Here is a 71,259-nt window from a genome sequence, read left to right on the forward strand (position 1 = left end):
CTGGGCGTGGTGGCTCACACCTGAAATCCCAGGAATTTGGGAGGCTGAGGTGGGCGGATCACTTGAGGTAAGGAGTTCCAGACCAGCCTGGCCAACATGGCGAAACCCTGTCTCTACTAAAAACACACAAATTAGATGGACGCGGCTGGGCATGGTGGCTCACACTTGTAATCCCAGCACTTTGGGAGGCTGAGGCGGGCGGATCACCTGAGGTTAGGAGTTCGCGACCAGCCTGACTAACATGGAGAAACCCCGTCTCTACTAAAAATACAAAAAAATTAGCCAGACCTGGTGGTGCATGCCTGTAATCCCAGCTACTCAGAAGGCTGAGGCAGAAGAATCACTTGAACCCAGGAGGCAGAGGTTGCAGTGAGCCGAGATCGCACCATTGCACTCTAGCCTGGGCAACAAGAGCGAAACTCTGTCTCAAAAAAAAAAAAAAAAAAAAATTAGGCGCGCGTGTTGGTGTGTGCCTGTAATCCCAGCTACTTGGGAGGCTGAGGCAGGAGATCACTGGAACCTGGGAGGTGGAGGTTGCAGTGAGCCGAGATCAGGCCACTGCACTCCAGCCTAGGCGACACAGCGAGACATCATCTCAAAAAAAAAAACAAAAAAAAATTGGTGATACAGAGAATAAATCATAAGAAAGCAAAGGTGGAAAAGAGGGAGCTATGACAATTGTGGAGAGGTGGGGTGCAGTGGCTCACGCCTGTAATCCCAGCACTTTGGGACGCCAAGGTGGAAGGATCATTTGAGCTCAGGTGGTTGGAGACCAGCCTGTGCAGCATAGCAAGACCTCATCTCTACCAAACATTAAATTAGCTGGTGATGGGTATGGTGGCACTCCCCTATAGTCCTAGCTACTGGGGAAGCTGAGGTAGAAGGACCCCTTGAGCCCAGGGGGTCAAGGTTGCCAGTGAGCTGTGATTATGCCACTGCACTCCAGCCTTGGTGATAGAATGAGACCTTGCCTCAAAACAAATTAATAATTGTGTACTCACCAGGCACTTTCGGGACAGTCAGCATATTTCATCTTTTCATTCTTTCTAATATGCACAATTTCACGGTGTAAGGAACATTTTGGGAATACGGAGGGCTTTATGGAGCACATGACTGGGGTAAATAGAAATAGAAAAGGTGGCTCCTCAAATATTTCCACTATGTGGAATGTCAGAACTTATAAATGAAGGCATGGCGGTGTGAATGAATGTGGTAATGGGGAAGATGTTTTATATAAATAGGAGCTAAGAAATAAATGGTAAGTCAAACTGAAGAGGTAGCAGGGATCTTGTCTTAGAGGGGTTACATGATCCACTAGGGGGGTTAAGTTTTCTTCTGTAGTTAACTGGAAGCTATTGAAGGATTATTTATTTATTTATTTATTTTTGAGATGGAGTCTCGCTCTGTCGCCCAGGCTGGAGTGCAGTGGCCCGATCTCGGCTCACTGCAAGCTCCGCCTCCCGGGTTCAAGCCACTCTCCTGCCTCAGCCTCCAGAGTAGCTGGGACTACAGGCACCTGCCGCCACGCCTGGGTAACTGTTTTTGTATTTTTAGTAGAGACGGGGTTTCACTGTGTTAGCCAGGATGGTCTCAATCTCCTGACCTCGTGATCCGCCTGCCTCGGCCTCCCAAAGTGCTGGGATTACAGGCGTGAGCCACCGTGCCCGGCCAAAGGATTTTAAGTAGGATAGTGATATATAGTCCGCCTTCTGTATCTGCAGATGCAAAGAACTACAGATGGAAAATATTTGGAAAGAAAGACAATACAACAATAAAAAACAATACAGTTTAACAATTATTTACATTGTATTAGATATTAAAAGTAATCTAGAGATGATTTAAAGTGCATGAGATGATGTGCATAGATTATTTGCATTTAAATCATCACAATAATAATTACATGCTTTTTTCTTTTTTTTTTTTTGAGATCAAGTCTTGCTCTGTCGCCAGGTTGGAATGCCACCACGCCCAGCTAAGTTTTGTAATTTTAGTAGAGACGGGGTTTCACCATGTTGGCCAAGATGTTCTGGATCTTTTGACCTCGTGATCCACCTGCCTTGGCCTCACAAAGTGCTGGGATTACAGGCATAAGCCACCGCGCCCAGACTATATGCATTTTATATAAGGGACTTGAGTATCCCTGAATTTTGATATCTAAGAAGGTGTCTAGGAACCAGTTCCCTGGGGACAGCAGGGACTATTGTATGTCACAAGGATGCCCTGACAGCAGTGTGGGATGAATTGTAGAGAGCAAAGACTGGAGGAGGAAGGAAGCGGAAAGGAACACAAGAGAAAAACAGAAAAAACAAAACAAAACTAGTTCTCACTGGGGAAAGAAAGCAACGTAATTCATCAAGTATGAAAAGCAAAGGCACAAAGGCTCTTTCACTTAATCCGCATAGTAAACACATATTGCTATTCTCTCTTTTTTTTTTTTTGAGACAAATTCTCACTCTCATCCCCCAGGCTGGAGTCTAATGGTGCAATCTCGGCTCACTGCAACCTCCACCTCCTGGGTTCAAGCAATTCTCCTGCCTCAGCCTCCCGAGTACCTGGGAATTACAGGCGCCTGCCACCATGTCCGGCTAATTTTTTTGTATTTTTAGTAGAGACAGGGTTTCACCATATTGGCCAGGCTGGTCCCAAACTCCTAACCTCAGGTGATCCACCTGCCTCGGCCTCCCAAAGTGCTGGGATTACAGGCGTGAGCCACGGGGCCCAGCCAAATATTGCTATTCTCTTATATGTATGAGACTCTAAGAACAGAGTCTCATATGAGTATGAGGGTCTCATGCAAGTCTCAAGGTCACAACAGGTACTGAGTAGTCAACTCAGGATTTAAAGCAGATTTTGTTGTCATAGGAACGGCAAAAAACAATAATAATAATAATAATGTGTCCGTGATGTCATGTACACTCAGAATTTTTATTTTAAAACAAAGAATCAAACTAACATTAATAATGGAAAATCCATCTGGAAATATTCACAGTCTTCTCAGTGAGGAATAGGAAAACAACTTCCCTGCCTTACTGCCACCCTGTTTGAAGAGCCAGAAGTTGACGTGAAGTTGGAAGGTCACCTTTCCAGCTAAACACCACTCCATAGCTAGGTGCGTTTTTATTCAAAAGCTCCATGAGCAGAGGCAACAGTGAGAACTGAGAACCAAAATACTGTCATTGGCAAGGGTTTGGCTAAAGGTTCTGAGATGTGTAAGCACCAAAAAGGGAAAGGGAGATTGAGCAACATATGAAAAAGAGGCTGTGGGAACAAACACAGAGAAAATAAGTCAACAATAACGTACTTGCACCCAGAGCAAAGTGACAGTGCACATACATTCATCCTCTCAAGTGTGGCTACACTGCACATTGACTCATGCTATCTCAAACGTGGTTTATTGGAAAGATTCAAGTCCCCTAAGGGCACTTGGCATTGGACCACAGTGACATGGTAACAGACATACGCAAGCGTGCCGTGACCCTAAAGCCACAACACACTGTAGATAATAATCGCTCAGAAAAAAATCCTCTCCCAGAGCTAAAGTTACAAATTCCAAGTTTGCTGTCAACATTCTTTGGGGGAATTCCTTTAAAGGTATGAGTTAAAATAAAACAGAAAATCAACACCTAAAATCTCCTAAAGAACAAAATAGAGAAATAATGAATCTCTGCCAAGAACCAATTATTTTAGGTTTCTCATTTGGATGGCTCCCACAAGATAGGTGGCAGATTACTTCAAAAGTCGTGAGACTTAGACTACAAGAAGAAGGAGTTACTTCGTCCAGTGAGGGGAACAGGCTTTCTAGAAATCACTTTCCCTTCCCTCAACTCCGTCCAAAATTAGAACCCATCAACTGCCATTAACTACAATGCCCATATTAGTTAATAATCCTAGACTTCAAGTACTACTACATGTAAACTATTACCTTGAATTTCCAAAGGAAATCAGTAGCTTTATTAAATAGGCATACAACTTTTCTGAGAAATTAAAGAGTTTCCATCTGAAAGACAGAAGCTGGTAGCGGTAACATGCAGACCTCAGGCACCACATCATTTACCCTCCAATAATGAACCACATTTCTCCCTAAATTCTACTTATTGCACCTGAACCTCTCCAGCATCAAATCTTTTACTCTATAACCTCTCTTTAAACACATCCCTCTAATCTTAATTTCCTTCTGTTTTTATTATTTGGCAAAATTACACTTAAAAAATAAATATTTATGTAATTAAACCAGAGGATGAAATAAATAAGACTCAAGTTAATTTGCCGTGTAGAGCTGTATCGAAGTGAGGAAAGTGCTCTTACATAAACCCCCTCTGCCTTCCACACTCATATGTGCATCTGCTTCCTGGTTAGTCTGAGGTTGGGAGAACTGCACCTTACTTTTTTTTCTTCTCCTGTATCCCCTAATGCAGCAATATTAGAACCCAAGGGAGGAAAAGCTGGCAAAGTTGTCATATGCCAAGTGGCCAATCCCTCCTGAAATGAAGGTAGGTTCACTCGGTCTCTCCTAAGCAGAAGAGAATGTCCAGAAAATAAAATCTTTAAAAAGCCATTGAAAGTCCAACAAACAGCCTTGGGGTGCTCATGGAGTGCGTGGGACGAGAAAGGAATCAAGTGGCAGCATTCAGAAGCAATCCTGGGTTCATCCTGATGAGGTCTCTCCCTTGTTCAGGGAGAGATGGCTTTCCCATGCTGGGAGGGAGGTGGAAGCGGGTATGACTTAGACATTGCTGGTGGTTTCCTTAGGAGGCTGGATGCTGTTCATCTCCATGACGGCGTCCTTCCCAGATCTATTTGCACCTTGCGCCTGCCCTTCAAAGGCCCGTGTGATATCCTCAAAAGTCCTGCCACGGGTCTCAGGGACTTTGAAGAAGGTAAAGATCAAGAAGGTAATGAGGAAGCCAGTGAAGATAATAAAAACGTAGGCTCCTAAATAGTGCTAGTGAGAGGACAGAAGAAAGGAAGGTTTTTATAACAATCTGGTCATTGACAAACTCAATTTCCTTCACATTCATATTTCTAATATGCTTCAAGCTATAACCTTTCCATATTTAATAAAAACAGAGGCTGGGCACAGTGGCTCACGCCTGTAGTGAGCTGCACCCGGCCTTGAGTATTATTTTTAAAATCTGTGTTTCTGAGCTGGGTGTAGTGGCTCATGCCTGTAATCGCGGCACTTTTAGAGGCCGAGGCGGGTGGATCACTTGAGGCCAGGAGTTTGAGACCAGCCTGGCCAACATGACAAAACCCTGTCTCTACTAAAAAGACAAAAAAAAAAAAAAAAAAAAAAAAAATTGCTGGGAGTAGTGGCATGCACCTATAATCTCAGTTACTCAGAAGGCTGAGGCAAGAGAACCACTTGATCCCAGGAGGCGGAGGTTGCAGCCAGTCGAGAGTGAGCCACTGCATTCCATCGTGGGCAGCAGAGCAAGACTCCATCTCACATAATAACAAAATGAATAAAGTTCCCAGTTTTGCCATCCCATTTCAATCTTTCCTGCTGTCATTTTTTTTCCTATGTGTTATTGAAAATCTGGTTTACAGCCCTTGATGTCCAATCTTTCATGGCATCAGTAATTACAGTAGTCCCCAGTTACCCACAGGTTTTTTTTTTTTGAGATGGAGTTTTGCTCTTGTTGCCCAGGCTGGCATGCAATGTCATGAGTTCCATTCACCGCATCCTCCGCCTCCTGGGTTCAAGTGATTCTCCTGCCTCAGCCTCCCGAGTAGCTGGGATTACAGGCATGCGCCACCACGCCTGGCTAATTTTGTATTTTTAGTAGAGACGGCGTTTCTCCATGTTGGTCAGGCTGGTCTCACACTCCCGACCTCAGGTGATCCTCTCGACTTGGTCTCCCAAAATGCTGGGATTACAGGTGTGAGCCACTGTGCCTGGCCACCTTTTTTTTTTTTTTTTTGAGATAGAGTTTCACTCTTGTTGCCAGGTTGGAGTGCAATGGTGCCATCTCGGCTCACTGCAACCTCTGCCTCCCGTGTTCAAGCAATTATCCTGCCTCAGCCTCTCAAGTACCTGAGATTACAGGCGCCTCCTGCCACCACACCCAGCTAATTTTTTGAATTGTTAATGGAGACAGGGTTTCACGATATTGGTCAGGCCGGTCTCGAACTTCTGACCTCGTGATCCGCCCACCTCAGCCTCCCAAAGTGCTGGAATTACAGGCGTGAGCCACCTCACCCATCCTCTTTTTTCTTCTTCACAATTTTATGGCCAAAAGATACATTCTTAGGCTGGGCACAGTGGTGCATGCCTGTAATCCCAGAGCTTTGGGAGGCTGAGGTGGGAGGATCACTTGAACCCAGGAGGTTGAGACCAGCCTGGGCAACATAGCAGGCCCCCGTCTCTATTCGTAAATTTTTTTGTTTTGTTTTGTTTTTGAGATGGAGTCTAGCTCTGTCACCCAGACTGGAGTGTCATGGCAAGATCTTGGCTCACTACAAACTCCACCTCCTGGGTTCAAGTGATTCTCCTGCCTCAGCCTCCCGAGTAGCTAGGACTACAGGTTTGTGCCACCACACCTGGCTAATTTTTGTATTTTTAGTAGAGATGGGGTTTCACTATGATGGTCAGGCTAATCTCGAACTCTTTTTTTTTTTTTTTGGAGACAGAGTCTGGCTCTATAGCCCAGGCTGGAGTGCAGTGGCGCGATCTCGACCTCGGCTCACTGCAAGCTCCGCCTCCCAGGTTCACGCCATTCTCCTGCCTCAGCCTCCTGAGTAGCTGGGACTACAGGCGCCCGCCACCGCGCCTGGCTAATTTTTTGTATTTTTAGTAGAGACGGGGTTTCACCATGGTCTCGATCTCCCGACCTCGTGATCTGCCCGCCTCGGCCTCCCAAAGTGCTGGGATTACAAGCGTGAGCCACCGCACCCGGCCAATCTCGAACTCTTGACCCCAAGTGATCCTCCGGCCTCCGCCTCCCAAAGTCCTGGGATTACCTGCTTGAGCTACTGCGCCCGGGTGCAATTTAAAACTTATGGATTGTTTATTTGTGGAATTTTCCATTTAATACTTTTACACTCAGGTAACTGAAACTGCAGATGAGGAAGGACTATTGTATTATTATTATTATTATATATTTTTTGAGACGGAGTTTCACTCTTGTTGCCGAGGCTGGAGTGCAATGGCCCGATCTCGGCTCACCGCAACCTCCGACTCCTGGGCTCAAGCGATTCTCCTGCCTCAGCCTCCCGAGTAGCTGGGATTATAGGCATGCACCACCATGCCCGGCTAATTTTGTATTTTTAGTAGAGACAGGGTTTCTCCATGTTGGTCAGGGTGGTTTCTATCTCCCAATCTCAGGCGATCCGCCTGCCTCAGCCGCCCAAAGTGCTGGGATTACAGGAGTGAGCCACCTCCCCCAGCCTGACTACTGTATTAATGCGTATCTTCAATATGTCAGCCTAAGTAGGCTGGTTTTAAGACAAGGTGAGTGGGCCAGGCGCGGTGGCTCACACCTGTAATCCCAGCACTTTGGGAGGCCAAGGAGAGCAGATCACCAGGTCAAGAGCTCGTGACCATCCTGGCCAACATGGGGAAACCCCCTCTCTACTAAGCATACAAAAATTAGCTGGGGGTGGTGGCCCACGCCTGTAGTCCCAGCTACTCAGGAGGCTTGGGCAGGAGAATTGCTTGATCCCAGGAGGTGGAGTTTGCAGCAAGCTGAGATTGGGCAACTGCACACCAGGGCGAGACTCAGTTTCAAAAAAATATAGATAGATAGATAGATAGATAGATAGATAGATAGATAGATAGATACATAGATAAGTTGAGTTTACTTACAGCAGCAGAGGGGAAGAGCAATCCGACTAGGAAGTTGGAGGTCCAGTTGGAGCAGCCGGCCACTGCCATCGCAGCTGGGCGGGGGCCCTGGCTGAAGAGTTCGGCCACAATAAACCAGGGAATGGGGCCTGGTCCAATTTCAAAAAAGGCCACAAAGACCAAGATAGCCCCAATACAGACAAAGCTCATCCCATTATAGGTATCCTGTAAGAGGAAGGAACAGAGAAAATTAAATTTAAAGACAGTGTAACCCAGAATCTAGGTTCCCAGAGGCAACTAATGGCAAGCTCCTCTTGCCTCTGACGTACAATACAATGACTGGCTGTGGAATCAATAGGCTTGGATTTATTTCTGTTTTTATTTTGTGAGACAGGGTCTTACTCTGTTGCCCAGGCTAGAGTGCAGTGGTGCTATAACAGCTCATTGCATCATTGATCTCCTGGGCTTAAGCAATCCTCCCACCTCAGCCTCTCAAATAGCTGGGACTTGAGGCATGTGCCACCACACGTGGCTATTAAAACACAATTTTTTGTTTTTCTTTTGGCTGGGCACTGTGGCTCACGCCTATAGTCCCAGCACTTTGGGAGGGTGAAGTGAGGTATTATTTGAGGTCAGGAGTTGGAGACCAGCCTGGCCAACATGGAGAAACCCCGTCTCTACTAAAAATACAAAATTAGCTGGGCGTGGTGGCGCATGCCAGTAATCCTAGCTACTGGGGAGGCTGAGGCAGGAGAATCACTTGAACCCAGGAGGCGGAGGATGCGGTGAATGGAACTCATGACATTGCACTCCAGCCTGGTCAACAAGAAGCAAAACTCTGTCTCAAACAAACAAACAAACAAAGAATTAAATTAGATAATTTATTTTATAGACTATAACAATGTTCTATAAATGTAAGGATTCTAACAGTTTATCTCCAGTTCTCTGAAGACCCACGTTTCTTAAAAACTCTGGGCATCCTGCTTCTCTCCTCTGACTTTGTTGACAAACTGCAACCTTAACAACCCACCCCTTGTGTCACAGAAGTCAACTGTAACCTCTTCTCCTTTCCCCCTCCCTCGCTTTTCTTCACTCAAAGAGCACTCACCTTTAATAACAAAGAAACAGTCATGAGCATGGAACAAACAGCCATCCCTCCAAGGCCTATCATATGCAGAGTCCTTCTTCCTGCCCTTTCCACCAGAAATAGCTGGAAGAAGAATATGACATGAAACTTCAGTTTCCCTTTCCATGAATGAAAACAGTGTCTGAGCTACTTGAAATCTGCCTTACCAACAGCAGGACACTTGTTACGGATACACCTCCTGTGATTTATGATTTTATATACATACATATTGTGTTCCATTCACAGGTCCTGGCTCAAAATCCCCCTAGCCCTTGGTAGAGTCTCTTTTTTTTTTTTTTTTTTTTTTTTTTTTTGGTGAGGCCGGTCACCAGCTCTGCCGCCCAGGCTGGAGTGCCAGTGGCGGGATCTCCAGCTCACTACAGCTCCGCCTCCCGGTTCCGCCATTCTCCACCTCAGCCTCCCGAGTAGTTGGGACTGAAGCCGCCACAGCGCCCGGCTATTTTTGTATTTTTAGTAGTGGTTTCACCGTGTTAGCCAGGATGGTCTCGATCTCCTGACCTCGTGATCCGCCCGTCTCGGCCTCCCAAAGTGCTGGGATTACAGGCTTGAGCCACCGCGCCCGGCCAAGTAGAGTCTTTTGTCATAATGTTGGGATGCCGCAGGCCTCAGAAAATAGAATTCTTCTCTGACTTTCTCCTGCCCTCCCACTTGGCAGGACGCTAATCTGACTGCGGGTCATAAAACCCTCATTTCAGAGAGGGTCCTGCCCCGCCCCCTAGAGGAAGAAACGCTACAGAGAGGCCAAAATAATCCAAACAGACAGGCCTGGCTGGGTTCAGCTCATTCCCTTTTTGTCCAATCACGTTTCAGAACAGTTGTCCATGCTTCAATCATGGAGAATCAATTAAGTCTGCATAAACGGCCCAAAGGCAGGGTGTGGGGAGCTTGCAGATATCTGAACCCGTGGAAGCTGACAGGAAGGTCAGCAACAAATCATCTATGCGCTAGGAGTGCACCCCAACTCCACAGAGACAGAGGCTCCCACGCTCAGGGTCCCTCCAGACCTCGCCCTGTGAATCTCTTCATCTGGTTGTTTATTTCTGTGCTTTAAAATATCCTTTAAATCAAACCAGGAAACATTTTCCCTGAGTTCTGTGAGCCACTGTAGCCAATTAATCCAACCCAAAGAGGGCGTGGTGGGAATCCCGATCTATAGCTGGTGGGTCAGAAGCACAGGTAGACAACCTGGAGCTTGTGATGGGCATCAGGAGTGGGGGGCAGTCTTGGGAACTGTGCCACCAACCTGTGAGATCCGATGCTATCTCCAGGTAGTGTCAGAATTAAATCACAGGACACCTAGATGGTGTCCACTGCAGAACTGATTGCTTACGTGATGGGGACAAATCCTTAAATATTTTGGGAGTCACAGAAATCTTCTGTTATTATTGTTGTTTTAGTGTAAAAACAGGAAAAACAGTTTGAAAGTTTTTCCAAACATCTCTCCTCCAATTCCAAGTTCAAAGCATACTGTATAGTCCCTTCTATACTTCCTCTTTTCCCATCCATCCCATATTTGCTTGAAGAGTGAAGACTACATTCAGCATTGAATGTATCTCTTTTTTCCAAAGGAAAATTAAACAATAGTCTGGGCGTGGTGGCTCACACCTGTAATCCCAGCACTTTGGGAGGCCAAGGCAGGCGGATCACCAGAGGTCAGGAGTTCAAGACCAGCCTGGCCAACATAGCAAAACCCTGTCTCTACTAAAAATACAAAAATGAGTTAGGCGTGGTGGCGCATGCCTGTAGTCCGAGCTACTCGGGGAGGCTGAGGCAGGAGAATCACTTGAACCCAGGAGGTGGAGGTTGCAGTGAGCTGAGATCGTGCCACTGTACTCTAGCCTGGGCAACAGAGCAAGACTCTGTCTCAAAAAATTTAAAAAAATAAAAATAAATAAACAACAAAAAAGGTGTAACTAAATAATGGTGGAACTGTGCAATCCATCTTTGAACATCTGTAGCAAGGATTCTTTTCTCCCCCCAAAATTATCAAACCATCCAACTTACAGAAACTACAGTGAAGACAGTATTAACCACACCCGCGCCGATGGTGGCATAGATGGGCTCTTCAACACCTGCATCCTTGAAGATTCCTGTTGAGTAATAGAACACCTAGTAGAAAAGAAAACATGCAACTTTGATACAAACTTCATACCAGTTACACATAACCCTCAAAAAATACTTAAGGCTGAGCGTGGTTGTGCAGGCCTAAAATCCCAGCACTTTGGGAAGCTGAGGCAAGCAGATCGCCTGAGGTCAGGAGTTCAAGATCAGCCTGGCCAATATGGTGAAACCCCGTCTCTACTAAAAATACAAATATTAGCCAGGCATGATGGGGCACACCTGTAGTCCCAGCTTCTTGGGAGGCCAGACAGAACGAGACTCTGTCTCCATAAAATAAAATTTAAAAAATACTTAAAGGTCCCAGGAGGTAAGAAGTCCTTACGGTTTTTGTTCAATCCTAATATCCCTTCTGCAAATGAATTATCTTCTGAATCTTATCTCCTTTCTCTTTTTTTTTTTTTTTTGACAGATTCTCAATCTGTCACCCAGGCTGGAGTGCAGTGGCACGATTTTGGCTCACTGCAACCTCCATCTCCCGAGTTCAAGCGATTCTCCTGCCTCAGCCTCCCGAGTAGCTGGGATTACAGGCTCCTGCCACCACGCCTGGCTAATTTTTGTATTTTTTTTTTTAATTTTGAGACGGAGTCTCTTTCTGTCGCCCAGGCTGGAATGCAGTAGCGTGATCTTGGCCACTGCAACCTCCGCCTACCGGGTTCAAGCGATTCTCCTGCCTCAGCCTCTCAAGTAGCTGGGACTACAGGCATGTGCCACCAGGCCCGGCTAATTTTTTGTAGAGACAAGGTTTCACCGTGTTAGCCAGGATGGTCTCGATCTCCTGATCACCTGATCCGCCCACCTCAGCCTCCCAAAGTGCTGGGATTACAGGTGTGAGCCACCGTGCCCAGCCAATTTTTGTGTTTTTTTTAGCAGAGACAGGCTTTCGCCAAGTTGGCCGGGTTGGTCTTGAGCTCCTGACCTCGTGATCCGCCCACCTCAGCCTCCCAAAGCGCTAGGATTACACGTGTGAGCCGCTGCACCTCGCCCTCCTTTCTCTTTTTAAATGTTCTCAATGTTAGCTACTAATTTCCATTGTTCCTTCTAACTATGCTTATTCCCACTGTTCCGTTTACTCTTGCTTATGTCCACTTCACCAACTTATATGAAGGTGTAATTCCTACTAACTGATTTCTTTTTTATAAGTTGAGACAGCAACTCTGTTGCCCACACTGTTCTCAAATTCTTGGTCCCAAGTGATCTTCCTGCCTCTCAGCCTCCCAAGTTGCTGGGATTATAGGCATGTGCCATCATGCCCAGCTAAATGCTTGTTTAATTGACTCTTCCCCAAACCCTCAAAACATTGATAGGCACATTGATGTCTCAATTTGATAGTGAACTAATTGAATAACCTTATCCTGCTCATTGAATAAGCAGAGTTTGGGCTGTATTTCCTAGGCCTAGGCCCTTTTGAAGTGTTTTATGAAATAATAGCAGCTACTATTGTAATTTAATATATATTAAATAAATTACCATGTTTGTTATTTACTAGGCACTGCGCTAAAATGTAAGTTTGCTGGCCGAGCACAGTGTTTCATTCCTGTAATCCCAGCATTTTGGGAGGCCAAGGCAGGCGGATAACCTGAGGTGTTCGAGACCAGCCTAGCCAACATGGTGAAATCCTGTCTCTAATAAAAATTTAGAAATTAGCTGGGTGTGGTGGTGGGTACCTGTAATCCCAGCTGCTTGGGAGGCTGACGTAGGAGAATCGCTTGAGCCTGGGTGGTGGAGGTTGCAGTGAACTGAGATTGTGCCACTGCACTCCAGCCTGGGCAATAGAGCGAGACTCTGTATCAAAAAAAAAAAAAAAAAGAAAAAAAAAATAAGGTTGCTACAACTACCATAGCTATGAGAAATTGGCCATGTGCGGTGGCTCACGCCTCTAATCTCAGCACTTTGGGAGGCCCAGGCGGGCAGATCACCTTAAGTTGGGAGTTCAAGAGCACCCTGACAACATGGAGAACTCCTGACAACATGGAGAAACCCCATCTCTACTAAAAATACAACATTAGCAGGGCATGGTTGTGCAAGCCTGTAATCCCAGCTACTCGGGAGGCTGAGGCAGGAGAATCAATTAAACCCAGGAGGTGGAGGTTGCCGTGAGCCGAGATCGCACCAGTGTGCCCCAGCCTGGGCAATAAGAGTGAAACTCTGTCTCAAAAAAAAAAGAAAAGAAAAGAAAGAAATATTAAAATATTGGACTCAGACCACAAGTTAACAAGGGAACATTATCTAGGTTACCTAGGTTCGCTTCAGTTTGTGTCACCCAGAGTATTTGCCTCCATAGCAATATTTATTAGTCTTTTTGATGAATATGGACCTCTACATTGGGATTTACCTTCTCAAGAAATAACTCTCTAAATCCCTAAGATGTAAGATACAAACTATGTATATTTATATTTTCTAAAACAAGATTATAATTGGCCAGGCGCAGTTGCTCACAACTGTAATCCCAGCACATTGAGAGGCAGAGGCAAGCGGATCATCTGATGTCAGGGGTTCAAGGCCAGCCTGACCAACAAGGTGAAACTCCATCTCTACTAAAAATACAAAAATTAGCCGGGTGTGGTGGCAAGTGCCTGTAGTCCCAGCCACTCAGGAGGCTGAGACAGGAGAATTGCTTGAACCCGGGAGGCAGAGGTTGCAGTGAGCCGAGATCGAGCTACTGAACTCCAGCCTGGGCAACGGAGCAAGACTCTGTCTCAAAACAAAACAAAACAAAATCCCAACATATTTTATGATGACATCAAGCTTGTGGGGAAAGATATTAGGTTGGTGCAAAAGTCATTACTTGAGCAGTTTAAATAAGCAATAAATAGTTATGACAATTCTTTTTATCATAATGTCTACACATCAAAAACCTAATGTACATGTACACATCTCAATAAAACTTCTTGGGCCAGGCAAGGTGTCTCACGTCTGTAATCCCAGCACTCTGGGAGGCATAGGCGGGCGGATCACTTGAGGTCAGGAGTTAGAGACCTGACTAACCTGGAAAAACCCCGTCTCTACTAAAAACACAAAATTAGCCAGATGTGGTGGCACATGCCTGTAATTCCAGCTACTCAAAAGGCTGAGGCAGGAGAATCACTTGAACCCAGGAGGCGGAGGTTGCAGTGAGCTGAGATCGCGCCACTACACTCCAGCCTGGGTGACAGAGTGAGACTCCTGTCAAAACAACAACAACAACAAAAAAAAAACCATTGTTTGCACAAAAGTAGGCTGGAAAAGTGATTTCCAAGTCTGCTATGCATCAGATTGATTGACTGATTGATTTTTAGGTGGTGCATACCACCACGCCCGGCTAATTTTTATATTTTTAGTAGAGACGGGCTTTTGCCATGTTGGCCAGGCTGGTCTCTAACTCCTGACCTCAGGTGATCTGCCCACCTCGGCTTCCCAAATGCTGGGATTACAGGCATGAGCCACCGCCCCCGGCCCAGATTTATTTTTTTACAGACAATTTCCAGCCCTCTTACACACAGACTTTCCATTCAGCCGACTCAGGAATCCCATCCCCCATAATTCTGGTGCAGCCAGCTTTAGGTGATGATTATATGTGGAGCAAAATCCACTCATTGACTAAATTGGGAGCCACCTTAGTCCAACAATAATTAATGTACAGGCCGGGCGTGGTGGCTCATGTCTGTAATCCCAGCACTTTGGGAGGCTGAGGTGGGTGGATCACTTGAGGCCAGGAGTTCAAGACCAGACTGGCCAACATGGTGAAACCCCATCTCTAATAAAAACACAAAATTAGCTGTGAGTGGTGTTGGCTGCCTGTAATTCCAGCTACTTGAGAGGCTGAGGCAGGAGAATCACTTGAACCGGGGAGGTAGAGGTTGCTATGAGCTGAGATTGCGTTACTGCTCTCTAGCCTGGGTGACAGAGCAAGACTACCTCTCAAAAAAAAAGAAAGAGCCAGGCGTGATGGCTCACACCTGTAATCCCAGCACTTTGGGAGGCCAAGGCAGGCAGATCACAAAGTCAGGAGATAGAGACCATCTTGGCTAACACGGTAAAACACTGCCTCTACTAAAAATACAAAAAATTAGCCGGGCGTGGTAGCACGTGCCTGTAGTCCCAGCTAATTGGGAGGCTGAGGCAGGAGAATCACTTGAACCAGGGAGGCAGAGGTTGCAGTGAGCCGAGATTGAACCACTGCACTCCAGCCTGGGTGACAGAGCGAGAAAGAAAAGAAAAGAAAAAAGAAAAGAAAAGAAAAGAAAAGAGAAAAGAAAGAGAAAGAAAGGAAGGAGGGAAGGAGGGAAGGAGGGAGGGAGGGAGGGAGGGAGGGAGGGAGGAAAAGAAAGAGCAAGCAAGCAAGCACACACCATACTCTGAAGTGGGAGGAGTCTGTCTCTCAGAATGCTCATGGATCATCTGTAATTTCCCACAGGTGATTTTTTTTCTAATCCTGTTTTGCAGGGCCAGGACTGTCGTGAGGCAGGTAGGGAGTTGCCTCAGGCACAATCTTTTTTTTTCTTTTTTTTTTTCTTTCTTTCTTTTTTTTGTAATAGGCACAGAATTAATGCAAGGTACATTCTTTAAAGAGGTGCTCATTCTCAGGGCTACACTTGCACGTAGCTGCCTCACCTGCCGAGTCCCAGCTCTGCTGCTCTGGAAGGTCTCGGGAGCACATTTTTCTCCAGTAACATGTGTGGCCTACATTATCATTTCCAAATGAGGAATTTGAGACTGGGATTCATCAAAATCACCAATCACCTAGGAGGCTTTTTCTAACTACTGTGTATTTCCTTCCAAGTTTGTTTTGTTTTGTTTTGTTTTTAAGATGGGGTCATGCTATATTGCCCAGGCTTGACTCCTGGACATAAGTGATATTCCCACCTCAACCTCTGAGTAGCAGCCACCACACCTGGCTCCTTGTACATTCTGATAAAACAGCCTCTAACCCCTCACAAGAAGCACTGCCACTTCAAATACAAATATCCTGCTGTGCTAGGAAGGAGAAAAGGCCAAGAACCAACTTGGATCAGGTGGATCAGGAGTTGGAGACCAGCCTGGCCAAGATGGTGAAACCCCATCTCTACTAATTTTGTGCATTTTGATGCTCACAATAGTAAGTTTTGCAAAATGCTTTGTTACAAAATGATTTAATCTCATTGATCAAAGACTAATGGAAAACCCTAAGGGGATGAAGCACAAGGGTACTCTTCATATCCATATTTTATCCACCATCGACTAGAAGGCATAGGAGTACTCTCTTCCCGCAACCCACACTCAATAGCAGGAAGCTGATATTTGCATGGAATACAAGGGCTACCTGCCAAATGCTAGGTCTTTAAACAATCATTGCCTATTCTAGTTGTAAACACATACAGACTGGTAAAGTCAGCTCAGTCTGAAGTTGCCAGTGTCCTTCCAGGCTCTTCTCTTTTCTTTTCTTTTCTTTTTTTTTCTTTTCTTTTCTTTCTTTCTCTCTCTCTCTCTTTCTCTCTTTCTCTCTTTGTTCTCCTTCCTTCCTTCTTTCTTTCCTTTCTTCTCTCTCTTTTTTCTTTCTCCCTTCCTTTCTTTCTTTTCTTTTCTTTCTTTCTCTCTTTCTGCCTTTCTTTCTTTCTTTCTTTCTTTCTTTCTTTCTTTCTTTCTTTCTTTCTTTCTTTCTTTCTTTCTTTCTTTCTTTCTTTTTCTTTCTTTCTGCCTTTCTTTCTTTCTTTTCTTTCTGTCTGTCTTTCTTTTCTTCTTTCTAGAAGGAGTTCTGCTCTGGTTGCTCTGGCTGGAGTGCAATGGCTCAATCTCCACTCACTGCAACCTCCACCTCCAGGTCCAAGCGATTGTCCGGCCTCAGCCTCCCGAGTAGCCCACCACCACGCCCAGCTAATTTTTGTCTTTTTTTTTTTTTTTTTTTAGATGAAGACTCCCAGTCTGTCACCCAGGCTAGAGTGCAGTGGCGCAATCTCAGCTCACTGCAATCTTCACCTCCCGGGTTCAAGTGATTCTCCTGCCTCAGCCTCCTGAGTAGCTGGGACTACAGAGGCACACCGCCACCATGCCTGGCATTTTAAGTGAAATTTTGTAAGACACCTTTGACCCTAAAGTATCATACTCACAGCATTGATCCCAGAGAGCTGCTGAGAGAGCTGGAGCACAATGGAAATGATGATGGGCTGTCGGTAGCTGGACACTCTAAAGAGCTCCAGCACGGTGACTTGCTTTTCTTGTGACATCCTTACACTCTCATCTTTCATCTCCTGGATGTCTTGAAATACATCCTGGGTGCCCCACAACCACTGGAGGACTGGTGAAAAGAAGAAAGAGGAAAGGATAAAGACAATGTGCTGCCCCAAATTCATTCTTCCTGTAAGGCAGCCAGGAAAGGGCCGCATGAGATGAGGTCATCGATAGCATCCATTCCTGAACCCGCCTTCTCACCTCATTCTTTAGGGGCTGAAAATTTTACTCAAGAGTAATCAGAGCCCAGCGCGGTGGCTCATGCCTGTAATCCCAGCACTTTGGGAGGCCAAGGCGTGTGGATCACCTGAGGTCAGGAGTTCGAGACCAGCCTGGCCAACATGGTGAAACCCCATCTCTAATAAAAATACAAATTAGATGGGCCAGGCATGGTGGCTCACACCTGTAATCCCATCACTTTGGGAGGCCGAGGCAGGCGAATCACAAGGTGAGGAGTTCGAGACCAGCCTGGTCAACATGGTGAAACCCCATCTCTAATAAAAACTAGCTGGCGTGGTGGCACACACAAAAAAATTAGCTGGCGTGGTGGCACATGCACCTGTAGTCCCAGCCACTTGGGAGGCTAAGGCAGGAGAATCACTTGAACCTGGGAGGCAGAGGTTGCAGTCAGCCGAGATTGCACCACTGCACTGCAGCCTGGGCAACAGAGCAAGACTGCGTCTCAAAAAAAAAAAAAAAAGAAAAGTTGCCCAGGCGCGGTGGGTCATGCCTGTAATGCCACCACTTTGGGAGGCCAAGGCGGGTGGATCACGAGGTCAGGAGATTGAGACCATCCTGGCTAACACGGTGAAACTTCATCTCTACTAAAAATACAAAAAATTAGCCAAGCATGGTGGTGGGCGCCTGTAATCCCCGCTACTCAGGAGGCTGAGGCAGGAGAATGGTGTGAACTTGGGAGGCAGAGCTTGCAGTGAGCCAAGAGCATGCCACTGCACTCCAGCCTGGGCGACACAGGGAGACTCTGTCTCCAAAAAAAAAAAAAAAAAGCACAAAATTAGCTGGGCGTGGTGGTGGTGGCACATGCCTATAATCCCACCTACTCCGGAGGCTGAGACAGGAGAATTGCTTAGAACCCAGGAGGCGAAGGTTGCAGTGAGCCGAGATCGCACTACTGCACTCCAGGCTGGGCAACAGAGCGAGATTCTGTCTCGAAAAAAGAAAAAACAAGGAAGAGTAATCAGAACCGTCTTCACTTGGATTCTGATGGTCAGGGAAAGGGTACGACAGAAAATAGGTCCAGTACTCTCATCCTTAAAACAAACCACAACCATATACTTCGTATACTAAAGAGTGAAAGATACTCACTCCGCTTAGCATTCTCCTCTTCTTTTCTGTTAATGAGCAAAAATCTGGGACTTTCAGGGCAACATGGAAGGGTTGCACTTTGTAGGATAGCAGGAAGGATGGTGAAGCCCAATAGCATGGGCCATAGCTCTTCAGACCCAAGGATGAATTCCAGACCAAAGATCTAGAAACCACACAAAGATAATGCTATAAGCCCCATACTTCATAGGCCACAAGTTCATTAAAAAACAAGTTGGCTGGGTGCAGTAGCTGACACCTGTAATTCCAGGAAGGCTGAGTCAGGTGGATCAGGAGTTCAAGACCAGCCTGGCCAAGATGGTGAAACCCCGTCTCTACTAAAAATACAAAAATTAGCCAGGCGTGATGGTGGGCACCTGTAATCCCAGCTACTCAGGAGGCTGAGGCAGAGAATTACTTGAACCCAGGAGGTGGAGGTTGCAGTGAGCCGAGATCATGCCACTGCCCTCCAGACTGGGCGACAGAGTGAGACTCCATCTCCAAAACAAAATAAAACAAAAGTTCAGAAAATCATACATTATTTTACCATTGGAAAAAATAAAAAAATTGCCAGGCACAGTGGCTCACGCCCATAACCCAGCATTTTGGGAGGCCGAGGTGGGTGGATCACCTGAGGTCAGGAGTTTGAGAACAGCTGGGCCAACATGGTGAAATTCTGTGTCTACTAAAAATACAAAAATTAGCTGGGCGTGGTGGTACGGACCTGTAATCCCAGCCACTCGGGAAGCTGAAGCATGAGAATAACTAACCCAGGAGGCAGAGGTTGAGCCGAGATCGTGCCACTGCACTCTAGCCTGGGGGACAGAGTGACACTCCGTCTCAAAAATAAATAAATAAAAAATAAAAAAGGAAAAAAGAAATTGTGTTTCTTTTCCTTTCTCTACTCAACCTGCTTCTTGAGCTACTATCTATGAGCTATAGTAACAATATCTAAAACTTCCATATATAATTGAACATATGCCAGATATTCTTCAGTGCTTTATCTATGTTAACTTTTTTAATGACCCATGAAACTAACACTCATTAAGTATGAGAAGTTCTAGAGTACCTGGGCCACCAGAATTCCAATTACGATGCCCAGCTGGTTGAGAGTGCCAAAGGCACCCCGCAGGGCAGTAGGCGAGATCTCTCCAATGTACATGGGCACAAAACCTGTGCAGAGTCCGCAGAAGAGGCCAATAACCAAGCGGCCCAGGATCAGCATTTCAACCGACTCAGCTATTTTACACAGTCCCATAAGGCAGCCACCAGCGACAGCCAACAGGTTGACAATCAGCATTGAATTACGCCTGTAAGGTTAATCAAAGACAAAGTGGAATTAGCAAAGTGAGAGGCTCCTAACCTCTCCTCTTTTATCCTCATTATTCTGTTCTTCTCCAGGCTCATATCAACTCCTTTCTCGGTCTAACTTTTCTTTTTCACTTTCTTTCTTTTCTTTTCTTTTTTTTTTGAAACAGAGTCTCGCTCTGTTGCCCAGGCTGGAGTGCAGTGGTGTGATCTCGGCTCACTGCAACCTCTGACTCCCGTGTTCAAGCAATTCTCTGCCTCACGCTCCTGAGTAGCTGGGATAACAGGCACCTGCCACCACGCCCAGCTAATTTTTTGTGTGTTTTAATAGAGATGGGGTTTCACCATCTTGGCCAGGCTGGTCTTTAACTCCTGACCTCATGATCCGCCCGCCTCGGCCCCCCAAAGTGTTGGGATTGCAGGTATGAGCCACCACACCCAGACCTTTTTTACTTTCTATTATCAGAACATTTATAGTTGGGAGTCAGGCATGATGGTGCCCACCGGTAGTCCCAGCTACTCAGGGAGCTGAGGTGGGAGGATTGCTTGAGACTGGGAGGTCGAGGCTATAGTGAGCTATGATCGGGCCACTGCACTCCAGCCTGGGTGACAGAGCAAGACCCTACTTCTTGGGCAGAGGGAGGGCACAGGGGGAAGAACATTAGCAAGTAAATTAGGTTGCCTTATCAGTTTTTAAACGTGAGTTCCACTCCATTTCTAGAATATCTAATTGGCAAATTAAAACAGTTCCTTCGTCAGTCATAACTGAAAATATATTCTACCTTCTAAAATAGGTTACTACGCTAGTATAAAATAAGAAGATTCAGTTTTCAGCCAGGTGCGGTGGCTCATGCCTGTAAGCTTAGCACTGTGGGAGGCTGAGGTGGGCGGATCACCTGGGGTCAGGAGTTCGAGACTAGCCTGGCCAACATGGTGAAACCCCATCTCTACTAAAAATACAAAAATTAGTCGAGTGTGGTGGCGGGTGCCCATAATTCCAGCTACTCAGGAGGCTGAGGCAGGAGAATTACTTGAACCAGGGAGGCGGAGGTTGCAGTGAGCCAAGATTGCACCATTGCACTCCAGCCTGGGTGACAAGAACGAGACTCCGTCTCAAAAAAAAAAGAAGATTCAGTTTTCTTTTTTTGGCCATTATCTACATTTGCCAGAGACTAAAGATAATTCCTACCAATCCTGTGTAAGATAACAAAAACATTTATATGAGACCCTTTTTTTTTTTTTTTTTTGAAAAGTAATCAACTTTGGACCTTGTAAATTAAGTATGTTTCTGGAAACCCCATAGTTGAGCTTACTAGGGAATAATTCTGAACTAGCCCTAGCTGGACTGCAAAGGCCAATCACTCACACAGTTCATCTCTTGTGTAGCTGGGCGGGAGCTATGGAGGGTAGAAGAGCTCCAAGCAAGAGCAGTCATATTCGGGGCCAGTTGGACTAGGTTTCCCTTGATTAGAATTCAAGGTGTTCTTATTCAAAGGCATCATCATCTCCCTGCCCTAACTCTCCACACTTGTCCTCAGTGCAGCTGTAGAGCCCACTTCCTTGCCCAGTTTCTAGTCAATACCTGCCAAAGCGGTTGACGAAGAGTCCGACGGAAAAGGAGCCGATCATACCCCCGACGGAGAATATGGCCACAGACAAGGACCAGAGAGACGTGAGCAGCACCTCAGAGGGAAGGGCATTTGCCTTCTCCATCAAACTTTTATTGATAAATTCCTTTATGATCTGCAAAATAAAAGGGTTGGTGGGAGGACACACTATTACAATTGGATGAGAACAAAAGATACAAATATGCTGGGCGCAGGGGTTCACACCTGTAATCCCAGTACTTTGGAGGGCTGAAGCGGATGGATCACCTGAGGTCAGGCGTTGGAGACCAACCTGACCAACATGGTGAAACCCCGTCTCTACTAAAAGTACAAAATTAGCGGGTTGTAGTGGCAGGCGCCTGTAATCCCAGCTGTTCGGGAGGCTGAGGTGGGAGAATCGCTTGAACCTGTGGGGCGGAGTTTTGCGGTGAGCCGAGATAGCGCCATTGCACTCAGGCCTGGGTGACAGAGCGAGACTGCGTCTCAAATCAAACAAACAAAACAAATATTAGGGATCATTTCCTCCCTAGAGAATCAAGGGAATAAATAGACGGGAATGGAAGAGGCAGATAACATATTGGAGTTAATGTTAACTCTCCCTGGAATAGTAATTTTTCATTTGTCCTGAATATCCCAGTAGGTGGCAGCACTGATGTTCACCCCGGCCCTCTGCGAAGCGAATCCAGCTGCTTTGTACCTAACCCCTAAGGGATAATACAGGAAGTCTATCACTGTGGGTGAAAGAGTGGGAGGAAGAACAGCACCGCCCAGGGTTCAGGGAGTAAATGAGCTTTTTGCTTTGATTAAATGAACCCACTAATTTTCCCCACCAATATTGTCTCCATCTTCAGTCTTGGACAGGATAGATACAAAGTTTGTCTTAAAATCCCCTAGTTTGGGGAGGGACCCTCACTAACTGTGTTGCCCAGGATGGTGTTTAACTCCTGGGCTCAAGTGATCTTTAGGCCTCAGCCTCCGGAGTAGCTGGGACTCCAGACAGGTGCCACCGTGCCTGGCCTTAAATTCTGATTTCTTGAAACTCTGCTTAAAGGAGTAACTTCCCTATTCCAGATTCTAATTCTTGTGGCCTGGTACTCACTCTCTCAGGAGCATTGATGACCCCAGTGTTGTAGCCAAACTGGAAAGAGCCGATTGTAGCAACTGTGATGGCAAAGATCAGAGCTGGGGTGACCTGGAGGGAGGGAAGACAGGGAGGAGAGAGTGGTCCTTAAAACTTGTGATTGGTGACTGTTTCTTATTAATTACGGAGCTGTATTAGGAGAATTTGACCTATGAGTGGTATGGAAAGGACAAACATCAAATGAGATTTAGGTAATTAATGGGGAAGACAAAGGAATAGATTATACTAAAGAACTTATCTGGAGATAAGAATGTGAAGTTAACTTGGTGAAAGTGGAAAGAAAATTGGGGAAGGAAGAAGTTAAGAGAAACTGGGTTGGTCAGTTTGGAAATATTTAAAAACTTGCATCAGGTAAAGGTAGGCACAGAATTCAATTCAAGAACTGGGAGGGGAGAGGACAACACAGCCTTGGGTAGGATCACTAAGAATTGATCATTTTGGAAACAAACACAGTGCAGTCTGATCTGTACCCAGACTCCACAGAAGACCAGGGGTGGTGGTGGGGGAGGGTGGTGGTAGTTTGTGTCTTCACTGCTGGGCAGCTCTTTGAGTCTCTTATCTCTCAGGGCCATGTAACCTACTGGATCTACCCACTGCATCCTGTTCCCATTTGAATCTTCTGGTTTATTAAATACTGTTCTGCTATCCCTAACCTAACCCCTGGATGGGGGAAGAAAGAACACTTGGCTCACTACAAACCTAACAAATAAGACATTTCTGGCTGAGCGTGGCGGCTCATGCCTGTCATCCTAGCACTTTGGGAGGCCGAGGCAGGTGGATCACCTGAAGTCAGGAGTTCGAGACCACCCTGGCCAACATGGTGAAACCCCATCACTACTAAAGATACAAAAATTAGCCGGGCATGATGGTGTGTGTCTGTAATCCCAGCTACTAGGAGGGGCTGAAGCAGGAGGATCGCTTGAACCTGGGAGGCGGAAGTTGCAGTGAGCCGAGACCGTGCCACTGCACTCCAGCCTGGGCAACACAGCAAGACTCCGTCTCAAAAAAAAGTGAAAATAAAAAAAAGAGAGACATTTCTTAGTGGGGGGAACCAGTCATTTTCACCTTGCCTGGAATAATTCAGCTGGGGAAGTGGATATTATTTTAGATTGCCACCTTGGGGCAGCTCAATTTGTATACCTAAAGCCATCTTCTATGTCCTTTCCCGCACCCCCACCAATCCCTTCAAACTTTCCTATCTTAAATTCCTTTCCTTTCAGGTCGACAGGGTAGATAGCAGGCTGGAAGCTTCAGTAGGAGAACTGACCTTGCCTGCAGCCTCCCAGATGTCTCAGTCACAACTAAGCATCAATACCCTGGAGGACCCTGCCAGTACAATGCTGTTACATCTTTTCCCTTTTAGTAAAAGTCCCTTCTTTCTCCCCTCATCATTCACTATCTTTGAGAGCCTTATTTTTTTCATTAGTCTCATAACTTTCCATCCCTTCTCTTATTTTCCTTCATTTTCTTTCTTTCTTTTTTAAGTAGAGATGGGATCTCACTGTATTGCCCAAGGCTGGTCTCCAACTCCTGGCCTCAAGTGATCCTCCTGCCTCAGTCTCCTAAATGCTGGGATTATTTTTAAAGGTTACAACTGGAATTCAACTGAGTCTTGAGAATCTAAAAAATGTGTTGACCTGGGCACAGTGGCTCACATCTATAATCCCAGCACTATGGGAAGTCGAGGCAGAAGGATCACTTGAGCCTAGCAGTTTGAGACCAGCCTGGACAACACAGTGAGACCCCTTCTCTATAAAAAAAAAAATTAGCTGGGTGTGGTAATGGCAGACGCCTATAGACCCAGCTACTTGGGAGGCTGAGGTGGGAGGATCACTTGAGCCCAGGAGGTAGAAGCTGCAGTGAGCTATGATCATGTCATTGCACTGTAGCCTGGGGAACAGAGTGGGACCCTGCCTCAAAAAAGAAAGAAAAAAAAAAAGTGTGTTGAGCATATTGAGATAAGTGTTCCTTGAGCAAGCAGGACCTAGGAGGAACCTGATGCTCAAAAACCAGTTCTGGACTGGGCTGGCCCCCAAAGCAACAGAGATGTCCAAGCTTAGATAGTCCTTCACTCTGGCCACTAGAGAAGAGTTGCTCAATAGAACTGTTTGCTGATGTGCTTCGAGAGGTTGGTTGGTTGAACTGGGTCTTCGGTCTACTTCAGGAGGAGCCTTGCTCAGTCCAGTCACAGCTCTGGTGATGAGGCTTGAGGGATTAAGTATGTCAGGATGGACCAGTGAGGCTAGATGCCCTAAAACACCTATGCTGTGTCATTTGATTCCTTTTGAAATCTTTCTGTATCTTTATTTAAAAAAAAAAAAAGGGAAAAAAGAGGAAATGTGATGTGCGATGGGTAAATTTCAAAACAGAGTAAGTTAGTGAGAATGTTATAAAATGTTCACCTAGAGCCTGACCAATGTGGTGAAAGCCCATCTCTACTAAAATTACAAAAATTAGCTGGCCGTGATGGCGCGTGCCTGTAGTCCCAGCTACTCAGGAGGCTGAGACAGGAGAATTGCTTGAAACCGGGAGGCAGAGGTTGCAGTAAGCCGAGATTGCGAGATTGCGTCACTGCACTCCAGCCTGGGTGTCAGTGAGACTCTGTCTCGAACAAACAAACAACATGTACAGTATTTACACTTAAACAAACAGTTTTTACACCGAATACTTTAATGTAGGTCTGCCTAGAAAAAAAAGGAATAAATAGAATAATTGTCTGAGTTCTCTTAGTTCTAAATGCAGTTATCTGCAGAATGCAAATCTCAATCCTAGTTTCATGCAACTTTGTGGGATGAATGCTTGCTAGTATGATAACCAAGTGGAAAACAAACATAAAATCCTAAAGTCAGGGAACACAAGACTTTAAACACATTAAGGTAAAAACAGGGAAAACTTTCTCTTTCATAAAACAATGTAAATGGCATTTCAAGACACACACAAAAAGCTAGTAATTGCTCTAAAACTTTGCTTGCATCTGTTATAATCCTCATAAAGAACAACTTTTGTTAAAGCAACTTTTTTTTTTTTTTTTTGAGACGGAGTCTGGCTCTGTTGCCCAGGCTGGAGTGCAGTGGCCGGATCTCAGCTCACTGCAAGCCCCGCCTCCCGGGTTCACGCCATTCTCCTGCCTCAGCCTCCTGAGTAGCTGGGACTACAGGCGCCCGCCACCTCGCCCGGCTAATTTTTTTTGTATTTTAGTAGAGACGGGGTTTCACCGTGTTAGCCAGGATGGTCTCGATCTCCTGACCTCGTGATCCGCCCGTCTCGGCCTCCCAAAGTGCTGGGATTACAGGCTTGAGCCACCGCGCCCGGCCTGTTAAAGCAACTTTTGAATCTTCCTTTATTGGGTTAGTGTAGGCAGAGTTCACTTTGAATTTGAAAACACTGTAGAAGCCGGGCGCGGTGGCTCAAGCCTGTAATCCCAGCACTTTGGGAGGCCGAGACGGGTGGATCACGAGGTCAGGAGATCAAGACCATCCTGGCGAACACGGTGAAACCCCGTCTCTATTAAAAAATACAAAAAACTAGCCGGGCGAGATGGCGGGCGCCTGTAGTCCCAGCTACTCGGGAGGCTGAGGCAGGAGAATGGCGTGAACCTGGGAGGCGGAGCTTGCAGTGAGCTGAGATCCGGCCACTGCACTCCAGCCTGGGCGGCAGAGCGAGACTCCGTCTCAAAAAAAAAAAAAAAGAAAACACTGTAGAAAATAAGTCCTCAGGATTAAGAAGGAAAACATTTGAGATATGTTGATTTTCCTGTCTAAACTGGGTTTAAATCATCCATCCATCGCTCCCGTTGATGCTGAAGGGCCTAATCCCAGCTCTCAGGTCCGTCCCACTTTCAGGAAGGTCTTCCCTCCTCCTCCCTCTCCCTTCTTCAAAAATGAATCCATTCCACATCTGGGCTAGGTGAATTATCCTAAATCAGAATTTGAATTGTGTCAATTTCCCACTCAAATATCTTCAAGATTATTGAATAAAGCCTAGGCCAGTACTGTCCAATACAAATATAATGTGAGCCACAGATATAATTTTTTTTTTTTTTTTGAGACGCAGTCTCACTTTGTCGCCCAGGGTAGAGTGCAGTGGTGGGATCTCAGCTCACTGCAACCTCTGCCTCCCGGGTTCAAGCGATTCTCCTGCCTCAGCCTCCTGAGTAGCTGGGACTACAGGCGCATGACACCACACCCGGCTAATTTTTTGTATTTTTAGTAGAGACAGGGTTTCATCGTGTTAGCCAGGCTGGTCTCGAACTCCTGACCTCGTGATCCACCTGTCTTGGCCTTCCAAAGTGCTGGGATTACAGGCATCAGCCACTGTGCCTGGCCCAACCACAGATGTAATTTAAAATTTTTCTGCTGGGTGTGGTGGCTCACACCTGTAAGCCGAGCACTTTGGGAGGCTGAGGAGGGTGGATCACTTCAGTTCAGTAATTCAATACCAGCCTGGCCAACATCACCAAACCCTGTCTCTACTAAAAACACAAAAAAATTAGCCAGGTGTGGTGGCACATGCCTGTAATCCCAGCTATTTGGGAGGCTGAGGCATGAGAATCACTTGAACCCGGGAGGCAGACGTTACAGTGAGCCTAGATTGTGCCACTGCACACCAGCCTGGGTGACCAAGTGAAAGTTTGTCTCCGCCGGGCGCGGTGGCTCAAGCCTGTAATCCCAGCACTTTGGGAGGCGGGCGGCGGGATCAAGGTCAGGAGATGCGGGACCATCCCGGTGGCATGGTGAAACCCGTCTCTACTAAAAATATAGCGGGCGTGGTGAAGCGAGGCGTGTAGTCCAGCTACTCGGAGGCTGAGAGGCAGGAGAATGGCCCTGAACCTGGGGCCAGACTTACAGTGAGCGAGATCAGCATGCTACCTCTCAGCCTGGAGTGAGCTAGTGATTTCAAATCTCAAAAAAAAAAAAAAAAGAAAGTTTGTCTCAAAAAAAAAAAAAAAGAAAGAAAGAAAAGTTCAGTAGCTACATTAAAAAAATAAAAAGAAACATATTGGCCAGGGACGGTGGCTCATGCCTGTAATCCCAGCACTTTAGGAGGCTGAGGCAGGTGGATCACAAGATCAGGAGTTCGAGACCAGCCGGGCCAATATAGTAAAACTCCATCTCTACTAAAAATACAAAAATTATGCTAGCATGGTGGCATGTGCCTGTAATCCCAGCTATTCGGGAGGCTGAGGCAAGATAATCGCTTGAACCTGGGAGGCAGAGGTTGCAGTGAGCCAAGATCGCGCCACTGCACTCCACCCTGGGTGACAGAGTGAGACTCCATCTCAAAAAAAAAAAAAAAAAGTTAATGTGTTAATTAACCTGTGATTATAATTTCACAATATACATGTATGTGAAAACATCATGTGCACATACTTTAAATGTATACAATTTTATTTGTCAATTATACTTCAATAAAGCTGAAAAGATATTTTAAAAACTGTAATAAAATAAATGTAAGATAAAGTATTAAAAGATGGTTAACATGGGCTGGGTGCAGTGGTTCATGCAGGCAGGAGGATCACCTGAGGTTGGGAGTTCAAGACCAGCCTGACCAACATGGAGAAACAACGTCTCTACTAAAAATACAAAATTAGCTGGCCATAGTGGCGCAAGCCTGTAATCCCAGTTACTTGGGAGGCTGAGGCAAAAGAATCACTTGAACCCAGGGGCAGAGGTTGCAGTGAGCCAAGATTGCACCATTGCACTCCAGCTTGGGCAGCAAGAACGAAACTTCGTCTCAAAAAAAAAAAAAAAAAAAGATTATTCACATGGTAACCGTTTTTCTTTTTTTCTCTTTTTTTTTTTTGAGATGGAGTCTCACTCTGGCTGGGATTACTGGCACATACCACCACGCCTGGCTAATTTTTTGTTTTTATTTTTTTGAGACACAGTCTCACTCTGTTGTCCAGGCTGGAGTGCAGTAGCGCAATCTTGGCTCACTGCAACCTCTGCCTCCTGGGTGCAAGCAATTCTCCTGTCTCAGCCTCCCAAATAGCTGGGACTACAGGTATACACCACTACGCCTGGTTAATTTTTGTGTTTTTAGTAGAGGCAGGGTTTTACCATATTGGTCAGTCTGGTCTCGAACTCCTGACCTCAAATGATCCACTGCCTCGACCTCCCAAAGTGGTAGGATTACAGGTGTGAGCCACCACGTCCAGCCTACCTTTTTGTGGTTGTTGTTGTTGTTGTTATGTGTTTTTACTACAATTTCTTTTTTTTGAGACAGAATCTCACTGTCAACCATGCAGGAGTGCAGTGGCGAGATCTCGGCTTACTGCAACCTCCGCCTCCTGGGTTCAAGAGATTCTCCTGCCTCAGCCTCCAGGGTAGCTGGAATTACAGGCGCCTGCCACCATGCCTGGCTAATTTCTGTATTTTTAGTAGAGACAGGGTTTCACCCTATTGGCCAGGCTGGTCTTGAACTCCTGACCTTGTGATCCACCCACCTCGGCCTCCCAAAGTGCTGGGATCACAGGTGTAAGCCACCGTGCCTGGCCCACAATTTTTTTTTTTTTTTGAGACGGATTCTGGCTGTTTTGCCCAGGCTGGAGTGTAGTGGCGCAATCTTGGCTCACTACAAGCTCCGCCTCCTGGGTTCAGGCCATTCTCCTGCCTCAGCCTCCCGAGTAGCTGGTACTACAGGTGCCTGCCACCAGGCCCAGCTAATTTTTGTATTTTTAGTAGAGACGGGGTTTCACCGTGTTAGCCAGGATGGTCTTGATCTTCTGACCTCGTGATCCGCCCGCCTTGGCCTCCCAAAGTGCTGGGATTACAGGCGTGAGCCACCACACCCGGCCAACACAATTTTTTTTTTAAATGGAATTTGCCTTACTAGAATTTTGAACTTGGAAGACCAGGTACTCCTTTCTTCTTTCTTATTTCCCCCATTTCCCCCTTTTGCAATGGGAATGTCTAGCCTATGCTTGTCCCACCATTATATTATGGAAGCACATGACTTGTCAGGTTTCCCAGGCTCAGGTTGGAAAAACAATTTGCTTCAGGATTAATCATACCTCTTGTCTCACCCAAACCAATTTAGATGATATTCAGATGAAATTTTGGATTTGGAACTCATGCTGGAATGGGTTAAGACTTTAGAGCCTGATGAAATAGAGATGAATGTATTTTGCATGTGAGGACATAAATTTTGGGGGGCCAGAGCGCAAAGAGTCATGGACTAAATTATGTCCTAAAATTCGTATGTTGAAGCCCTAACCCCTAGTAACAGAATGGAGCTGTATTTGGAGATGGGCCTTTAAGGAGGTAATTAAGGTTACATGAGGTCACTAGGGTGGGGCTCTAGACCAATAGGACAGGTGTCCTTATGAGAAGAGGAAGAGGCATTAGGCCTATGAATAGAGAAAAGGCCATGTGAGGACACTGAGACAGCCATCTGCTACTGAAGGGGAGAGGTCTCAGGAGAATCTAACCCTGCTGGCACCTGGATCTTGGATGTCCAGCATCTAGAACTATGAGAAAACAAATTCTTGTTGTTTAAGCCACCTGTTTGTGGTATTTTGTTATGGCAGCCTTAGCAGACAATAAATATATAATGTCAAGTAATAAGGGAGCATATTGAAGAATAAAGTATCAAGGTAAGGTGATAAAGGGTTGGGGCTGGGGAAGATTAAGATAGAGTGGTTAGGGTTCCTCTCTCAATAGAGATGATACTTGAACAGAAACCTGAACCACACGAGGAAGTCAACCTCGGCAGTATCTGAAAACAGCATTTCAAACAGAAGGCATTTCAAACGCAGACACCAAAAGGAGGACTCGTGCTTGGCAGGGTGACAAAAGGCGGATCTGGCAGGAGTGGAGTGAAGCAGGGCAGAGTGGCAGGAGAAATGATGTTGAAGACAGCTAGGAGTCTGCTCGTGCAGGACACTGTAAGCAGTCGTGGACATTCTGGATTATATTCCGAACGTGACAGCCAGCCAGGAAGCTATGAAACCATTTTAGTTTTTTTGAGCAGAAGCATGACATGAGTTCATTTGTGTTTTTAAAAAGTATGTGCTGTTGAATGGAGAAGATGCTGAAGGAGGGTGCTGTGGTTTAAATGTGTGTTCCCTCCGAAATTCATGCAGAAACTTAATCCTAATTGTGGTGATATTAAGAGGCTGGACCTTTTGGGAAGTGACTGAGTCATGAGGGCTCTGCCTCCATGGAGGGATTAATGCCCATATAGAAGGGGCTTCAGAGGCCAGGCTCGATGGCTCATGCCTGTAATCCCAGCACTTTGGGAGGTCAAGGCGGGAGGATCGCTTGAGTCCAGGAGTTCTTATTTCCCCCTTTTGGACCACACAAGGAGGGCAACACAAGGAGACCCTGTCTCTACAAAAAAAAAAAAATGTATATAAAATATTAGCGGGGCATGATGGTTTGCACTTGTAGTCCCAGCTACTCGGGTGGCTGAGGTGGGAGGATGACTTGAGCCCGGGAGGTCAGGCCTGCAGTGAGTTGTGATCACGCCACTGCATTCCAGCCTGGAAGACAGAGCCAGACCCTGTCTCAAAAAAAAAAAAAAAAAAAAAGTGAGATGGGGTTGCTTCAGAGAGTTTGCTCCTTTATTTTGCCCTTCTGCCTTCCACCATGTGAGGACACAGCACTCATTCGCCTAATGAGGACGGGGCAGGAGTCGCCATCTTAGAAGCAGAGAGCAGCCCTCACCAAACATCAAACCTGCAGGTACCTTGATCTTGAACTTCCCAGCATTCAGAACCATGAGAGATACGTTTCTACTGTTTACAGATTACTCAGTCTATGTTTTTGGGTTTTTTTTTTTTTTTTTTGAGATAGAGTATCACTCTTGTTGCCAAGTCTGGAGTGCAATGGCACGATCTCGGCTCGCTACAACCTCCGCCTCCTGGGTTCAAGCGATTCTCCTGCTTCCCCCTCCAGATTAACTGGGATTACAGGCACCCGCCACCACACCCACACCCGGCTAATTTTTGTATTTTTAGTAGAGACAGGGTTTCACCATGTTGGTCAGGCTGGTCTCAAACTCCTAACCTCAGGTGATCCACCCACCTGGGCCTCCCAAGATGCTGGGATTACAGGCATGAGGCACTGCACCCGGCCTGTGTTGTTTTGTTTTGTTATAGCAGCATGAACAGACTTAGATTACCCTCTAAGTCTGGTTAGAATGGAAACATTTCAAGAAAAAAAAATTGTCTTCTAGTGGTGACAGAATTGAGGGTGAGTTTCTCCCTTCTTTATTTATGTCTTTTCCTTTATTTTTTCTTCTTTACTGAAGTACACATACAATAAAGCAGATAAAAATGCACTAATCTGGAGTTTACAGTTGGGTGAATATTTACATCTGTATTCACAGATACAACCATTACCCTGATCAAGATCTAGATTCTTTAACATTTCTTGCTCCTCAAAAAGTTTCCTTGTGCTGGTTCCAGTCTATAGCCTCCCCTCCAGAAGAAACCACTATTTTTACTTCTGCCATCATCAGTGAATTTTATTGTTCTTGACCTTTAAATGGAACCATAGAGTATGTACTCTTTTGTGCTCAGATGTTTTTTTCACTGAGTGTAGTGTCTATGAGTACTATGTGGTGGTGTTGGCAGTTCATTCCTTCTTACCGCTGAGTAGTATTCCACTTTTGGCTATGCCAACATTTATTTATCTATTCTCCCACTGATGTACGCATCGTTGTTTCTAGTTCGAGCTATTATAAACATTCCTGATATTTGCTCAATGTATGAATTCTTTTCTCTCGGGTATATACTTAGGAATGAGATTGCTGGGTTGCTATTTTTTTTTTGGCAGTAAATAATAAATTCCTTTTTTTTTTTTTTTTAGACAGGGTCTCACTCTGTCGCCAGGCTGGAGTTCAGTGGCACAATCTCAGCTCATTGCAGCCTCCACCTCCCAGGTTCAAGAAATTTTCGTGCCTCAGCCTCCCAAGTAGCTGGGATTACAGGCGCATGCCACCACGCCCAACTAATTTTTACATTTTCAGTAATGAGGGGGTTTCACCATATTAGCCAGGCTGGTCTCGAACCCCTGACCCTCAGTTGATCCACCCGCCTCAGCCTCCCAAAGTGCTGGGATTACAGGTGTGAGCCACCACACCTGGCTATAAATCGTAAATTCTAAGCAAAAACAAGTGAGCTACATCTTTGTCTTAATATGCATATGGTATTTTAATAATGTTTTTATACATTATTTCAATTGATCCTCAAAACTTTTGTGGGAAGTAAGTAAAGTAGTTAATCTTATCACCATTTTATGGGTATAAAAACTGAAAGATAATTTAAATGACCAATTTAAGGTCAGAATATTAATAAGTTGTGAATTATGATTAGAAACTGCATTTTCTGGCCGTGCACGGTGGCTCACACCTGTAATCCCAGCACTTTGGGAGGCCGAGGCGGGCGGGTAATCCCAGCACTTTGGGGTGCTAAGAAAGGCGGATCTTCTGATCTCAGGAGTTCGAGACTAGTCTGGGCAACCTGGCAAAACCCCATCTCTACTAAAAATTAAAAAATTAGCTGGGCATGGTGGTGCACGCCTGTAAACCCAGCTACCCAGGAAGCTAAGGCAGAAGAATAGCTTGAGCCTGGGAGGTCAAGGCTGCAGAGAGCCGAGATGGTGCCACTGCACTCCAGCCAGGGTGACAAAGGCAGACCTTGTCAAAAAGAAAGAAAGAAAGAGCCGGGCGCGGTGGTTCACGCCTGTAATCCCAGCACTTTGGGAGGCTGAGACAGGCGGATCACAAGGTCAGGAGATCGAGACCATCCTGGCTGACACGTTGAAACCCTGTCTCTACTAAAAATACAAAAAACTAGCCGGGCGTGGTGGTGGGCGCCTGCAGTCCCAGCTACTCGGGAGGCTGAGGTAGGAGAATGGCGTGAACCCAGGAGGTGGAGCTTGCAGTGAGCCGAGATCACGCACCGCACTCCAGCTTGGGCGACAGAGCAAGACTGTGTCTAAAAAAAAAAAGAAAGGAAGGAAGGAAGGGAGAAAGACAGAGAAAGAGAGAAAGAAAAGAAAGAAAAAGAAGAAATAGAAATGCAAACTCAAGCCCCTCCTATCCCCTCAGACCTACAGAATCAGAATTACTGAGAGCAGAGCTCAGGAATTTGTGTCTTAACAGGCTCTCCAGGTGGAGGTCAAAGGAAACAGTGGAAAAAGGGAGCTAAAGTTTGAGGGAAAACTGATCTAACCAATTTTATTTACAGATATATGAGTATATAGTTTAAAGATCTCTGAGCAGAATTATTCCATTGCTTTAACTCACTCGGTAACCCTTCCCTACATGAAACAAATCCCATTATTGGTAAAAAAAAAAAAAAAAAAATTATATATATATATATATCCTTATTAAGTCTCTTATCTAACATTCTGGTCCTAAACGACGGTGAATAATATCATTTCAAGTTGTTTTTTTTCTTTATTGGTCTTTTTTAAAGGCCATTCCAAGTGTATTTCATGTACCACTTAAAGTATGGTGTCCAGAACTAATCTTCGTGAAAAAACTATAGTATATCAAAAGAAAGACCTTGTGGTTACAATGTGAATATTCATAATTATATATATATTTTTGAAACGGAGTCTCGCTCTGTCACCCAGGCTGGAGTGTAATGGCGTGATCTTGGCTCACTCCAACCTCTGCCTCCTGGATTCAAGAAGCTGCAGACAGAATCTAGCTAAACAGAGAGACAGTTTCAAGGCAGTGTTTGTTTATCCTCATCTGCCTCCCTGAGTCATTTCTCTCTCCAAGGAATGAACCAGTGGGAGGTTATAAAGGGGTTACCTTCACTTCCTTATTAGTTCCCACTTTCCTTTCTTGCCTGTCATCTTCTGACATGCACAGAAAGGAACCTCCCTAGGACAACCAAAACCTAGAAATATTTCCCTTAGACACAACTCTTATGTCTTGACTATTCTCCTTCCAGCTCTTCAATATTTGTATCTCAGTTTGTCTTTTTTTTTTTTTTTAAACAATTCCCTTTCTTGTTCTTTTTTTTCTTTTTCCATTTGCCCCAGGTAGCCACCAACTTAATGCTCCTATGTCTATTCCATCCTCTTTTCCAGTCTCTATTACCTAAGCATCCTTGTCCCTGCCCATCCTAGCCAAACATTTTGCTTTTTCCAATTCCATTATTTTTTTTGAGACAGAGTCTTGCTCTGTTCTCCAGGTTGGAGTACAGTGGCACAATCTGGGCTCACTGCAAACTCTGCCTCCCAGGCTCAAGGGATTCTCCTGCCTCAGCCTGCAAGTAGCTGGGACTACAGGAACCCGCCACCTCACCTGGCTAATTTTTGTATTTTCAGTAGAGACAGGGTTTCGCCATGTTGGCCAGGCTGGTCTTGCACTCCTGACTTCAGGGTGATCAGTCTGCCTCTGTTTCCCAAAGTGCTGGGATTACTGGCCTGAGACACTGCACCCGCTTTAACTGAGTTCTTATTTGGACCTCTCAATCTTCGGACAATATAACATCTTGATAAAAACATCCATAGGCTGGGCGCAGTGACTCATGCCTGTGATCCCAGCACTTTGGAAGGCTGAGGTGGGAGGATTGCTTGAGTCCAGGAGTTCAAGACCAGCCTGGGCAACATGGCAAAATTTCATCACTACAAACAATACAAATAATTAGCCAGGCATGGTGGCGCTCACCTGTGGTCCTAGCTACTTGGTAGGCTGACATGGGAGGATCAGTCAAGCCCTGGAGGTTGAGGTTGCAGTGAGCTGTGATCATGCCACTACACTCCAGCCTGGGCAAGACAGCAAGACTGTTACATACGTACACATAAGTCAATCAAGAAATAACAGCTTTCTAATCCCAGAAAGAATTGAATGAGCTTTTTTTTAAAGGTGATTTAAAAAATTAAAATATATATGGATATATACTGAAAAAGCCTGGGCCAGGTATAGTGGCTCACGCCTGTAATCCCAACAGTTTGGGAGGCCAAGGTGGGAAGATCACGAGGTCAGGAGATTGAGACCAGCCTGGCCAACCTGGTAAAACCCCACCTCTACTAAAAATACAAAAAAAAAAAATTAGCCGGGTGTAGTGGTGTGAGCCTGTAGTCCTAGCTACTCAGGAGGCTGAGGCAGGAGAATCGCTTGAACCTGGGAGGCGGAGGTCGCAGCGAGCCGAGAACAGGCCACTGCACTCCAGCCTAGGTGACAGAGTGAGACTCCGTCTCAAAAAGAAAAGAAAAGGAGAAAGCCTACAAAATGCACAACACTCTGCTGTGCGATGCAGGGAACCCAAAGTCTCTGACCTCAAGTTATAATCTGGTGCTGGAGGGGACAAGACAAGAAAGTGCTAAAAAAAAGAGCCAAGAATCATGAGATTTTATTCACGTGGAAACACCGAGAAAGGCTTCTTGAAGTTGGTATTTGGAATGGATCTTGAAAGACGGGTAGACTAAGAAGGAAGAGATAAAGATTAGAAAAGAGCATTTCAGTAAGGCGGAATGGCCTGGGCACATGTCTGGTGGTAGGCAGTCTGTGGGAAGGCGGGAGAATGGTGCTTAGTCCAGTTTAGCTGAGGAATAAGGCACTTACAGGAGTCTAGTAAAAGATAATGCTGGAAAAACAAGTTTGAGGATGCTGCCGCTGTCTTTGAATACCAGTAGTGCTACTTCAAGTGTAAGCCCTCAGGTAAGGAATGAACTAATTTATTGATTTATTTATTATTTCTTTCTTTCTTTATTTTTTGAGACAGAGTCTCGCTCTGTCACCAGGCTTGGAGTGCAGTGGCATGATCTTGGCTCACTGCAACATCCGTCTCCTGGGTTCAAGCAATTCTCCTGTCTCAGCCTCCTGAATAGCTGGGATTACAGGCACGTGCCACCACACCCGGCTAATTTTTGTATTTTTAGTAGAGACAGGGTTTCACCATGTTGGCCAGGATGGTCTCAATCTTTTGACCTCATGATCCACCCACCGTGGCCTCCCAAAGTCCTAGGATTACAGGAGTGAGCCACCAGGCCAGGCCATTTATTTATTATTCATTTATTTATAAGGCTAGTCAAGTGAAGCTGAGAGAGTGGAGAAGGAACAAAGAAATTTGTTACTGGTTGTGATCAATTAGTTGTAAAGACCACTGCATTCAGACCAGCTATGAAGTAAACTCTTAGGGCGTATTTTTCTCTGTCACAGCACCTACATACTACTTGTATTCTAGATACATCAAATATGTCTCTTTTATCCTAGATGCTTTGCCTCAATTAAAATGTTTTTTCTTGGTCTGTGCTTTTTTTACTTTTGCTTTTCCATTGCTTTCCTCGACCTCAACCCTGAACCCCAACTTGGTTGCTTCAGAGGCTTTCTGGAGAGAAACACACTTGGTACAACGGTGGAAAGCATTTTCTGCAAACAATCTTCTCTCACCTCTGTTTTTAGAACAAAGACAAGGTTAGAAGTGAGAAAATGTAAGTATCAGCACAGACTGTGGTACAGACTATCCTACAGACTGTGCTGAAAACTTAAGTCATTAAACTGTGTCTCAGTTCTCTAATTCTAGAAGGTGGTCTTATGGCCGAAGAAAGATACTAGCTATTTTATTGTGTGCAGTCTCAAGGGTTCTACAAATACACTGCCCTAACAAATACTTCGTGATTCATGCATCTGAAGTAGTCATTACCTCAGAAGAAAGGTGAAAAATTATATAAATATTTCAACTACTAATCAGGTATTCACTTATCAATCCTCTTTCAAATATATACTTGAAACTGCCAAGTTTTTGGAGCCTTTCCTTGGTTCATGTTTGGGTCTGGAACATACAGACATAGCCAATATATAATTTAATAAATGACTAGCTGATTGAATAAATCTCTAGCTCTAAATATAAAAGCATTGAGATTAGGAAACATTATTGTTCTCTATCTTAAAAAATAATAAAAACGTAGTAAGTAAAAAAGCATTAGGAAAAGATCATTTTTGCCACTAGATTCTAAGTGGTAACATAGAATTTGAAAAATCAGAAGCATGTGAAAAGAGTGACTTAGTTGTATCTGGGTATGGCTGAGAAAGAATTTGTTTCTCCCCTTTCATCTTTTAATCTCCATCAGACCTTACTCCTCTTAGGTAGCCTGAGAATGAAGCTATTTACTTTTGTCTCATTAGTTCTTCTTTGATCCTGACAGCTACAGTCAATACAAAAGAAATACCACAGCCCCAGGAAAAGATTCCAGTGTCCCCACGTGGAGGACGTGCAGAGAACAGCATCATTCTTTGTCTCCCACATTCTTATCTACCTGGTGACAGGACAGTGACTTCTGCCCCCGTCTCTCTCACTAATAAGTAACGAGTCAACATGATTAGTATAGCCTCGTTCCAAAATAGCTACATGTCTCACTAGGGTTCCTAAAAGATAAGAACAGAGCTTCTAGTTTAAGTTGTATTGTATTTACGTAGTTTTTAGAGATGACAGAAGAAAAGCAGGATTACTTACCTCCTCAAGAAAAACCTTACAACTGCGACAAATGAATAAACATGGGGAAGAGAAACAAAAGGCCAGAAAGGAAAATGAGATATGGTGAGAGTATAATTTTTCTTTAAATAACAGTATATGAACATAGTGTCCAAATTTAATCACTGGGCACTGTTAATATTTTAAAAATTATGGAGATTGAGAATGGTGACAGAAAAATGTAAACTTTTCCATTTTGCAAAAGTGGAAAAAAGCAGCGCTTCATTTTTTTCCCACTAAAGTCTAGAAAGATTATTCAGAGTTGATTTGTATGTACTAAAAGAAGAGAGCAGTGGAAGTGGAATTATTTCATTAAGTTTAAAACTTACCTTTTTGCCATAAAGTTAATAAAATCAGAGAAATACCATAGTCTTAAACATAGGTATTACTGATATTTGGGGCCAATTACTTGTCACAGAGGCTTGTTTCATGCATTGCGGAATGTTTAGTAGAATCCCTGGCCTCTCCCCACTAGAAGGATGTAATCCTTTTCCTGCAATCATGACGACAAAAATATCTCGACATTGCCAAATGTCCACTGGGAGCAGATCACTGCTGTTTGAGAACCACCACCTCAGACACCATGCACCTTGATTTCAGCAAGACATCTCAGAAAATCTCCAGTGAGATCCTGTGCAAAAGGCTGAAATACCTCACCCATCTGACACTCAACTGTTTGGGAAATTCATTTATTTTATATATAGTCTAGAGGAAACAAAGAAAAAAGAAAGGTTTTCTCGCTAAAATTCAAAGCATAACTCATAGAAAGGCTTTGGTCTCCTCAGGAAGCACTTACTCTCTCTCTCCTTTTAAATTATTACAAAATATCCTAAACACACAAAGCAAAATGTTAACATCTGATAGTTTCAATTGGTTATTTGATTTCCAAATCCAACAACGGATTAGACGAAAATAAGAAGAGACAGGTAGGAACACTGACACACTAATGACAATAAAAAAGAAAACAGGGCCAGGCACGGTGGCTCATGCCTGTAATCCCAGCACTTTGGGAGGCCGAGGTGGGCGGATCATGAGGTTAGGAGTTCGAGACCAGCCTGACCAACATGGTGAAACCTTGTCTCTCCTAAAATTACAAATATTAGCCAGGCATGGTGGCGCGCACCTGTGATCCCAGCTATTCAGGAGGCTGAGGCAGGAGAATCGCTTGAACCTGGGAGGTGGAAGTTGCAGTGAGCCCAGATCGTGCCATTGCATTCCAGCCAGGGAAACAGAGAGACTCCATTTCAAAAAAAAAAAAAAAGTTAGCCAGGCATGGTGGCATGCCTGTAGTCCCAGCTACTTGGGAGGCTGAGGCAGGAGAATCTCTTGAACCCAGGAGACGGAGGTTGCAGTGAGCCAAGATCTCACCACTGCACTGAAGCCTGGGTGACAGAGCAAGATGCTGTCTTAAAAAAAGAAAAAGAAAGAAAACAGATAAACTATAAAAGGCAAACATATTTCTGAAAGAATGGCAAATCCCAGGGATGATAGTCCTACATTTTGTGTATGATTATTCTGGTCACGTTAGTCCTTGGCATCCTACCTTATATGGCATATGACCAACCAGAATGATAACATGTCTGGAAACAGGTCATGAAGGACAGCTGGAGAAGCTAGAATTGTTTGATTAGCTCAGAAAATAGAAGATGTTGGGAGAGAATGTGATAACTATCTTCCAATATTTAATGTACTTAGAAAAGTGTGTACTTTTCAGAAACCCCAAATGGAAATGGGCATCAAATCTATATAACATTTACAGTTACCTTAGTGTAACAGCGAGAACTTTCTGATAACTAGAGCTATCCAAAATATAATGGGCTGTCTTGTAAGTTAGTTAACTTTTTCACTGATGGCTTTTCCCCTGACTTCCAGAGTCATATATCACTTGATCTTGGCCAAAAGGCTAAGAAGCGATTAGAGTCATATATCTATAGCCTGTCTTATTTGTACCTGGGTGGTCAAAAAGCCTCTCAAATTATGCATAGCCAAAGGAGAAGTCCTGTTTATCTTTCAAACCCCCAAATCTTTCCTTCTCTAGTCTTTTACATCTCAGTAAATATTTTATCACTATTCACCAAATTGCAAAAGCTAGGAGTTATTCAGGATTTTTGTCTTTCCCACATCTTCCACATCTAATCCACCAACAAAAACTGTTACCTTTATCTCCACAATACTCTTAGATTCCTTCCACTCATTCATGTCTGCTACACCATACTTGTCAAAACCATTATAGACTGTCCCTTGATCTATTGAAGTAGTCTCCTAATGAGTCTCACTGATTCCTCTCTCTTCTTCTGTTTTTTGTTTTTTTGTTTTTTTGCTTTTTGAGATGGAGTTTCGCTCTTGTTGCCCAGGCTGGAGTGCAATGGCCCATGAGTGCAATGGCTCACAAGGGAGTGACATCTCTGCTCACGGCAACCTCCGCCTCCCAGGTTCAAGCGATTCTCTTGCCTCGGCCTCCCGAGTAGCTGGGATTACAGGCATGTACCACCACACTCAGCCAATTTTGTATTTTCAGTAAAGATGGGGTTTCTCCATGTTGGTCAGGCTGGTCTCGAACTCCTGACCTCAGGTGATCCGCCCACCTCAGCCTCCCAAATGTGCTGGGATTACAGGTGTGAGCCACTGCACCTGGCCACTAGTTAATGATCTTCAGCAATAACTTCCAAAGGAAATATGATTTTTGCTCAAAGGTTAAAGCACTCTTACCCACATTCCATTGCAACCACTCTACTGAAGCTTCACCTGCAAAAGACATTGCCCACTATAAATCTCAACATGGATATCTTGTAAGCACTTCAAACTCAACATGTCCAAAACTGATCTTCCAAAAAAAGGCCGGGTGCGGTGGCTCATGCCTGTAATGCCAGCACTTTGTTTGGTCAGGGTAAGCAAATCACGAGGTCAGGAGTTCGAGACCAGCCTGACCAACATGGTGAAACCCTGTCTCTGCTAAAAACACAAAAATTATCTGGGCATACTGGCACACGCCTGTAATCCCAGCTACTTGGGAGGCTGAGGCTGGAGAATTGCTCGAACCCAGGAGGCAGAGGTTGCAGTGAGCCGAGATCAAGCCACTGCATTCCAGCCTGGGCAACAGAGTAACACTCCGGCTCCCGAGGTGGGGGGAGGGTGGGGGAGGGGAGGGGAATTGTTATCTAACCTCTCATCTTGAACTTTCACTTCTTCCTATTTGCTAGTTCCAACTGCATTGATACTTTCTCAGTTCCTCAGGCACACCAAGCTCTTTTGTATCTCAGGGCCCTATATATATGTTCCCTCTGCCGCAAATGTTATTTTCTCCCATGGCTAGCATATTCTTTTAGACCCCAACTTCAATGTCACTACTTAAAAAGACCTTCCCTAAACACTCTTTCTTTCTTTCTTTCTTTTTCTTGAGATGAAGTGTTGCTCTGTCTCACTGGGGTGCAGTGGTGCAATCTCGGCTCACTGCACTGCAGCCTCCGCCTCCCAGGTTCAAGCAATTCTCCTGTCTCAGCCTCCTGAATAGCTGGGACTACTGGTGTGTGCCACCACATCCGGCTAATTTTGTATTTTTAGTAGAGACGGGGTTTCACCATGTTGGCCAGGGTGGTCTCCAACTCTTGACCTCAGGTAATCCTCCCGCCTTGGACTCCCAAAGTGCTGGGATTGCAGGCGTGAGCCACCGTGCCTGACCTCCCTAACCACTCTTTCTAAAGAAGCTCCCTCTCTGTCAATTTCTTTTTATTTTATATATATATATATATATAATTTTTTTTTTTTTTGAGACAGTCTTGCTTGGTCTCCCAGGCAGCAGTGCAATGACACAATCTCAGCTCACTGCAACCTCCACCTACTAGGTTCAAGCAATTCTCATGTCTCAGCCTTCTAAGTAACTATGATTGCGCCAGAACACCTGGGCCATTTTAGTATTTTTAGTAGAGACAAGGTTTCGCCATGTTGGCTAGGTTGGTCTCGAATGCCTGGCCTCAAGTGATCTGCCCACCTTGGCATCCCAAAGTGCTGGGATTACAGACATGAGCCACTGAACCTGGCCCCTCTGTCAATTTCTATTTTAAGTTCTTTGTTCCTTCAATCCAGCCTGGTGCCTGTTATAGAGTAGCCTCTCAATAGGTGTAGAATGAATCAATGGTGTTGTCATACAATGAAATACTATGTAGCCATTAAAAAGAATGATGTATTGCAATATATATTGATGTGAAAACATCTAGGTATATATTTATTATTATTATTATTTTTTGAGACGGAGTTTCACTCTTGTTGCCCAGGCTGGAGTGCAGTGGCACAATCTCAGCTCACTGCAACCTCTGCCTCCCAGGTTCAAGCGATTCTTCTGCTTCAGGCTCCCAAGTAGCTGGGATTACAGGCGCGCACCACCACGCCTGGCTAATTTTTTGTATTTTTGGTAGAGATGGGGTTTCATCATGTTGGCCAGGCTGGTCTCGAACTCCTAACCTCAGGTGATCCACCCCCCTCAGCCTCCCAAAGTGCTGGGATTACAGGCACGAGCACCATGCCTGGCCTATTCATTTTGTGTGTGTGTGTGTGTGTGTGTGTATACATATACATATACATATACATATACATATACATATACGGTTTTTTTTGTTTTTTTTTTTGAGATGGAGTCTCGCTCTGTTGCCCAGGCTGGAGTGCAGTGATGCGATCTTGGCTCACTGAAAGTTCTGCCTCCCGGGTTCACACCATTCTCCTGTCTCAGCCTCCCGAGTAGCTGGGACTACATGTGCCCGCCACCACACCCGGCTAATTTTTTTGTATTTTTTTAGTAGAGACGGGGTTTCACCGTGTTAGCCAGGATGGTCTTGATCTCCTGACCTCGTGATCCATGCCCCTGGCCTCCCAAAGGTGCTGAGATTACAGGTGTGAGCCACTGCACCCGGCTTATTCATTGTATATTTTTAAAAAATAATGTTGGCTGGACGCAGTGGTTGATGCCTGTAATCTCAGCACTTTCGGAGGCTGAGGCGGGCGGATCACGAGGTCAAGAGATTGAGATCATCTTGGCTAACAGTGAAACCTTGTCTCTACTAAAAATACAAAAAATTAGCCGGGTGTGGTGGCGGACTCTGTAGTCTCAGCTACTCGGGAGGCTGAGGCAGGAGAATGGCGTGAACCTAGGAAGTGGAGCTTGCGGTGAGCGGAAATCACACCACTGCACTCCAGTCTGGGCGACAGAGCAAGACTCCATCTCAAAAAAATAAAATAAAATAAAAATAAATAAATAATAATAATTGGCCGAGTGAGGTGTTTCACATCTGTAATCCCAGCACTTTGGGAGGCCAAGGTGGGCGGGTCACCTGAGGTCAAGAGTTGGAGACCAGCCTGGCCAACATGGTGAAACCCCATCTCTACTAAAAATACAAAAACTAGCCAGGTGTGGAGGCAGGTGCTTGTAATCTACTCAGGAAACTGAGGCAAGAGAATCGTTTGAACCCAGGAGGCGGAGGTTACAGTGAGCCAAGATCACGCCATTGCATTCCAGCCTGGATGACAAGAGCAAAACTCCATTTCCAAATAATAATAATAATGTTCATTATAAAAAAAATCAGGCCGGGCACGGTGACTCACACCTGTAATCCCAGCACTTTAGTAGGCCGAGGCAGGTGGATCACAAGATCAAGAGTTTGAGACCAGCCTGGCCAATATGGTGAAACCCCATTTCTACTAAAAATACAAAAATTAGCCGGGTGTGGTGGTAGGTGCCTGTAGTCCCAGCTACTCGAGAGGCTGAGACAGAAGAATCGCTTGAACCTGGGAGGTGGAGGTTGCAGTGAGCTGAGATCGTTCCACTGCACTGCACTCCAGCCTGGGCGACAGAGTGAGACTCTGTCTCAAAAAAAAAAAAAAAGAAAAAGAAAGTGGTTCTTGACAAAGAATCTACTCCTAGGAAACATGTTGTGACTACTGAAATGACAGCAAAGGATTTTGAATATTACGTAAATTTAGTTAATAAAGCAGTAACAAGGTGTGAGAGAACTGACTCCAATTATGAAAGAAATTCTACTGTGACTAAAATGCTATCAAACAGCATCACATAATACAGAGAACTCCTTAGTGAAAATAAGAGTCTATAATAGATGCAGTAAACCTCACTGCTGTCTTACTTAAATAAATTGCTACAGCCATCCCAGCCTTTAGTAACCACAACCCTAATCAGTCAGCAGCCATCAATGCTGAGGCAAGACCCTCCAGAGGCAAAAAGACTATGACATGTTGAAGGTTCAGATGATTGTTAGCATTTTTTAGCAAGAAGGTATTTTTTTTTTTTTTTTTTTTTTTGAGATGGAGTCTCGCGCTGTGTCACCCAGGCTGGAGTGCAGTGGCGCGATCTCGGCTCACTGCAAGCTCCGCCTCCCAGGTTCAGGCCATTCTCCTGCCTCAGCCTCCGAGTAGCTGGGACTACAGGCGCCCGCCACCACGCCCGGCTAGTTTTTTGTATTTTTAGTAGAGACGGGGTTTCACCATGTTAGCCAGGATGGTCTCGATCTCAGCAAGAAGGTATTTTTAAATTAAAGTATATACATTTTTTTTTTTTGAGACGGAGTCTCGTTCTGTCACCCAGGCTGGAGTGCAATGGTGCAATCTCAGCTCACTGCAAGCTCCGCCTCCCAGGTTCACGTGATTCTCCTGCCTCAGCCTCCCGAGTAGCTGGGACGACAGGTGCCCGCCACCACACCCGGCTAATTTTTTGTATTTTTAGTAGAGACGGGGTTTCACCATGTTAGCCAAGATGGTCTCGAGCTCCTGACCTCGTGATCCTAAAGTATATACATGTTTTTAGACACAATGATATTGTACAGGAAATACACAACAGTATAGTATAAACATAAATTTTATATGCACTGGGAAGCCAAAATATTTCTGCGACTCGCTTTATTGGATATTAGCTTTATCTCAATAGTCTGGAACCAAACCTGCACTATCTCTGAGGTATGCCTGCATTTAGAATAATCAAAATCCTCCCTGTCCATTCCACCATTTTCTATCCCCTTATCTTGCTTTATTTTTCTTCTTGGAATTTATCACTTCCTTCTCTATCAGGGCAGTCCCAGGCACCGACAGTGCCTGTAGTATAATAGCTACTTGAGAAATAGTTCAGTGAATAAATGAACTATATAAATAAAGAACTACTACATCTTCCCAGAAAAATGCTGCATATTAGCCTGTAAATTGTTTTGCTAGAGAAAAAATACTTGAATAAAAGAATATGTCTGGTCAGGCACAGTGGCTCATGCCTGTAATCCCAGCATTTTGGGAGGGCGAGGCGGGTGGATCACCAGAGGTCAGGATTTCAAGAATAGTCTAGCCAACATGGTGAAACCCTGTCTCTACAAAAATACAAAAACATCATGCCGGGCTCACTGGCTCAAGACTGTAATCCCAGCACTTTGGGAGGCCAAGGTGGGCGGATCACCTGAGGTCGGGAGTTTGACAACAGCCTGATCAACATGGAGAAACTCCATCTCTACTAAAAATATAAAATTAGCTGGTGGTGGTGGCTCATGCCTGTAATCCCATCTACTTGGGAGGATGGGGCAGAAGAATCGTTTGAACCTGGGAGGTGGAGGTTGTGGTGAGCCGAGATTGCACCATTGCACTCCAGCCTGGGCAACAAGAGTGAAACTCCATCTCAAAAAAAAAGTGTTGACTAAGTATGCTCTGCTTCTCTAAGTGTGACTACTAAAATGTTCAGAAAAAATCTGAGAGTCAGAGATGCAAGGCATTCAAGATGTGAGTGAGTTCCCAGAAAACAAGCTTAGTGAAAGTCTTTCCAGAGGTGAGCACATGTGACAAATTAGGCATTATGTAATTTAAATACCAGATGCTGCCTATCCTATCCTCCAGCCCAATCCAAAGGCTCATATATTGCTGAATACATTTTCTGGATCTTTATCACAGTATGCAAGTACAATGACTCAGTTACACTCTATGGTCTGCTCTATAAAGTTATTATTATTGTGTACATTCATATATTACTCTACGTTACTCTTCACACCTATATAGCCATGGTTCTTTACAAGGAAATTCCCTCAAAACCAGTTGCGTATGATTATTACTGAGGCCTGTTTGCAATTACAATGCTGATCATAAATATTTTATCATTCGTCTTGTTCTTGATAATATTAAAGCACAAAAGGCTGCAAATGGCAAATACTAATTACTTATGAATAAAAAGATTTTGGGAATGTACCAAGTCTACTGGCTGCAATAGTCTCTCCCACCACCACTTACATCTATTACACATCAAGACAAGAAAAGTTTAGGCAGATGGGAGGTATTGGGATTATCAACATAACCCTGACCAACCAATTTGATATCTGACATCAGTTTTAATACTCACATGCGGTTTGTTGTCCATCTCTCTGCTATCCTAGGAATTGACTCCCTCTCCAATTTCTCTCCAAGGTACTGCTTCCTGTAAATTGTAATTGTCTAGTTATTCATTTACCCCATCTACTTAAGCTCCTTGAGGGAAGAGGCTGTGGTTTAGCCCCCTCGCCAATGGACACTCCAATAAATACTTCTGGAAGAAAGTGAAAATTTATATAATACTAATGATGTTTTAGATTAACTCAATTCTGGGATCCTCAACAAAGCTGATTCTACTCATTCAGAAGCCATTGAGAAGCATTTTATCAAATAAGGGTTCTGGGGAGAGACAGCTGAAGGTAAGGTAAAAATGTCTCTCCTATATTTTGAGTTGTTTCTCTGTCACCAACTAGCAGTTTCCCCATCTGCAAAATGAGCAACGATTGGATTAGGTAATCTTGCTGTCATAAAATTCTGTGATTTGTGGTTTACCTTGCCACATAAAATTTAAAACACTTAGAACAAGCCACCTCTCCTCATAGCATCACCTTAGCCTAAACTGCCTCAGTGAGCCACAGGGAAGTTGGAAATCACGATTCTGCTTAACCAGTTATCAAATGTGACTCTGTTTCCTCCTCTACCAGCTCTCCTGACTTGGATTGATAGTTCTGAAGGTCTGCTGAGATACGTTATGTTGAACCTGTATTATTTCCTATTAGGAGGAGGAGGAGAATTAGGACAGACTGTCCCTTCCACTATTCCACAGCCTCCTTATTTCATTTTCATTTCTCTCTGCTATCTTCCCCACCCTGTGCCTCACTCTTTTTGTTCCTGTATCTAGAGTTCTTATCTTCTAGATCATTCCCACTTGGGAAAAACAAAGTCAAACAAACAAACAAAAAAACCTCAGAAGCCTTTTAACTCAAATAAATATACTTTTCGGAAAAAGTAAAGTCGTATGGTCAGCCCAGCTCCAAGCACCCAGTGAAGCCCCACCCACCTGAAGCCAAAATGTCCAGCAAGTGGACCAAAGTCAAGACCACCAAGAAGCGACTACAGCGGGCCACATCCAATGTCTTCGCGATGTTCGACCAGTTCCACAGCCAGGAGTTTAAGGGGGCTTTCAACATGATTGACCAGAATCATGATGGCTTCAATGACAAGGGGGACAGCACAACAAGCTGGCCTCACAGGGGAAGAACCCCAAACATAAATACCTGCAGGGCATGATGAGGGAGGCCCCAGGGCCCATCACCTTCCACCACTTCCCTCACCATGTTTGGGGAGAAGCTGAATGGAACAGAGCCCCAGGATGTGATCCAAAATGCCTTCACCTGCTTCAATGAGGAATCCTCAGGTTTCATTCATGAAGACCACCTCCAGGAGCTGCTCACCACCATGGGTGACAGCTTCACAGATGAGGAAGTGGATGAGATGTACTGGGAGGCGCCCACTGATAAGAAAGGCAAGTTCAACTAGGTGGAGTTCACCTGCATCCTCAAACATGGCGCCAAGGACAAAGATGACTGGGCCACCCCGCCAAGGACAAAGATGACTGGGCCACCCCAGCCCTCCTGATGTCCTGGGCCCCCAGCCAGTCACCCCTCCCTGCGGACACTGGTCTGTACCAGCTCTCTGCCCACGACCCTCTCTCCGGGGATCCTCCCTTTGAGGGCTTCGGGTCCCAGCTCCCAGTGGAGAAATCAGGCCAAGAGAAGTGCAGTGCAGGACTGAGGCAGGTGTTCTCACCGTGACTCTAGAGCCCTGGGCAGGAGTCTCTGACCCCTCCAAGGAAAGACGACCTTCTGAAGAGATGGGACTCCAGGTCCTGGAGGCACTGAGGGAAGGCCCCAAGACAGCCATTCCTGGGCTGCTCCCCAAGGAGGAAGGGAACCTGTGTGCCCCCAGGAGGAAGGGGTCCTAAGTCCTGGGATCCAATACCACTTCACGTGCATCCCTACCCAAACGCAAGTTCACCAAAGTCCCCTCTCAGAGGACAGGACACTAGACCCCTACCCTACACCCTGTTGAGCCACCAGTGCACACCCACCCGGGGCAGCCACCCACCGTGGGAGTGTGCTCAAGAAGACATCAGTCGCAGGGGAGGCAGAATCTCCAATAGAGGGCTGAGCATGGAAAAAAAAGAAAAAAAGAAAAAAAAGTGAGGTACTATTTACTTATATGTAAAATTAACTCAGATTAGCTCTTCTTAAAAATCAACGGAAATTCTAAATTTAGTATGCGTATTAAACTGGGACAAAACTAATAACAGTATTTTGCCAAGAGCACTTGGCCTTACTCCCATTCTCTCACGCTTCAGATATAAATCACTGAATGAATCCAGCACTGAATAAATGAATGATCGATCCATAATTTCCTAAGACAATTCCAATTTTCATCTCGCACAAATCTACAAAGCTGAGCCACCCGCACAGCACTTAAACTCCTGGTAGGTATCTTTCAAGGCCAAGGAAGTTCCGCCTCCGGAATCCAGTTCCCGCTGCCTGGATAATGCTCCCAAGGCTCCCTCACTTCATTTCAGGTCTCCTGCCAAAAGACTTCCTCACAAAGGCCTCTCAGACCGACCCCTTCCCCACTCCCAACTTTACAGTCCACTCCTCTAGCCCTACTACATTTTTATTCATGAAAATTTACGGCATTTTGTTACATATCTATACATTTTCTTGTCTTGTCTATATGTATACATATACAGTCTAGGAGGGCAAGGGCTGGGGTGGCTTCGTTTGCTATGGGATCCCAGCACCTAGAGTGGAGCCCAAGACATAGTAGGTGCTCAGTAAATCACAAATCGCTTCTCCAAGGGTCCAAGGCTAGTTTGCCAGAGCCGCAGGACACTTCTCCCTTAGCCCGGCCCCTCCGAGTAGCCGCCCACCTCGACTCCAGCTCAGCCACCTCTACCCCAGTTCAGGTCCTCATTCCCGCAGCCCCCGGCCTCAGGGACGGCGCGGCGCACCCACCTCCCAGACCCCGTGACTGCGGTTGGGCCCCGCGGCTTCGCTCAGCGCTCACCTCCCGGGCCGCTGCGCCTCTGCGCTGGCCCCACGCCGCCGCCGCGCCGGGCAGTAACAGCGACCGCCCCACTGCGCTCCCGCCGGCCCCGCCCGCAGCCGTTGGCACCCACTAACTGCCTCGAAAAGCCTAGGATTCGACTTTGAATGGTCCGTTAATGTGGTCGCAAAACGTGACTCGGTTCATCGGGCGCCCTCCGTAAGCAAGACAAGCACCCACCTGCGCTCGGGGTGGTCCGGCCCCTCCCGGCTTTTCAACTGCCCACCGCAAGGTCCAGCCCTGGAGGCTGCTTGGGATCCCTCCGAGCGCCCCACTCAGGCGTCTTCCTGCGACCGGGGCAGGAGAACTCTTGACGGGGAAACAGTTTTGGGCCCCACCACCCTTGGCGCCGCCGTTAGGAGGGTGTGAGCGTATCTGCATTCAAAGATACCCGAGCCCCTCACCGCCTGCGGCCGGGAGGTACTGCCTCGGCTATTCCCGCGGGCGGGCCCGCTCGGCTGGGAAGGCCCAGGGCGAGATCCGGTGAAGAGTTCTTTCAGGCCGCGCACGGTGGCTCACACCTGTAATCCCAGCACTTTTGGAGGCCGAAGAGGGCGGATAACTTGAGGTCAGGAGTTCTAGACCAGCCTGGCCAACATGGCGAAACCTCGTCTTTACTAAAAATACCAAAATTAGCGGGCGTGGTGGTGGGCTCCTGTAGTCCCAGCTACTGGGAGGCTGAGACAGGAGAATCGCTTGAACCCAGGAGGCAGAGGTTACAGTGAGCCAAACTCCACCATTGCACTCCAGCCTGGGTGACAGATCAAGATTACGTTTCAAAAAAAAAAAAAGAAAAGAAAAGAAAAGAAAAAGAAAAAAGAGGGGCTGAGGCGGTGGCTCAAGCCTGTAATCCCAGCACTGGGAGGCGAGGCGGGTGGATCCGAGGTCAGGAGATCGAGACCATCCTGGCTAACCACAGTGAAACCCGTCTCTACTAAATACAAAAACAGCGGTAGTGGCGAGAGCCTGTAGTCCCAGCCTTCTCGGGAGAGCTGAGGCGGGAGAATGGCGTGAACCGGGGCCCGGAGCTTGCAGTGAGCTGAGATCCGGCCACTGCACTCCAGCCTGGGCAGAAGCGAGAGACTCGATCTCAAAAAAAAAAAAAAGAAAAAAAGGTGAGCCAGGACTCAGGGGTCACGGTTTGAAAAGCCCCGCGGTCGCTCTCTCCACCTCTGGAAAAAGACTTTCTAGGGTTTTGGGATTTGGGTAATAAGGTCATCCTCCTGCTGCCTCATTGGTGCTATCCAGAGGTAAGGCCTCTGAGGACGAGTACACAAGGTGTTTGGAGAGATTGTTCTCCCAGCCCAAGCATAAAGACACATGGAGTTACCTGGAGCCTCACCATGACAGTGTGGCCTTTAGTAAAGAGGTTGATAAGTCAATGGCAAATAAGGGCCATTAAAGGGTCTATACTGCACTTCTCAAATGAGGATATTCCGATCCAACAATAAACATGTCAAAAGGTGTGCAACTGAATTGTTGATCAGGGAACTTGACATTGGGAAACTACATGAGATACCAATTCGTGCCTTGCCCACTAGAATGGCTAAAACAAAAGATAGGAATTGGGGTGTAGAGAAAAAAAGGAAGTGAATGCCAAACCTGAGGTACTGGAACATTTGAACTTCTCACACATTTTGATAATGGGCCTGGGGTGATAGAATTGTTTGGCAATATTTATTAAGTGCTATGCTACATGATCAAGGATTCCACTCTTAAGTATACACTCAACAGAAATGCATACATATATTCACCAAAAGTAGGTATTAAAATGTTCATCTCAGCCAGCCTTTGAGTTGAGTATTTTTAAAAAGTGTATTTAGGCAGGATGTGGTGGCTTATGCCAGCACTTTGGGAATAGCGCCCAGGCAGATCATGACTCAGGGTTCAAGACCAGCTGGCCAACAGGAATTGAAACCCATCTCTACTGAAAATACAAATATTAGGTGGGTGTGGTGGCATGTGCCTGTATTCCCAGCTACTCTGGAGGGTGAGCAAGGAGAATCACTTGAACCGGGGTGGGAATTGCAGTGAGCTGGGTTGTTGCCACTGCACTCTAGCCTGAGCAACAGAGCAAGACTCCATCTTAAAAAAAGAAAAATATGTCCATTCAAAAATTACAATAAACTTGTATTTCCTTCATGGTAATATTATTCTGGCGTCTGCATTCTTTTGCATGGTCAGTCTTTGCAGATGATTTTATTAATCTCATCAAGAACCAACTTTTGGCTTTATTGATTATCATTTTACTATGGAGTTTATTGTAAATTTTATCAGGGGAGCCAGCCCCAGTATTTCAATGTAAGGTTCTTTCTGTACCATAAGAGTGTCCAGCCAGCTGAGAAATAAAGAAAGAGAGTACAAGAGGAATTTTACAGCTGGGCCTCGAGGTGACATCACATATCTGTAGGACCATGATGCCCACCTGAGCCACAAAACCAGCAAGTTTTATTAAGAGGATTTCAAAGGGAGGGGTGTGAACAGGTAGGTCACAAAGATCACATGCTTCAAAGGGCAAAAGGCAGAACAAAGATCACATGCTGAGGAAACAGCACAGGGGCAAAATCAGAAGACTTCACCTTTAGGGTCTGTGTTCACCTGTGCAGGTATTAATCTTGACAAACATCTTAAACAAAACAGGGTTAGAGAGCAGAGAGCAGGTCTGACCACAAATCTACCAGGGTGGAGTTTTAATCCTAGTAAGCCTGAGGGTACTGCAGGAGACAGGGTTGCCTTCAGTCCTTATCTCAACCACATGAACAGACACTCCCAGAGTGGCTGTTTATAGACTCCCCACCAGGAATGCATTCCTTCCCAGGGTATTATTAATATTCCTTGCTAGGAAAAGAATTTACTTAATATCTTCCCTAACGCATCCGTTTATAGGCTCTCAGCAAGAAGAAAATGACTCTTATTTTTGCCCGACCCCCTGAGCAGTCAGATATATGGTTTCTTCCCTTGTTCCCTGAAAATTGCTGTTATTCTGTTCTTTCCAAGGTGCACTGATTTCTATTGTTTCAAACACACATGTTTTATAATCAGTTTGTATAGTTAACACAACAGTGGTCCTGAGGTGGCGATACATCGTCAGCTTACAAGATAACAGGATTAAGAGATTAAAGTAAGATAGGCATAAAATTATACCATCCTGGCTAACACACCGTGAAACCCGTCTCTACTAAAATACAAAAAAGCCGGCCGAGGTGGCTCAAGCCTGTAATCCTAGCACTTTGGGAGGCAGAGGCAGGCGGGATCGCGAGGTCAGGAGATGAGACCATCCTGACTAACTGCAGTGAAACCCGTCTCTACTAAAAATACAAAAACAGCAGGCTGAGGAGTGGCGGGTGCCTGTAGTCCCAGCTACTCCCGAGGAGGCTAAGGCAGGAGAATGGTGAACCGGGCCGAGACTTGCAGTGAGCTGAGATCCGGCCCTGCACTCAGCCTGGGTGACAGAGCAGACTCCGTCTCAAAAAAAAAAAAAAAAAAAAACAAAACAAAAAAAACAATAGCGGGCCGAGGTGGCGGGCACCGTAGTCCCAGCTGCTTGGGGCTGAGGCAGGAGAATAGCATAAATCCGGGAGGCGAGGAGCTTGCAGTGAGCGAGATCGGCCACTGCACTCAGTCTGGGCAACAGAGCGAGACTCTGTCTCAAAAAAAAAAAAAAAAAAGAAATTATAAAAGTATTATTTGGGAACTGAAAAATGCCCATGAAATCTTCACAATTTATGTTCCTCTGCTGCAGCTCTAGCCAGTCCCTCCGTTCAGGGTCCCTGACTTCCTGCAACAAAATTTGTTGCATCTCATGATTTATTCATTTCAATGTCATTTATTTTTGACTAATATCACAAGGAAATTTATTAATTTCAACAGATAGCTCCTTTCCTTCCTTTGTCTTTCTTTCCTTTTTGGAGATACAGTCTCACTCGGGCATCGAGACTGGAGTGCAGTGGTGTGATCATAACTCACTGCAACCTCAACCTCCTGAGCTCACACAGACCTCCCACCTCATGTGGTCCCATGTAGCTGGGACCACAAGTGAATGCCACAATACCCAGCTAATTTTTTTATTTTAGTAGAGATGAGGTCTTGCTATATTGCCAAGGTTGGTCTCAAACTCCTGAACTCAAGCAATCCACCTGCCTTGGCCTCTAAAGTGCTTTGATTACAGGCAGGAGCCACCGTGCCCAGCAGGAAACTATTATTTATTTATTTATTTATTTATTTATTTATTTATTTATTTGAGACACAGTTTCGCTCCTGTTGCCCAGGCTGGAATGCAATGGCACAATCTTGGCTCACTACAACCTCTTCCTCCCAGGTTCAAGTGATTCTCCTGCCTCAGCCCCCCGAATAACTGGGATTACAGGCACTTACCACCACACCTGACTAATTTTTGTATTTCTATTTTTATTTATTTATTTTTGAGATGGAGTCTGGCTCTGTCACCTTGGCTGGAGTACAATGGTGCAATATCAGCTCACTGCAACCTCTGCCTCCCAGGTTTAAGCAATTCTCTGCCTCAGCCTCCCAAGTAGTTGAAATTACAGCTGCCCACCACCACACCTGGCTAATTTTGTAGTTTTAGTAGAGATGAGGTTTCACCATTGTGGCCAGGCTGGTCTTGAACTCCTGACCTCAGGCAATCCATCCACTTCAGCCTCCCAAAGTGCTGGGATTACTGGCATGAGCCACCATGCCTGGCCTGGGAAATTATTTTTAATCTTCTGTTCTTTTTATGAAAATCTTCACTAAGTTTTGGTAAGTTTACTTTTCCTTTGCTCTATGTTTTCCACCAATGTACAACACTGCTAATTTAGGAAAATCAAAATATTCTCATATGAAAAATTGTTGACTGTGATCTGAAAGTCAAATTTAGCTGCAGCTTGATCTTATTCCACAGATCTTTTTATACAGAAACAACCAGCTATGCCTTGGGATCAAAATCCAGAACAATCAAATGGAAATTACAGTGAAAATGAACAAAAGGGAGAGCAGAAATGGAGAGAAGGAGGAGGAGAAGCAGGCGGAAAGAGAGAGCGAGAAAAAGAAGAGGAAAATGAAAAGGAGCTGGAAGATGAACAGGAAAAAAGGAAAAGGGAAAATAAGAAACAATATTCCAAGGGTAGATTAGTCAGCAAATCCCTCATGGACACTCTCTGGGCAAAGTTTAAGTTAAACAGGTGCCCCACAATACAAGAGAGTCTATCACTCTCGTTTGAATTTGGCATGACACATAAACAGGTATGACGACGTTAATAGACATTTCTTCATTGATAGACAAAGTCACTTCTATAGTACTATTACTCACATAGACCAATATCCTTATTTCTGTATTAATCACATCGCACACCTCATTTTTTGCAGATAAGTCAATGGTTTTGTAAAAAGAGGAAGAAATACAATAGAGAAATGTCCAAGAGAAAGCATAAGGAAAAACAAACTAGGTAAGAAAGTGTTTCTTGTAAAATAACAGGAAGTAGAAGGAATATATTGACTTCCGGAGATGGTTTGTGTTTCCATTGTTGTTGGATGTGCCTATAAACTTTTTCGTGTTCCAGCCAGTGGCAGAAAAACCATTTACTGCCTTATTTTTCACTCCACTCAAAACACACACAGGCACACACTCACATATACATGCCACCATTTAACACATAATCATATTACCAAATGTACAAATACAGACATTAGCTTTTTATTGATTGTAGTACAGAATTAATAATTTTGTCCTTTTTGTTCCTTCGATGCTAAATATATCTGATGATTGTCCTTCCGCTCTAGTTATTGGTAGAAGCTCATGTGATTTTTGGAAGGAATTAAGGACAATATGAAGTCTTTTTGTTTGTTTCTTTTTGTTGTTGTTGTTTTTCTTTTTTTTAGACAGAGTTTCATTCTTGATGCCCCAGGCCGAAGTGTAATGGCAGAGCTCAGCTCACTGCAACCTCTGCCTCCAGGGTTCAAGCGATTCTCCTGCCTCAGCCTCCTAAGTAGCTGGGATTACAGGCATGTGCCACCATGCCTGGCTAATTCTGTGTTTTTAGTAGAGACTGGGTTTCTCTGTGTTGGTCAGGCAGGTCTCGAACTCCCGACCTCAGGTGATCCACCTGCCTTGGCCTCCCAAAGTGCTGGGATTACAGATGTGAGCCACTGCACCCAGCCCAATATCAACATTTTTAACATCACTAGACTGTATATAGAATTTTAATATATTATTTATGTATATTTATGTAGAAATGTTTAAATATTATCTCACTTGATAATTGTTTTTTGTTTGTTTGTTTTTTGAGACAGAGTCTCACTCTGTCACCCAGGCTGGAGTGCAATGGCACGATCTCTGCTCACTGCAACCTCTACCTCCTGGGTTCAAGCAATTCTCCTGCCTCAGCCTCCTGAGTAGCTGGGGTTACAGGCACCAGCTAATTTTTACTATGCCCAGCTAATTTTTGCATTTTTAGTAAAGACCGGATTTCACCATGTTGGCCAGGCTAGTCTCAAACTCCTCACCCGAGATGGTCCGCCTGCCTTGGCCTCCCAAAGTGCTGGGATTCCAGGTGTGAGCCACCATGCCCAGCCTCACTTAATCATTAAGCAAAATATGGTGCCCCCGGTTGTCAATCCCAGGAGAGCAGAATACTGAACGCTGGTTACCAACACAACACCGAGGGAATGACTCCTACCAGATGGAGGATTGCAAAGATCATCACTGTGCCAACCGACAAGAATAGAAGTCCAAATGTTTCCACTCAATGCACCTCACCATCAGAGTTGTGCAAAACAATGCAATCAAGCCATGGGTGGAGCAACACTTTACTTACAGAGCAGGATCAGCTTCCTGGCAGCCAGTGCAGGGAAACTGGCTATGCGTACCCCTCTGGCGCATTGGGCTTGCCACAGGGAAAGGCAGTCTCACAGAGGCAATAAACCAGCACAGGTCACTTGGGCTCTTTTTTCTTTTCTCTCTCTCTCTTTTTTTTTTTTTGAGATGGAGTCTTGCTCTGTTGCCCAACTGGAGTGAAATGGCACAATCTCGGCTCATTGCAACCTCCACCTCCTGGGTTCAAGCGATTCTCCTGCCTCAGCTTCCTGAGTACCTGGGATTACAAGCACCTGCCACCATGCCCAGCTAATTGTTGTATTTTTAATAGAGACAGGGTTCCACCATGCTGACCATACTGGTCTCAAACCCCAACCTCAGGCGATCTGCCTGCCTGGGCTTCCCAAAGTGCTGGGATTAGAGGCATGAGCCACCGTGCCCGGCCTCTTGTTTTGAAATTTGTGACAGGGTCTTGCTCTGTCACCCAGGCTGGAGTACAGTGGTGCAATCTCAGCTCTCTCCAACCTCCATCACCCAGGTTCAAGCAATTATCGTGCCTCAGCCTCCTGAGTAGCTGGGACTACAGATGTGTACCACTACACCGGGCTAATTTTTGTATTTTTAGTGTAGATGACGTTTCACTGTGTTGGCCAGGCTGGTCTTGTACTCCTAGCCTCAAGTGATCCACCTGCCCCACAAAGTGCTGGGATTACAGGCGTGAGCCACTGCACCCGACTGGGCTCTTTCATCTCTTGGTAAAGAAGCATTCTAGGCCCATGGTCTATTCTTATGAGGCCAAGTCAGGATTGAAAGACTACATGCATGAGACTGCATTTCCCAGCAATCATTACTCTAAATTATAAATGAGGAAGCTGAATTGCTGGGAAATAATGTGATTTCATCAATAAATAACAATGACTGACTGTCTGACCCTGAATTTGTACTCTCACCTCTTAGTTTCATAAGCTGTATATTTTCAGTTATAACTTGAGACATAGTCTAGGCTCTATCAATTTGTTTCATAAGTAGTGTTTGGATGCTCTTAGTGTCCTCTGTTAAAATCCCACTGTGACAGTTTTTTGGTTTTTGTTGTTGTTGTTTGAGACAAGTTTTGCTCTGTCACCCAGGCTAGAGTGCAGTGGCGCGATCTTGGCTCACTGCAACCTCTGCCTCCAGGGTTGAAGTAATTCTGCCTCAACTTCTGAGTAGCTGGGACTACAGGCACGTGCCATCACACCTGGCTGATTTTTTTGCTTTGTTTTGTATTTTTAGTAGAGACAGGGTTTTACCGTGTTAGCCAGGATGGTCTCGATCTCCTGACCTCATGATCTGCCCACCTCGTCCTCCCAAAGTGCTGCGATTACAGGTATGAGCCACGGCGCCCAGCCAACTTTGTATTTTTAGTAGAGACGGGGTTTCACCTTGTTGGTCAGGCTGGTCTCGAACTGCTGACCTCAGATGATCCGCCCGCCTCGGCCTCCCAAACTGCTGGGATTACAGACATGAGCCACGACGCCCGGCTGTTTTTTGTTTGTTTGTTTTTAAGAGATGGGGGTCTCACTGTGCCACCCATGCTGGTCTCAAACTGCCGGGTTACAGGGATCCTCCTACCTCAGCCTCCCGAGTAGCTGGGATTGCAAGTGTACAATACCATGCCCAGCTGGTGTGATGGTGTTTCTAATGGTCTTGCACCATTTCTGCCTCTACAACTTTCTTACCCCTATGAAATTTTTTTTTTTTTTTTTTTTTTTTTTTTTTTTGAGACAGAGTCTCGCTTAGTCGCCCAGGCTGGAGTGCAGTGGTGCGATCTCGGCTCACTGCAAGCTCCGCCTCCCGGGTTCACACCATTCTCCTGCCTCAGCCTCCCGAGTAGCTGGGACTACAGGCGCCCGCCGCCTCGCCCGGCTAATTTTTTGCATTTTTAGTAGAGACGGGGTTTCACCGTGTTAGCCAGGATGGTCTTGATCTCCTGACCTCGTGATCCGCCCGCCTCGGCCTTCCAAAGTGCTGGGATTACAGGCGTGAGCCACCGCGCCCGGCCAACCCCTATGAAATTTTAAAATGTATGTTGGAAAGATTACCTTGCCCTTCAATAAAAATTGCCTTCCAGATTTAACATATTTTGATGTATATTAAATAAGTAGACTGTGTTGTGAAGCTTTTCTTTACATTTTTTTACAGACGGGGTCTCTACGAGTTGCCAAGGCTGGTCTCAAACTCCTGCCCTCAAGGGATCCTCCCACCTTGGCCTCCGGAAGTGCTGTGATTACTCGCATGAGCCATTGTGCCTGGCTAAGATGTTTTTTCTTTTTTCTTTTCTTTTTTTGAAACAGAGTCTCACTCTGTTGCACAGGCTGGAGTGCAGTGGCTGGATCTCAACTCGCTGCAACTGCCGTCTCCCGGGTACAAGCAATTCTCCTGCCTCAGCTTCCTGACTGTGGCTAAGACATTTTATATAAAACCATTCTCACCAATAAATGGAGTTCTGAAAGGATAAACAAGAAAATATTAACAATCATTAATTCCGTGGAGTAGAACTAAATGAGAGGAGTGCAAAGAAGTTCCTATATATCCTATTTTTATACTACCGTGGTTTTAAATTTTTACAGTGGACGTTGATGTTATTTCAGAAAAAAAGTAAATAAATAAATTACCAACCTCTGGAAATATCTTGAGACTGAAAGGGAAATCCATTGTAGAAGCTAATGAGTTCAGAGCATTCTGCAATTTGTCAATATATATCTCTAAATATCCCTTCCACGCCTGGTGCGGTGGCTCACACCTGTAATCCCATCACTCTGAGAGGACGAGGCAGGAAGATAACTTGAGGTCAGGAGTTCAAGACCAGCCTGACCAACATGGTGAAGCCCCATCTCTACTAAAAATACAAGATTAGCTGGGTGTGGTAGCGCATGCCTGTTATCCCAGCTACTTAGGAGTCTGAGGCAGGACAATTGCTTGAACCTGGGAGGCAGAGGTTGCAGTGAGCTGAAATCATGCCATTGCACTCCAGTGTGAACAACAAGAAAGAAACTTCGTATCGAAATAAATACATAAAATAAAATAACCATCCCCTCCAAACATGGCATTTCTCTATAAACCTGATTATGCTCCGGGAAAGTTGATTTTTTTTTTTTTTTTTTTTTTTTTTTTTGAGACAGTCTTGCTCTGTCACCCAGGCTGCAGTGCAATGGCGCAATCTCAGCTAACCACAACCTCCAACTTTCGGGTGCAAGCAATTTTCCCTGCCTCAGCCTCCGAGTAGCTGGAATTACAGGCACCTGGCACCACACCTGGCTAATTTTTGCATTTTTAGTAGAAACGGGGTTTTGCCATGTTGGCCAGGTTGGTCTTGAACTCCCGACCTCAGGTGATCCGCCTGCCTCAGCCTCCCAAAGTGCTGGAATTACACGCCCAGCCAAAACCTTCTATTTATACTTCCCTGACAACATCCCTCTTCCCATAAGAATAAACTTACCTTGCGTTTTGCATTTAGCATTTCCACACACTTAATATTTTACTATGCCTGCATGCCTCCTAAAGCAACATATGATACTGTATTGCATGTTTTGAAATGTATATGAATGTTATATCTCATTCCTTTGCACTTTATACATAAATACTGGTTTTTTTGTTTTGTATTGTTTTTTTCTGAGATGGAGTTTTGCTCTTGTTGCCTAGACTGGAGTGCAATGGCGCGATCTCGGCTCACTGCAACCTCCCCCTCCCGGGTTCAAGCAATTCTCCTGCCTCAGCCTCCCAAGTAGCTGGGATTACAGGAGCCTTCCACCATGCCTAGCTAATTTTGTATTTTTAGTAGAGATGGGGTTTCACCATGTTGGCCAGGCTGGTCTCAAAGTGCTGACCTCAGGTGAGCTCCTCGACTTCCCAAAGTGCTGAGATTACAAGCATGAGCCCGTGTGCCCAGCCTTTTCATTTATTTGTTTGTTTTTAAGACAAAGTCTTGCTCTGTTGCCCAGACTGGAGTGCAGTGGCACAAACACAGCTCACTGTGGCCTCAAACTTCTGGACTCAAGCGATCCTCCCACCTCAGCCTCCCCAGTAGCTGGTACCATGGGCACAAGCCACTATGCCTGTCTGTTTGTTTGTTTGTTTGTTTTTTCAGAGACAAAGTCTCACCATGTTGCCCGGGCTGATCTTGAACTCTTGGGTTCAAGCAATCCTTTCAACTTGGCCTCCCAAAGTGCTGGGTTTATAGGTGTGAGCCACCACTCCCTGCCTGAAATCTAACTTTTAAAAAGAGCTTTATTGAGATATAATTCAAATACATAAAATTCGCCCATTTAAAGTGTATAATTCAATAGTGTTTGAACATTTCATTATGTTGTGGGGAATCTAAATTTTTTTTTTCTTTTTTGAGATGGAGTCTCACTCTGTCTCCCAGGCTGGAGTGCAGTGGCATGATTTTGGCTCACTGCAAACTCTGCTCCCCAGGTTCAAGCGATTCTCCTGCCTAAACCTCCCAAGTAGCTGGGATTACAGGCCCCAAGGTGGCTAATGCCCCTAATCCCAGAATTTTGGGAGGCCGAGGCAGGCGGATCATAAAGTCAGGAGATCGAGACCATCCTGGCTAACACAGTGAAACCCCATCGCTACTAAAAATACAAAAAAATTAGTTGGGCATGGTGGCGGCCACCTGTAGTCCCAGCTACTCGGAAGGCTGAGGCAGGAGAATGGCGTGAACCTAGGAGGCGGAGCTTGCAGTGAGCGGAGATTGTGCCACGCACTCCAGAGCCTGGGCGACAGAGCGTGACTCCGTCTCAAAAAAAAAAAAAGAAAAAAGAAAATATTTTCTTCACGGGATGGTTTCCTTTTACATAGTCTACTATGAAAATTTATTTATTTTTTTTTGAGACAGTCTCCCTCTGTCCCCCAGGCTGGAGTACAGTGGTGCGATCCTGGATCATTGCAACCTCTACCTCCTGGGTTTAAGCTATTCTCCTGCCTCAGCCTTCTGAGTAGCTGAGACTACAAGCGTCTGCCACGAATCCAGGGTAATTTTTGTATTTTTAGTAGAGGCAGGGTTTCACCATGTTGGCCAGGCTGGTCTCAATCTCCTGATCTGAAATGATCCACCCACCTCACGGTCCCAAAGTGCTGGGATTACAGGCGTGGACCATGGCGCTGGGCAGAAAATTTATCTTATGCAGTCCATGGCCCCTCTTCCTCAAACACTGCATTAAGAATATTGTTACTGGCCGGGCGCGGTGGCTCAAGCCTGTAATCCCAGCACTTTGGGAGGCTGAGACGGGCGGATCACGCGGTCAGGAGATCGAGACCATCCTGGCTAACACAGTGAAACCCCGTCTCTACAGAATATTGTTACTGTGGGCTGGGCACGGTGGCTCACGCCTGTAATCCCAGCACTTTGGGAGGCCGAGGCAGGTGGATCATGAGGTCAAGAGTCCGAGACCAGCCTGGCTAACATGGTGAAACCCCCGTCTCTACTGAAAAGACAAAAATTAACCGGGCATGGTGGGGGGCGCCTGTAATCCCAGCTACTGCAGAGGCTGAGGCAGGAGAATCGCTTGAACCCGCGAGATGGAGGTTGCAGTGAGCCGAGATCGCGCCTCTGTACTCCAGCCTAGGCCACAGAGCAAGATGCCATCTCAAAAATATATAAAATAAAATAAAATAAAATAAAATAAATAAATATATATATATATAGTTACTTTGGGAGGCCAAGGCAGGTGGATTACCTGAGGCTAGGAGTTCAAGACCAGCCTGGCCAACATGGCAAAACCCCATTTCTACTAAAAATACAAAAATTAGCGAGGCATGGTGATGCACACCTGTAATCCCAGCTACTTGGGAGAATGAGGCCTGAGAACTGCATGAATTTCGAAGGCAGAGATTGCAGTCAGCCAAGATCATGCCACTACACTCCAGCCTGTGTGACACAGTGAGACTCCTTTTCAAAAAAAAAAATTTTTTTTTAAAAATTATTGTTGCAAATTGAATGTTTCTACCCCCTCAATATTAATATGTTGAAATCCTAAACCCCAATGTGATGGTAATAGGATATAGGACCTTTGGAATGTGATTAGGTAATAAGAGTGATGTCTCATAAATGAGATTAGTATACTTCTAAAAGAGACACCAGGGCCAGGCTCCATGGCTCAAGTCTGTAATCCTAACACTTTGAGAGGCCGAGGCAGGCGGATTACCTGAGGTCAGGAGTTCAAGACCAGCCGGGCCAACATGGTGGAAAACCCTGTCTCTACTAAAAATACAAAAAATTAGCCGGGTGCAATGGCGCATGCCTGTAATTCCAGCTGATCTGGAGGCTGAGGCAGGAGAATCTCTTGAACCCAGGAGGCGGAGGTTGCACTGAGCTGAGATCATGCACTGCACTCTAGCCTGGGCTATAGAGCAAGACTTCGTCTCAGAAAAAAAAAGAGACACTAAGCCGGGTGCGGTGGCTCATGTCTGTAATCCTAGCACTTTGGGAGGCCGAGGTGGGCAGATCACTTGAGGTCAGGAATTTGAGACCTGCCTGGCCAGCATTGTGAAACCCATCTCTCCTAAAAATACAAAAAAAAAATTAGCCGGGCGTGCTGGCGCATGCCTGTAGTTCCAGCTACCTGGGAGGTTGAGGCAGGAGAATGGCTTGAACCTGGGACGCGGAGGTTGCGGTGAGCCGAGATTGCGCCATTGCACTCCAGCCTGGGTGACAGAGCAAAACTCCATCTCAAAAAAAAAAAAAAAAAAAAAAAGAGAAACAACAGAGAGCTCTCTCCTGGATTTTTCCTTGTGAGCATACAGCAAGAATACAGATACCTGTGAACCAGGAAGCATGCCATCCCCAGACAGTGAATTTGCTGGGGCCTTGGTCTTGGACTTTCCAGCCACCCAAATCAAGTGTTGGTGCTGAAGTGGAGAAAAGAGGAAGTGTTTACATTGGTGGGAATGTAAATTGGTGCAGCCATTATGGAAAGCAGTATGGAGATTCCTCAAAAAATTAAAACAGAACTACCCTGTGATCCACTTCTGGGTATATATCCAAAGAAAATGAAACCAGCACCTTGTAAAAATAACTGCATCCCATATTCATTGCGGCATTATTCACAATAGCCAAGATATGGAAACAATCTAAACGTCTGTGAAGAGATGAATGGTAGCCCAGCCAACTTAATGACACCTAAGCTCTGCCAAAAAATTTTAAAACTCACTGATGCCAGGAAAGTTCTGGGTATAAAGAAAAAAAAAATTAGGCAAGTATGGTGGCATACGCCTGTAATCCCAGCTACTCAGGAGGCTGATGTATTTGACTGTTCCTATATCTCATATATGAGAGAGATCATGTAATATATATTTTTTTCTGTCTGGCTTATTTCAATTATCATGATATCCTCCATGCTGCTGTGAATGGCAAGATCTTGTTTTTTAAAGCTGAATAATATTTTTTCTTTTCTTTCTTTTTTTTTTTTGAGACGGAGTCTCGCTCTGTTGCCCAGGCTGGAGTGCAGTGGCCAGATCTCAGCTCACTGCAAGCTCCGCCTCCCAGGTTCCCGCCATTCTCCTGCCTCAGCCTCCCGAGTAGCTGGGACTACAGGCGCTCGCCACCTCGCCCGGCTAGTTTTTTGCATTTTTTAGTAGAAACGGGGTTTCACTGTGTTAGCCAAGATGGTCTCTATCTCCTGACCTCGTGATCCTCCTGTCTCGGCCTCCCAAAGTGCTGGGACTACAGGCTTGAGCCACAGCACCCGGCCTTTTTTTTTTTTTTTTGATATGGGGTCTTGCTTTGTCACCCAGACAGTAGTACAGTGGGGCAATCTCGGCTCACGGCAACATCCGCCTCCCGAATTCAAGCGATTCTCCATCCTCAGCCTCGCAAGAGCTGGGATTACAGGCACATGCCACTCGGCTAATTTTTGTATTTTTAGTAGAGGCAGGGTTTCACAATGTTGGCCAGGTTGGTCTTGAACTCCTGACCGCAGGCGATCCACCCACCTTGGTCTCCCAAAGTGCTAGGATTACAGGCATGAGCCATCATGTCTGGCCAAAGCTGAATAATATTTTTAAATTTTGTTGACACAAGGTCTTGTTCTGTTACCTAGGCTGGAGTACAGCAGCATGATCATAGGTCACTGCAGCCTCAACCTCCTGGGCTTAGGAGAGAGAGTACAACAAAAAAATTTTTTTTTTTGAGATGGAGTTTCACTCTTGTTGCCCATGCTAGAGTGCAATGGTGCAATCTTGGCTCACTGCAACCTCCACCTCCCAAGTTCAAGCGATTATCTCACCTCAGCCTCCGGAGTAGCTGGGAATACAAGCATGGGGCATCACATCCAGCTAACTTTTGTATTTTTAGTAGGGATGGAGTTTCACCATGTTGGCCAGTCTGGTCTGAAATTCCTGACCTCAGGTGATCCACCCCACTCGGCCTCCTAAAGTGGTAGGATTACAGGCGTGAGTCACCACACCTAGCAAAAAAAATTGTTTAAAATTTTTGTTTTAACTTGTATTTATTTATTTAGAGATGAAGTCTCACTCAGTTGCCCAAGCTGGAGTGCAGTGGCACCATCTCAGCTCATTACAACCTCCACCTCCCAGATTCAAGCAATTCTCCTGCATCAGCCTCCCGAGTAGCTGGGATTACAGGCACATGACATCATGTCCAACTAATTTTTGTATTTTTAGTAGACAAGGGGCTTCACTATGTTGGTCAGGCTGGTCTCAAACTCCTGAGCTCATGATCTGCCTGCCTCGGCCTCCCAAAGTGCTGGGATTACAGGTGTGAGCCACCGCGCCCAGACTTTTTTTTTTTTTGAGACAGAGTTTCGCTCTTGTTGCCGAAGCTGGAGTGAAATGGTGTGATCTTGGCTCATTGCAACCTCCGCCTCTTGGGTTCAAGGAATCCTCTTGCCTCAGCCTCCCAGGTTGCTGGGACTACAGGTGGCAGCCACCACACCTGGCTAAGTTTTGTATTTTTAATACAGACGGGGTTTCACCATGTTGGCCAGGCTGGTGTCAAACTCCTGACCTCAGGTAATCTGCCCGCCTCAGCCTCCCAAAGTGCTGGGATCACAGGTTTAGCCACTGTGCCCAGCCCTGGGTTCAAGCGACTCTCCTGCCTCAGCCTCCTGAGTAGCTGGGACTACAGGCACCTGCCACCATGCCTAGCAAATTTTTGTATTTTTAGTAGAGACAGAGTTTCACCATGTTGGCCAGGCTGGTCTTGAACTCCTAACGTCAAGTGATCTACCCACCTAGGCCTCCCAAACTGCTAGGATTACAGGCATGAGCCACTCTGCCCAGCCAGTTTTAAACATTTTTAGACCGTTAAAGTGTATACTGTGGGTATATATTTGTACTCTTGCTAACATCTTACCAGAAAAAAATAAAAGCATAGTTAAATATCTTTCTCAAGTAAAATGAATGTATTAATATGGAAATTGGGCCAGGCGGGGTGGCTCAGGGTCATAATCCTAGCACTTTGGGAGGCCAAGGTGGGCAGATCATGAAGTCAGGAGATTGAGACCATCCTGGCCAACATGGTGAAACCCTGTCACTAATAAAAATACAAAAATTAGCTGGGCATGGTGGCGCATGCCTGTAATCCCAGCTACTCGAGAGACTGAGGCAGAAGAATCACTTGAACCAGGGAGTTGGAGGTTGCAGTAAGCCGAGATCCTGCCACTGTACTCCAGCCTGGTGACAGATAGAAACTCTGTCAAAAAAAAAAAAAAATTGAAAAAAATCAATTCCCAATACCTTACAGTTCCCAGTAACACTAAGTAGGAATAAAGACAGATTAGAGCACAGCACATTTAAGGATTTGAGAATTTACTTGGAACCATGGATAACTCCTATTTTAAACATTTCTAGCCCAGACACGGAGGCTCACACATGTATTCACAATATTTTGGGAGGCCTAGGCAGGAGGATCACTTTGTTGCGGCAAACTGAGGAATAGAGAGACCAGTACAGGTCAATAAAAGAGGATTGTTCATGTAAGGTACCCATCGGCTCAGTGGATTCGAGTCCAAAAAGCTGAACCTTGAACAAAGACAGAGCAGGAGTTTTTATAAATAGGCTTACAAAAGCAAAACAAATGCAGTTAATCATATAGTGTATAACTTACGGCCTTGCTTAGCTGGTGGTCTTGTAGATATGTGGAAAGGAAAACAAGAACTGGCTAAATACAGACATTTGTAAAACATAGTCAGGCTTAAGAGACCAAGGAAAGGAGTGTCAGTAAAAAGAATTTATCTTTCTCGGCCGGGAGCGGTGGCTGACGCCTGTAATCCCAGAACTTTCAGAGACCAGGGCGAGTGGATCACGAGGTCAGGAGATCGAGACCATCTGGGCTAACGCGCTGAAACCCCTGTCTCTACTAAAAATACAAATAAATTAGCCGGGCGTGGTAGCGGGCGCCTGTAGTCCCAGCTACTCGGGAGGTTGAAGCAGGAGAATGGCGTGAACCCGGGAGGTGGAGCCTTGCAGTGTGCCGAGATCGTGCCACTGCACTCCAGCCTGGGTGACACAGCAAGACTCCGTCTCAAAAAAAAAAGAATTTGTCTTTCTTTTTTTCCTCAACCTTGCCCTGGAAGGCAGGGTTATCTGGATCCCATTCCTTTGGCCTTGGCTTTTCAGACAGTGTTATCTTATAACTGTCTTTGAAGTGAGCTGCTAACAGAGGAAAACTTGTTCTTTTCTTTTTAACTCTTGCCTTGCCACATTCTAGGCCTTAGCTCTTACTTTTCTTGGAGTGAATAAATGCAGTACTTATTATTATTATTTTAACGTCTGCCTCAGCTTGAGGCCAGGAGTTTCAGACAGCCTGGAAAACCTAGCAAGACCTCAACTCTGAAAAAAAAAAAAAAAAAAAAAAGTTGCCACTCCAGCCTGGATGACAGAGCAAGGCCCTGTCTCAAAAACAAAAAAAGAGGCCAGGTGCCGTGGCTCATGCCTGTAATCTCAGCACTTTGGGAGGCCAAGCAGGGTGGATCAACTGAGGTCAGGAGTTCAAGGCCAGCCTGCCCAACATAGCGAAACTACATCTCTACTGAAAATGCGAAAAAAAAAAAAAAAGCCAGGCGTGCTGGCGGTGCCTGTAATCCCAACTGCTTGGGAGGCTAAGGCTGGAGAATCGCTTGAACCCAGGAGGTGGAGGCTGCAGTGAACCAAGATTACGCCACTGTACTGCAGCCTGGGCAACAAGAGTGAAACTCTGTCTCAAAATAGAAATACATAAAAATATAAGAACAAGTTTTGAGGCCGGGCACAGTGGCTCATGCCTGTAATCCCAACACTTTGGAAGGGCAAAGCAGGAGGAACACTTGAGCCCAAGACCAGCCTGGCCAACATGGTGAAACCTCATCTCTACTAAAAATACAAAAAATTAGCCAGATGTTGTGGCTCCTGCCTGTAATCCCAGCTACTAGGGAGGCAGAGACAGGAGAATCATTTGAACCTGGAAGGTGGAGATTGCAGTGACCCAAAATGGCACCACTGCACTCCAGCCTGGGCCTCAGAGTGACATCTCCAAAAAAATAAGAAACAACAGGCTGGGCATGGTGGCTCACACCTATAATCCCAGCACTTTGGGAGGCGAGGCGGGTGGATCACTTGAGGTTGGGAGTTCAAGACATTCTGACCAACATGGAGAAACCCTGTTTCTACTAAAAATACAAAATTAGCCAAGCGTGGTGGCACATGCCTGTAATCCCAGCTACTTGGGAGGCTGAGGCAGGAGAATAACTTGAACCCGGGAGGCAGAGGTTGCGGTGAGCCAAGATTGCGCCATTGCACTCCAGTCTGGGCAACAAGAGCAAAACTCCATCTCAAAAATAAATAAATAAATAAATAAAAATTTTTAAAAAGAAACAACAACAACAACAACAAAAATATCAAGGCTGAGGCAGGAGAATCGCTTGAACCCAGGAGGTGGCGGTTACAGTGAGCCGAGATCACACCACTGCACTCCAGCTTGGGCAACAAAGCAAGACTCTGTCTCAAAAAAAAAAAAAAAAGCTGATTAATCAATATTAACCAATATTGATAACAGAATTCCATCAAAATTACTATTGAGGCCGTGCGGGGTGGCTCACGCCTATAATTCCAGCACTTTAGGAGGCCGAGGTGGAAGGATTATGAGGTCGGGAGATCGAGACCATCCTAGCCAACATGGAGAAACCCTGTCTCTACTAATAATACAAAAATTAGCTGGGTCTCAAAAAAAAAAAAAAAAAAAAAAAAAAAGGCTGGACGTGGTGGCTCATGCTTGTAATCCCTGCACTTTGGGAGGCCGAGGCAGGTGGATCACAAGGTCAGGAGTTTCAGACAGCCTGGCCAACACAGTGAAACCCTGTCTCTACTAAAAATACAAAAATTAGCTGGGAGTGGTGGCGGGTGCCTGTCATCCCAGCTACTCAGGAGGCTGAGGCAGGAGAATCCCTTGAATCCAGGAGGGGGAGGTTGCAGTGAGAGTAGATCGCACCACTGCACTTCAGTCTGGCAACAGAGCAAGACTTGTCTCAAAAACAAAAAGGTTAATATTGATTAGTCAATATTGATTAATATTGATTAATTAATTGTGACAAATGTACGATGCCTATGTACATATTAACAATGACAGAACAAGGTATGAGGAGTATGAGAATTCTGTGTACCATCTTCTTAATTTATCTGTCAATGTAAAATAAAGAGCTTATTTTAAAAATTATCAGCCTGGGCTGGGTGAGGTGGCTCACACCTGTAATCCCAGCACTTTGGGAGGCTGAGGCAGGCGGATCACTTGAGATCAGGGGTTCAAGACCAGCCTGGCCAACATGGCGAAACCCCATCTCTACTAAAAATACTAAAATTAGCTCGGCATAGTGGCGCACACCTGTAATCCCAGCTATTCGGGAGGCTGAGGATGGAGAATCACTTGAACCCAGGAGGCAGAGGCTGCGGTGAGCCGAGATCCAGCCACTGCACTCCAGCCTGGGTGATGAGTGAGGCTGTCTCAAAGAAACAATATTTACTTCAGACTTGTTCACCATATGGAGGTTGTTTCTCAATTCAAATAAAAACAAAACAAAACTAGTACCCTCAACAAATGCTTTCTTTTTTTTTTTTTTTTTTTTTTTGAGACGGAGTCTCGCTGTGTCTCCCAGGCTGGAGTGCGGTGGCGCGATCTCGGCTCACTGCAAGCTCCGCCTCCTGGGTTCACGCCATTCTCCCGCCTCAGCCTCCGAGTAGCTGGGACTACAGGCGCCCACCACCACGCCCGGCTAATTTTTTTTGTATTTTTAGTAGAGACGGGGTTTCACCGTGTTAGCCAGGATGGTCTCGATCTCCTGACCTCGTGATCCACCCGCCTCAGCCTCCCAAAGTGCTGGGATTACAGGCTTGAGCCACCGCGCCCGGCCAACAAATGCTTTCTTAGCTAGGAGCGGTGGCTCATGCCTGTAATCCCAGCACTGTGGGAGGCTAAGGCGGGTGGATCACCTGAGGTCAACAGTTTGAGCCCAGCCTAGCCAACATGGTGAAACCCTGTCTCCACTAAAAATACAAAAATTAGCCGGCCATGGTGGCGTAAACCTGTAATCCCAGCTACTTGGGAGGCTGAGGCAGGAGAATTGCTTGAACCCGGGAGGCAGAGGTTGCAGTGAGCCAAGACTGTGCCACTGCACTCTAGCCTGGTCAACAGAGTGAGAGTTCATCTAAACAAAACAAAACAAAACAAAAAACAAACAAACAAAAAACAGGGCTGGGAGCAGTAGCACCTGTAATTCCAGCACTTTGGGAGGCTGAGAAGGGCAGATCACGAGGTCAGGAATTCCAGACCATCCTGGCCATCATGGCAAAACCCCTGTCTCTACTAAAAATACAAAAATTAGCTGGGCATGGTGGCCAGCGCCTGTAACTCCAGCTACTGGATAGGCTGAGTGGGGAGAATCGCTGGAACCCAAGAGTGGCAGGTTGCAGTGAGCCAAGATCATGCCATTGCACTCTGGCCTGGGTGACAAGAGCACGTCTCAGTCTCAAAAAACAGACAAACAAAAAAACCCAAAACCAACCAAACAAAAAAACCCACAAATGCTTTCTTTTTCTTTTTTTTTTTGAGATATAGTCTTGCTCTGTCTCCCAGGCTGGAGTGCAGTGGGGTGATCTCAGCTCACTGTAAGCTCCGCCTCCCGGGTTCACGCCACTTTCCTGCCTCAGCCTCCGGAGTAGCTGGGACTACAGGCGCCCACCACCACGCCCGACTAATTTTTTGTATTTTTAGTAGAGAAGGGGTTTTACCATGTTAGCCAGGATGGTCTCGATTTGCCGACCTCGTGATTCGCCTGTCTTGGCCTCCCAAAGTGCTGGGATTACAGGCGTGAGCCACCACACTCGGCCCACAAACGCTTTCTTAAATCTGAATTTCCTTTTCAACATCACACTGTGTGCCACAAGTTTGAGCTCTTTCTTTCACATAATTAAACTCATTTACTCCTGGAGGCTGGGACCTTTTACTCCCTCTTCCTCCAATCCCTTTACAGTAACTGAAATACTCTGATGTCCTGTCATATTTTAAGTATAATATTTATTTATTTTTGTAAAAAGCTTTTAATACTAGTCAAGTGCAGAAGTTGAAGGAGGGTGGGGGAAGTAGAATGTAAGTGAAGTTTGATCTAACTGACTCCTGAATATTTTTTTTTTTGAGATAGAGTCTTGCTCTGTCGCTCCAGGGTTGAGTGCAGTGGCCGGATCTCAGCTCACTGCAAGCCCATTCCCGGGTTCACGCTTACCTCCTGCCCTCAGCTCTTCCTGGAGTAGCTGCTGGGACTACAGGCGCCCGCCACCACGCCCAGCTAGTTTTTTGTATTTTTTAGTAGAGATGGGGTTTCACCGTGTTAGCCAGGATGGTCTCGATCTCCTGACCTCGTGATCCGCCCGTCTCAGCCTCCTAAAGTGCTGGGATTACAGGCTTGAGCCACCGCTCCCGGCCGGGATAACTCACTATTTAGAGAATTCACTCTTTGGACGCTGTA

The 71,259-nt window shown here is 45.5% G+C and overlaps 1 protein-coding gene, 1 long non-coding RNA gene and 1 pseudogene across 13 annotated transcripts; 2 read left to right on the top strand and 1 right to left on the bottom strand.

The window, feature by feature from the left end:
• Positions 1-2,906: 2,906 nt before the first annotated feature.
• LOC101010379 (solute carrier family 2, facilitated glucose transporter member 3-like) lies at positions 2,907-49,503 on the bottom strand. 8 transcript variants are annotated; one of them, XM_009198814.2, is made up of 13 exons: positions 49,417-49,503; positions 48,454-48,512; positions 48,136-48,280; positions 46,418-46,492; positions 22,572-22,664; positions 21,448-21,608; positions 19,627-19,867; positions 18,561-18,723; positions 17,114-17,301; positions 10,935-11,039; positions 8,892-8,993; positions 7,805-8,008; positions 2,907-4,942 (listed from the first exon to the last, which is right to left on the bottom strand). In XM_009198814.2, exons 4-13 carry the CDS (start codon positions 46,433-46,435, stop codon positions 4,724-4,726), a joined length of 1,494 nt encoding a protein of 497 aa, XP_009197078.1. In that variant the 5' UTR covers positions 46,436-46,492; positions 48,136-48,280; positions 48,454-48,512; positions 49,417-49,503; the 3' UTR covers positions 2,907-4,723. The 8 variants fall into 8 exon arrangements, with proteins under 8 accessions (XP_009197078.1, XP_009197072.1, XP_009197073.1 ...); XM_009198808.2 differs by lacking the exon at positions 48,136-48,280; XM_009198809.2 differs by lacking the exons at positions 48,136-48,280; positions 49,417-49,503 and adding an exon at positions 49,365-49,416.
• Positions 47,398-47,964, top strand: LOC103881118 (annotated as a pseudogene).
• Positions 49,504-49,529: 26 nt separating the features above from the next.
• On the top strand, positions 49,530-59,115 carry LOC101010980. 5 transcript variants are annotated; one of them, XR_642475.3, is made up of 4 exons: positions 49,530-49,614; positions 54,356-54,696; positions 54,820-54,899; positions 58,448-58,486. It is a non-coding gene; the product is annotated as an uncharacterized LOC101010980 (long non-coding RNA). The 5 variants fall into 5 exon arrangements; XR_642482.3 differs by lacking the exons at positions 49,530-49,614; positions 58,448-58,486 and adding exons at positions 49,637-50,023; positions 58,600-59,115; XR_642474.3 differs by lacking the exon at positions 49,530-49,614 and adding an exon at positions 49,637-50,023.
• Positions 59,116-71,259: the final 12,144 nt, after the last annotated feature.

This window comes from Papio anubis, unplaced genomic scaffold (genome assembly GCF_008728515.1).
Source record: "Papio anubis isolate 15944 unplaced genomic scaffold, Panubis1.0 scaffold240, whole genome shotgun sequence".
In the NCBI taxonomy this organism is placed as follows: domain Eukaryota; kingdom Metazoa; phylum Chordata; class Mammalia; order Primates; family Cercopithecidae; genus Papio; species Papio anubis.

What these genes read in the sequence shown, in the direction of transcription:
- LOC101010379 (XM_009198808.2), bottom strand. An exon ending in TTGGAATTCTGGTGGCCCAG is followed by an intron (nt 18,724 to 19,626) that starts GTACTCTAGAAC and finishes TGTGGTTTCTAG; the next exon opens with ATCTTTGGTCTGGAATTCAT. An exon ending in CTGTCTTCACTGTAGTTTCT is followed by an intron (nt 8,994 to 10,934) that starts GTAAGTTGGATG and finishes TTCTTCTTCCAG; the next exon opens with CTATTTCTGGTGGAAAGGGC.